General features: G+C 32.4%; 2 protein-coding genes, 11 non-coding genes and 1 pseudogene across 13 annotated transcripts; 5 read left to right on the top strand and 9 right to left on the bottom strand.

Moving 5' to 3' along the window:
* Positions 1–2,765: 2,765 nt before the first annotated feature.
* On the bottom strand, positions 2,766–5,827 carry LOC124912357 (cysteine synthase, chloroplastic/chromoplastic-like). Its single transcript, XM_047453001.1, has 4 exons — positions 5,800–5,827; positions 3,226–3,289; positions 3,094–3,151; positions 2,766–2,972 (listed from the first exon to the last, which is right to left on the bottom strand). The coding sequence occupies exons 1-4, from the start codon at positions 5,825–5,827 to the stop codon at positions 2,766–2,768; spliced, it is 357 nt and encodes a 118-aa protein (XP_047308957.1).
* A 19,571-nt stretch (positions 5,828–25,398) lies between these two features.
* On the bottom strand, positions 25,399–25,596 carry LOC124923131. Its single transcript, XR_007098145.1, has one exon. It is a non-coding gene; the product is annotated as a U2 spliceosomal RNA (small nuclear RNA).
* A 5,489-nt stretch (positions 25,597–31,085) lies between these two features.
* Positions 31,086–31,156, top strand: TRNAG-GCC. Its single transcript has one exon. It is a non-coding gene; the product is annotated as a tRNA-Gly (tRNA).
* Positions 31,157–32,432: 1,276 nt separating this feature from the next.
* Positions 32,433–32,630, bottom strand: LOC124923191. Its single transcript, XR_007098198.1, has one exon. It is a non-coding gene; the product is annotated as a U2 spliceosomal RNA (small nuclear RNA).
* Positions 32,631–41,206: 8,576 nt separating this feature from the next.
* LOC124922913 lies at positions 41,207–41,321 on the bottom strand. The gene has a single exon (XR_007097961.1). It is a non-coding gene; the product is annotated as a U5 spliceosomal RNA (small nuclear RNA).
* A 972-nt stretch (positions 41,322–42,293) lies between these two features.
* On the top strand, positions 42,294–42,396 carry LOC124923004. Its single transcript, XR_007098046.1, has one exon. It is a non-coding gene; the product is annotated as a U6 spliceosomal RNA (small nuclear RNA).
* A 3,455-nt stretch (positions 42,397–45,851) lies between these two features.
* On the bottom strand, positions 45,852–46,049 carry LOC124923084. Its single transcript, XR_007098104.1, has one exon. It is a non-coding gene; the product is annotated as a U2 spliceosomal RNA (small nuclear RNA).
* Positions 46,050–58,306: 12,257 nt separating this feature from the next.
* Positions 58,307–58,377, top strand: TRNAG-GCC. Its single transcript has one exon. It is a non-coding gene; the product is annotated as a tRNA-Gly (tRNA).
* Positions 58,378–59,656: 1,279 nt separating this feature from the next.
* LOC124923154 lies at positions 59,657–59,854 on the bottom strand. The gene has a single exon (XR_007098165.1). It is a non-coding gene; the product is annotated as a U2 spliceosomal RNA (small nuclear RNA).
* Positions 59,855–60,225: 371 nt separating this feature from the next.
* LOC124912266 lies at positions 60,226–60,958 on the bottom strand (annotated as a pseudogene).
* A 3,099-nt stretch (positions 60,959–64,057) lies between these two features.
* Positions 64,058–64,173, top strand: LOC124922888. Its single transcript, XR_007097938.1, has one exon. It is a non-coding gene; the product is annotated as a U5 spliceosomal RNA (small nuclear RNA).
* A 448-nt stretch (positions 64,174–64,621) lies between these two features.
* LOC124922983 lies at positions 64,622–64,724 on the bottom strand. Its single transcript, XR_007098026.1, has one exon. It is a non-coding gene; the product is annotated as a U6 spliceosomal RNA (small nuclear RNA).
* An 843-nt stretch (positions 64,725–65,567) lies between these two features.
* On the top strand, positions 65,568–65,682 carry LOC124922893. Its single transcript, XR_007097943.1, has one exon. It is a non-coding gene; the product is annotated as a U5 spliceosomal RNA (small nuclear RNA).
* A 5,102-nt stretch (positions 65,683–70,784) lies between these two features.
* On the bottom strand, positions 70,785–71,361 carry LOC124912177 (cysteine synthase, chloroplastic/chromoplastic-like; the record flags this gene model as incomplete). The annotated part of the gene is made up of 3 exons (XM_047452777.1): positions 70,785–70,991; positions 71,114–71,171; positions 71,246–71,361. Coding segments are annotated over 3 exons (381 nt in total), but the record flags the coding sequence as incomplete, so codon positions are not given.
* Between the last annotated feature and the right edge of the window lie 728 nt (positions 71,362–72,089).

The raw sequence follows: 72,089 nt of genomic DNA, 5'->3' as shown, positions 1-72,089 counted from the left end.
TATTTTGTAAAATAGTCCATTCATCATTTATAACATTTTGTCATTTTTGTAATTTGAGATGATTATTTTTGTTTTTGGTTGTTTAAAATATATATAATTTCCAAGAATTCCAGATAATTGTTACTTTTTTAATTGGATGCATATAGAAATATTTTAGGTGTATAAGATAATATATGGTTTCTAGTGATATTGGACACAAAATCATCTAACCAAGTAGGAATTTTCCTTTATTCGTTCAAAAATTCAAAATTTCGTGTTTCTGAATGAAGAGTTTGTAATTCATCAAAAATAAGAAAATGAATCAAGAATATTATTTCCATAAAAAATAATGTCTCTTGAGACAATAATAATTTCAGTTGAAGTAACAAAACACTAAAATCCTTTGACTAGAAGAGTAACCAATAAAAATACCTTGATTTTCTCTCTTTACAAATTTAGTTTGATGAGGGATGTTATTCTTAATATAATAAAGGCAACCGGATATTCTAATTTAGAATAGTCAAGATTTTCTTTGTATAATATGTAAAAGGACTATCCCAATTTAAATATGTGAGGAAAGCTTATTAATGATATGAATAACCATTAATATTTAAAAAGACAAAAAAACTTAATAACATTTGTGCTTGGAACATAAAAAGATTTTTCAATTTGAAGAAATTGTTGATGATTACACTAAATTATTCTGTCTTGTTGTGGGGGTGTAAGTGCACTCTCTCATTTGGGCTATTTTACTTTGTTTATCTAATGGTTGATTTGAGTGTTTTTCAAATTTCGACTGACCAATTTGTGCAGATAGTCGTTGTGTCAAACTAAGAGTCTCTTTGATATCATGGAAAACAAAGAAATATAGTACTTGGTGGTCGACGTAACAATAATGACATTTGTCGATATGCCACAACCTGTTTACTAAGATCATCATAGATTATTAATGCATGCACTCTATTATCGCGTAAATATTCCCCATGAAACCCTTAGAATTTGGGGTAAGAAATTGCAAGGGAGTAGTATCCGAAGCCAAATATTGTACCATGACCATGAAAGTTTTAGACTATTTCACGCTGATCTTATTATTATTATATTATTAACGTGTTGTATTTAATAGAATTATATTGGTGTTATTGATAAAACTCATGTACAAGTACACCTTGAGTCACTAAATTGACATAGTCAAACTAATTATCCAACTAAAAATGTCAAAGTTGATGATGAATGATCCATCAGCCCTTGACAATGTTCGAAACAATCCAGTATATAGTTTTTCGCATCCAATAAGGTGTTATTCACTTCATTGTTTCGATTGTGAAATAAAATATGCAATAAAAATTTATGTATTATTTTGTAGGTAAATATTACATGATTGATGTAGGTTATAAAAAAATGACCCGTTACATGGCACCATATCTCCAAATCCTATATCTCTATTTCGAGCATTTGATGTAATCTCAATCATTTTGTAATTTTTTAGGGTGGGATTGTTGATGAGAAGCTGAATGAGGATGATGTGCTGGTGAATGATAATATTGAGGTATGTCTATTTCGAGCATTTGATATATTTTGAGCATTTGGTCTATTTAGAGCATTTGATGTAATCTCAATCATTTTGTATTTTTTTAGGATGGGCTTGTGGAGGAGAAGCTGAATGAGTATGATGTGTTGGTGAATGATAATATTGAGGTATGTCTATTTCGAGCATTTGATGTATTTCGAGCATTTGGTCTATTTCGAGCATTTGATGTAATCTCAATCATTTTGTCTTTTTTTTAGGATGGGCTTGTGAGGAGAAAATGAAAACTACAATGTGGTCAATGAGAAGGATGATGTCTTTGTACATATTTTGGAGAAAAAGGAAGACATGTAGAATGTGCAAAAGGTGGAGGAGGATTTGTTTGTGGAGAAGATTGAGAAGAAAGAAGACAATGTGCAGAATAAGATGGACAAGAAGGAAGACAAGGTGGTGCAAAAGAAGTTAGTGCAAAAGAAGATGGAGGGTTGATGTAATTCGAGCATTTGTTATGTAATACTAAATATTATGGTCTAATTCGAGCATTAGTTATGTAATTCGAGCATTTGTTCTAATTCGAGCATTTGATGTAATTTCGAGCATTTGTTCTGGTCTAATTCGAGCATTTGTTTTAATTCGAGCATTTGTTATGTAATTCAAGCATTTCATGTAATTCGAACATTTGTTATGTAATACTGAATATTATGATGTAATTCGAGCATTTGTTATGTAATACTGAATATTATGATGTAATTCAAGCATTTGTTATGTAATACTGAATATCATGGTCTAGTTCAAGCATTTGTTCTAATTCGAGCATTTTGTTTAGACTTTTGTTAACATAACTCACACATATTACAAAATGCGTGAGTCACTGTTTGTTCAACCTGCTTAAATAAATAACAATGTTTCATACAATACAACATTATCTTGGATGAAGTAAACTTAGAACACTATTCATACAACATTAGTAAACTTAGAACATTATTCATACAACATTATCTTGGTTGAAGTAAACTTAGAACATTTTGTTGAGAATACAATTATTAACATGCTGCTGAGATGATGGATGATGCTAAGATGATTGTTGTTGCTGTTGAGATGATGGTTGATGCTGTTGTTGAGATGATGCTCTTACAGTAAATATTTTCAGTTTCAAAGACAACCTCCCGTTGCTTCGGGAATACGTCAGGATCATCAATTTCTGGAACCACTACACTTTCTTGAGTTGGGTTTGTTAGATTTATAGGTAGTGAATTCTCTACTAAAGATACACACTATAGAGTGCGGTTGTGGACTGAAACTTCTTTGAATCAGTTAGCACAAACTCCGCTCCAAATTCTTTGAGAAGTACCCGTCTCTCCAGACTAATTGAGACAGACATTGTTAGGATGAGCTTATATCCCTTTGAGGAAGCAATAAATGTAAGACCAATGCCTGTGTTTTCACTTGTAGGTTCCACAAAAATGCTCTACAAAGTATCCAAAGAGAAATGTGAAAAATATGACCAGTAGTCATTCAATAAATCTATCTCAGTTTAAGATTTCATTTGCATAAATCCTATACAAAAATGTGTAAGAATCATCTAGTACCTTTCCTGGTTCTATAATCCCCTTTTCCTCTGCATGAGTAATCATATTGTATCCTATCCTGAAAACAGAAGTTTAATCAATGCAACATAATGCTTTAGAACCATAAACACTTCAGAATAAATTGTTTCTCACCTATCCTTGACACTACAACAAGGCTTCATTATCTCAAGCTTCGCAGGTGTATTTGCAACAAATCCTGTTAGATAAATTCAGACCGGTTCAAATAAACCTAACTTAAACAAACTTCCCATGCAGGAACAAGGAACCGGACCGGATGAACAAGAGAACCGACTGAAGAAACCTAACCGGTCAAGCTACCAAACCGATCAAGAGTATTCGGACCGGAATCATCAAACAGCCGATCATCCACAAGACGAATAACCGGAAGAAGTCCGGTTACATCACTACCAAAGACATTCGGCCAAGTCAAAAGACCGACCAGTACAAGAAGACAATTTGGGTATCTGTTGAGAATGATACCAAAGGAACAGACTGAATACTTCCATATCCATGCAAGTCTGAGGAAAGACTGTAGGCTGCAGAAAACAGTACTACCGGATCCTTCTACTTCGGGATAAGCCAGAAAGGAAATCTTCAAAGTACAGACAACTGTCCAAACAGACAGTGCCTACATCAAGTAAAAGACAAACCCGGCAGGCTTGTCCTACACACCGAATGAACAGACCGCCAGGTCTGAGACATAATGCCAGGTCTGAGATTGACCATCAGGTCTGAGGAGACGACCGCAGGTCTGAACTTCTGAAACACTGAATCACTGCACCTCTGATCAGCCAATCAAATTCAAGGCAGTGAAATATGACCGTTGGCATATTTCACCTATAAAAGGAGGCAGTTGCAGAAGAGTAAATGTGGGACAACGAGAGACTTAAGACATTAAGAGACAACTGTGATATTGAGAGCATTTACTACAAGTGATAAAGTGTGCTGTGCTAGAAAGCCTAAGTATTGAAAGTTAAAGTGTATTTTACAATTTCGGTGTAAATTGTAAGTGTGTTATCGAGCAGGAAATAAGTCTCGATCGGCTTGTACTTGTATTCCTTAGTGAATATCCTTCTCGCGGTTTCGAGAGAAAGGGGTGACGTAGGAGTTTTATCTCCGAACATCCATAAAAACTGTTGTGTTATTTACTTTCTGCCGGCTTCATCATATAACCGACTAACTTAACCATACCGCTCCAAACCGACTTTACACTAACCATACCGAATATCCAGATTACCGAAACCGACCCACCATCTCCAAATCTCCATCATCCGAAACCGACCGTGCCTATCACACAAGCGTGCCGCTTCAACCTGAAAGCAAACCTCTTCCGCGCTTGAACCTAGTTCAAGGGTTTGTGACAGGTTGTGTAGTATTGAAACCCCGGTGTTAATCTCTAACCGGATTAACCACCACCCTACGAGTGAGAACCGCTAACCGGTCCAACCCCCGGTCCACCAGCGGCGACCTAGATCCTAACAATTGGTATCAGAGCAGTTAGTTTCAATACTCAAGCAAACATGTATCAGGATAGGCCTCCAATGCTAGAAGGTGATGACTTTGCCAACTGGAAGGCACGCATGCACCTGCACCTAGTCACCTTGGATGATGAAATGGAATCCATTCTAACTGAAGGACCGATATTCATTGATAAAGATAGAAAAGAATGGACGGCTGAAGATAGGAGAAGGAACAATCTGGACAACCATGCAAGAAACCGGATCTCCAACAGCGTAGACAGAAACACATATTGCAAGATCAGAGATTGCAAAACTGCGAAGGAGACATGGAACACGGTCATCCAGATCTTTGAAGGAAATGAAAGAACAAGGGAGAACAAAATAATGATGGCCACACAGAAGTTCGAAAGCATCAAAATGAAACTAGGAGAAACTATGAAGGAATACAGTGACCGGTTCACTGGTGTGTTAGATGAACTAGCAACTCTGGGCAAGAAGTATGAGAACAAAGAGGTAGTTATGAAGGCTTTGAGATCCCTTCCAAGTGCCTGGGATATAAAGACAATGGTAATGAGGGAGTCAAAGAGCCTACGTAAGATGAAACTATACGATGTATTCGAAGATCTCAAGACATATGAGTTCGAAATGAAATCTAGAACCGAAGAGGAAGTCTCGGCCTCAACATCAACCAGAGCACTAATCACATCTACAGAACCGGCTGTACCTACTCTTGTACCTGCACCGGCACCGATACCGGCTCCTGCACCCGTACCTATCAGAACCGCTGAACAGTTTACTGAGGACGCCATGGCTATGCTCGCACAGAAATTTAGGAGGTTCATGAAAAGAAGCCAACCAACGAACAACTACTATGGTGACAAATCCAATATAAGATGCTATAACTGTAACTGTTTGGGACACTTTAAGTGGGAATGCAGGAAACCAAGGAGGGATACCCAGAAACCGGACTATCAAAATGACAGAAACAATTACCAACAAGCCGGTGAAGGAAGTGAGGTACCGAAAGCACTAATAGCCGACGATGGAGGAAGTCTATGGGCTCGCAGTGACAGCGACGATGACCTCATGTGCCTCATGGCCAATGAGGAACAGGTATTTGACTCTCCTTGTGAGGAATTTACTAAAGATGAGTTATACAATGCATTGAATGACATGGTAGAAGAATATAAGAACCTATTGACCATGTTACCTAAGCACCTCAACATCAGAACCGATCCCATAATACCTATTTCAATAGAACCAGAGGTACCCATCATAACCGAACCGGAGGTCATACAATCTGATGATACCCATACCATAGAAACCGAGTTAGATCTTAAGACCGAACAACCTAGTGAACCGACTAGAGAACTGACCGAGGAAGAGAATGCCCGATTTCAATATACGATGGCCGCCTATAAGAGATCTAGCGACATAGTAAAGAATATGAATAAACATTACAGGCATCCTCGTTGTAAGCGTGGCCTTGGATACACAGGGAATAGCTCTAAAGACCGAAAACCCATAGAGAAAGCAAGGCTTACAAAAGGAAACCTTCCTTTTATAAAATTTCTTAAGAGCACCTGGACAGCTGAAGAAGAGGAAACCGCATACTATAGGGAAGAGAAGCTAAAATACGATTATGTTGGCCCAACCGATTCATGGCTTGACCTTGAGAAAAGAAAAGCCGAAATTCTCAGATATAAGAAAAACTTCCCTGAACCGCGTAGGACAAACCATAGATCACCGAACCAAAGACCATCACCATTTAGGACATTTGAAGGAAAACCGAAATACACCAGACCAAGTGTCAAAAGGACAGTTAAAACCCTAGCAAAGAAGACCGTCCAGTTTATCAAAGTTTGGGTACCTAAGGGACTAACCGCATGCGGACCCAAGTAAATGTGGGTACCAAACAGTTGTAAATATGTACATTTTGCAGGATCCAAAGAAACGGCTAGGAAACTCCGAATGGTTCTTGGACAGCGGTTGCTCCAAACACATGACCGGAAATAGCAATTTGCTAACCGACATCAGATCAGTAACCGGTGCTCTAATTACCTTCGGTGACAACTCAAAAGGTAAAACTGTGGGTAAGGGTAAGATTGTCCATGGTAATCTAACTATTGATAATGTACTTTTAGTTGAAAACCTAAGTTTTAACCTACTTAGTATTAGTCAGATGTGTGATGCTGGATACACGGTAGAATTCCTTAAACATGCATGCTTAGTTAAGAATTCTCAAGGCATCGTACTACTAACCGGAAATAGGATAGGTAACATCTATAAGGTAGACTGGAAAACCAGAGTAGAATATCCTATATGCATGATAGCTAAGACTGATCAAACCTGGCTGTGGCATAAGAGACTAAACCATCTAAACATGAAAACCTTAAACTACATTCGCGGTAAAAAGCTAGTTGAAGGTATTCCTGATATAGTATTTAACCAGGATAAGGTCTGTTCAGCATGCCAAATGGGTAAACAAACTAGGTCATCTTTTAAGAGTAAAGGAAATATTCAATCTAGCCGATGCCTAGATCTTCTTCACATGGATTTATTTGGACCGATTCAGGTCATTAGCCTAGGAGGTATGCTCTATACCATGGTAGTTATTGATGATTATTCTAGATATACATGGGTAATATTTCTACCATCTAAACGTGAAACTGTATCAAACCTGATCACACTTCTTAAGCGTTTGCAAAATGAAAAATCAACTCGTATTAATAGCATTCGAAGTGATCGAGGTACCAAATTTACCAATAGTACATTAACTGCATATCTTGATGAATCCGGCATTAGACACGAGTTGTCTAGTGCTAGGACTCCTCAACAAAATGGCCTGGCCGAGAGAAGAAACCGGACTCTCAAGGAAGCCGCACGGTCTATGATAGCCGACTCCGGTATTGCTCAGAAATTCTGGGCTGAGGCTATCAATACTGCATGCCATACACAAAACCGGTCTTTGATAAACAGATTTCACAACAAAACACCATATGAGGTTTATTTTAACAGAGTTCCTAAACTCAAGTACCTCAGGATTTTCGGTTGTAAATGTTATATTCATATAAATGGTAAAACCCAACTCACCGCTTTTGATGCAAAAACCGATACCGGCATCATGTTAGGGTACTCGGCAGTAAGTAAAGCATATAGAGTATATAATAATAGAACTGCAACCATGGAGGAAACAATCCACGTTGTTTTCGATGAATCGGTTGAAAGCAATACTGCTTCATGCTTTGATCTACACAACAGATTGGAAAATAATGATATTCATTCTGATAGTGAAGATGAGGCTCCGGTCTTCAGGCGGTTTGTCCATGACCAAATGGGTAATATTGATACCCAGCCGGATCAAGCTGTTCCACAACAGGAAGCTGACACTTCGGTCCAATCCGAGGGAGTCGGTCGGTCTGACAATCTCGTTCAGCCTACCGACATGTCTAGCCTTGGTCAAGTTACCGGTAATTTGGTAGACATCCCTGAACTGAATCTCAGAAGAAATAGTAAACATCCTCCTGAGCAAATTATAGGTGACCCTTCAGAACCTGTTCGAACTAGGAGTCAACTTCTGGAAGGATATTTTAACTCAGCTTTCATATCCCAGATTGAACCGAAAAGAATAGATGAAGCATTGTCAGATCCGGACTGGATCTTGGGAATGCAAGAAGAGCTAAACCAGTTCGAGAGTAGTAAAGTCTGGTACTTAGTTCCCAGACCGAAAGATCAATCGGTCATAGGAACAAGATGGGTATTCAGAAACAAACTCAATGAGGACGGTTTGGTCACGAGGAACAAAGCAAGATTAGTGGCTCAAGGTTACAAACAGGAAGAAGGCATTGACTTTGAAGAGTCATTTGCTCCTGTAGCCAGGATTGAAGCCATTAGGATTTTTCTTGCATTTGCTGCTTTCAAAAACTTCAAAGTCTTTCAAATGGATGTTAAAAGTGCATTTCTGAACGGTGATCTACGTGAAGAAGTGTACGTTGAACAGCCACCCGGTTTCAAAAATGCTGCATTTCCAAACCATGTATACCGGCTGAACAAAGCTTTATACGGTCTAAAGCAAGCACCTAGAGCCTGGTATGATACGCTAACCGCATTTCTATTAGAACATGATTTCACCATCGGTTCAGTGGATAAGACATTGTTTAAGTTTGAAAAGAAGGAACATATCCTACTTGTTCAAATTTATGTGGATGATATTATTTTCGGTTCCACCGATCCGAAGCTTTGTGACAAGTTCTCAAAAATGATGACTGACAAATTTGAAATGAGTATGATGGGAGAATTAAGTTTCTTCCTAGGTCTTCAGGTTAAACAACTCAAGGAAGGAACATTCATCAGTCAACCTAAATATACCAAGGAGCTGCTAAAGAAATTCGGTATGGACACCTGCTCCTCGGCGGCTACTCCAATGAGCTCATCAGTTAAGTTGGACAGGGATGACGAGGGCCAATCGGTAGACCAGATTGCATACCGGGGCATGATCGGTTCCCTACTGTACCTGACAGCGAGTAGACCGGACATCCTGTTTGCAGTTGGTGTGTGTGGAAGATTTCAAGCAAATCCAAAGCAATCCCACTACACAGCCGCAAAGAGGATACTGAAGTATCTAAAAGGCACACCTGATGTCGGTCTGTGGTACCCAAAGGACTCGTCCTTCAATCTAACAAGTTATTCAGACGCAGATTATGCAGGGTGCAAGATCGATAGGAAAAGCACCAGTGGAACATGTCAGTTCCTAGGTGACCGACTGGTGTCATGGCACAGCAAGAAACAGACATCGGTGGCTACATCAACTGCGGAGGCTGAATACTTGGCGGCCGGAAGTTGCTGTTCTCAACTCCTCTGGATCCAACAGCAGCTGAAGGACTTCGGTATCATAGCCGAAGAGTCCCCGATCTTCTGTGACAACACAAGTGCCATTGCGATCACCTACAACCCGGTTCTCCACTCCAGAACCAAGCACATCGACATAAGGCATCATTTCATCCGAGAGCATGTCACGCTGAAGCATATCCGGCTGGAATACGTATCGACCGATCAACAAGTAGCCGATATCTTCACGAAGCCGCTACAGGAAGCTAAGTTTTCTCAATTCAGGCTTACTCTCGGCTTAACCGATATTAGCCAAATCCTTCCAAAGGATGCTTAAAGGGAAACCGGTTCAGACAGACAAACCGGTAACTCTTCCTAAGCTGTCGAACTTCGAATCTTCCGGGTGTTTGTGGAAGAACCGTCCAGTCTATCAGATAGAGTAAACTGACCGGCTACTTGGTGCATGCACCAAATAACGGTATCGGGATGAACAACTGATACCTGACCGGTTCGGAAGCAGGTTACCCTAGATTATTTGAATCAAACATAAGAGGAATAGTTATCAGGGGTTAAGGATATCTGCTCTGCAACATTACCCTATCAAAGTAACATGGTCGCGCCTGAAAAGACGTGAAGATCTTTTGATATCTTTCACGGTTCAGGCCTATGACCGACACCTAGACTGCAAACTTGCCTATTTCATGCAAAAGCTCTTATCCTGCAGATAATAGACATCATCCCATTTAATGCTTGGACAATAGGATAGTCCCTAATCTAGTATTTAAGTGAAGCAAACGTTCACCACAACACTCACAAGTCACAAGAACATCTTCTCACTAAGGCAATCTAACCATGTCTCAATTCCCAAACATCCTCCAAGTCGATTTTGAATCCTGTTCTGGTACCGAACACTATGAGGTGTATCGGATGATCAAGAAACTGGAAGATACTGGCCTCCAGTATTTTCTGGATGACAAGCAAACTATCTACCCTGAATCCGTCTTGGAATTTTACTATAATGCCAGGGTATTCCGGGGCACACCCCACTTTGATACCCACATCCAATCAAAGGTTGGGGGTATAATCTTCGATTTCACCGAGCAGGACTTCGCTCGGTGCTTCGGTCTACCTAAGCAAGGGATCACAGACCTCAATCCTCCGGCCGATATTAAGGCTGAGGTCTCCCTCTCCCTTGCCCGGTCAGATGAGCCTGTTGATGATCATGGCTCTAAGTCTCTCTTGAGGGCTGAGTATCAGCTCCTCAACGATGTAATAGGAAGGGGCATCTTTGGAAGAGATGTCACCAACACCTATTGCGCGGCAAATTTCAACATGATGGCGGCCATCATCACCAGCACGCCGGTCAACTGGTCCCGGGTGCTATTCGACACTCTCATCTGGATGGTCAACATCCGGTCGGTCGGTCTTATTCCCCAAATAAGCAGCCTTCTGGTGGAACTTGGTGTTCCAACCTGTCCTGGCGAGGGTTTGAACCAGGCCCAGGTACTAACCAGAGAGACGACCGATTCATTCTATGATCGGTTTGAGAGAGAATGGAGGAGGAGGAACTTCAACCTCCCTCAAGAATTCAATCCCCGCGCCCGTTAAGTTACTCCTTCCTGCATCCGGTCGTTTTGCAGCATGTACCGGATGTATTCTTAACCAACTCAAGTTTGATCATATCGGCTTCATCCATGTCTATTTCGGTTTTATTTGTGTTTTTCTTGATTTCATGTTTTCTTCATCGTTCCTGTATGCCATTTTTCGGCATTGTCTCTACTATTTTCGATTTCTATCTAATTAATATCGGTTATGTGTTAAATGCATTTAATGAGATAATCCCAATTAATGAGATAACTCCCAACCACCCGCACATTCAATATCCAACCGAACTGGTTACTTCCCAACTACCATTTACCTAGGGCCTTGCAATTTGCCACTTCCCCATGCGCCTTGAAAAGGTAAAGATTCCTTTCCTTAATAAAACAAAACTGACCATCAATGCTCAGATTTTCCCTCCAAAACCGATCCTATATAAGGAGCCATCCTCTACTCACTTTATCACATCCGAAAGTACAAAAAAAAATCACTTTTCTTCTTCTTGAATCCCGTTTCTCTCTCTCTATACCGAAACCATGCCGAGCAGAACTCTGGGAAACTTTCTATGCATCGATTTCGACTCTTGCACGGACATAAGGGATTGCACTACTAAGCAGAAATTCATGTATGACTCCCTTGCTGAAACCGGTCTTCAACCGTTTCTTGAAGAGGCCGGTCCCATTCTTCTAGATGATGTCAAGGCCTTCTTTCGAAGCGCCTGCATAAGAGGGAAGTACATCGTCTCGACTGTCAGAAACCATACGTTCTGGATCGACGAGGATGAATTTGCCTCACTCTTCGGTCTACCCGCTGAAGGCTTCTCTGACTTTCCGACTACTCAGGACCGTGCGGGATCTGAAACCGCACAATACCTGTCGGCCACCCCCTCTCCGGTGGAACCCTTTGGGCCAAAAACCCAACTTGATAGTCACGGTCAGCTACTGCTGGAAATCGTGACCCGGTCAATTCTGTGTCAATCACCTAATCAACGGTATTCTAGGAATACCTATAACATCATGACCAACATTCTTTGCAAATCGGCCATAAACTGGTCATCGGTCATATGGGAAAACTTAAAGAATATGGTGCTGACCAAGAAAGGTCTCGGGTATGCACCGCATATCAGCAAGCTAATTCTTGGGTACCGACCAGAGTTCGGACCGGGCACACCGGCTTCCTCTTCAAACATCCTCAACAGTGATTCGGCAAGAGAACGACTCTGGAGAATGTCTTTTGAATAGGCTATACTTTACATTGTTTCTGTATGCCTATCTCTGTACCGAATCTTATAATCGGTTTCCGTTCTCTGCTATCTCTTGAATTTTAATATCATTTCCGTTTAAATGACCGTGTCTTCTTAATTCTTTGAAAATTCATCTAAGTAACCGGTTCACATCTTCAAACCGCGTTCTTATCCGGTCTTATAAAATCTGATTAAAACTGTTAACACTCTGATCAATCATTCGGCTTCAAAGAAAAGAATGCGTCATCCATGACATAAGCAAAGGATTTTGGAGGGAAATCTCCTGCCCAAAATTGCTGCCCCCGTGTTTGCTTTACCGCCCATAGTTTGGCACCTCTTCATTTTGGAGGGAAAATTCCCGCCCATTATTGATGGGACGGTTGGGTTTCCAAACCGCATCTATAAAAGGGACCTTCGGTCATTTTATTTCATTCTCACGCGAATCCACTTTCTCTCTCTAAGCTTTCTAACTCTTTTGAAGCGGCTATCTGAAGCGGCTATCTCTCTCACTTTCTCAAACTCTTTAACATGGGTCGTGATTCGGCATTGTTCAAACTCTACTCTCAAGTGGATTTCGAGGAAATCAGGCTGAATGGGACGATCGAGGCGAAATCAGTCATTGACCGGCTGATTAAAACCGGTCTGGGATATTTCCTAGGCGGTCCTCACGTCATTTACAAAGATGCGGTCGAAGAATTCTTCAACACCGCAAATATCGCCTACGACAAGATCACCGCGACTGTATGCGGTTCCCGAATAGAGCTCACAGAAGGATTGGTGGCCGAAAGCCTGCGTCTTCCAACTTCCGGCCAGGATGCAACGGCAGAAATAGACCAGGACACCTTTGAATCGGCTTGCTACATTCTATCGGCATCTAAAGAGCCGGTCAAAACATCCGGGAGCAAGCAAATGCTAAAGCCGGAGTATATCCCGATATGTGACATTTTCACAAGGGCGATCCTAGCAAGGGGAGGAAACCTCAACAATCTCACAAGGGACAAAATCAAGATGCTAATTGGTCTGTTAGAGGGTAAAGAGGTCAACTGGGCAAGATCGGTGTTCAGCAACCTCATGGATATGGTGAAACCGGACTCAACCCGGTCGTGGGGATACGCCGTGCCCCTCGGGAAGATCTTCCTCCACTTGAATCTCAACATTAGTTCCGGCGTTGCAGTAGCAAAACGCTGCCTCATTAGATCAAAGCAATTCCTTAAAAGGAAACAGCCGGCCCCCAGCTCCACAGGTGGCCGAAAGAAGAAAGCCGCAAAGAAAGATGCCCCGGCCAAAGAAAAGACCGGAGGAAAAGGCAAAGAAAAGATAACCTTCGAAGATCCACCACAACAAACAGAAGATGAGGAGTGGGCCTCTGGGGAAACCGACACGGAGAGGACCGATGATAGAACGGTCAATGACGACGATCAATCGGCTCGGAGTCCAAACGATGCCGAACCAAACACCAATCCTGAGACCACCGAGGGTGAAGAAGGGGTTGATATAGAAGCCAATGATAAAGGCTATAACACGGAGAGGGAGGAGGCCGAAGAGGCCGAGGCCGATAGATTAGCCCAGAAAATCTTTCAGGGCATTGACAAGCGAGGTAAAGACGTTGTAGAACTATACTTGGAGTGGCATGAGCACCAGTTCAGTACAACATATAAAGAAATCCTACCGGGCTTCACGCAAAAGGAATGCATCGACAGATTGGAGGAAGTAGAGGACCTGATGTTGCGCCTCACAAAATCCAACACAATTCAAGAGGTACAAAGCCGAACCTGTCTCCTGATACCGAGGATCCAACTTCGGAAACTAAGAAAGCGCATCCGGAAAATTAAGGAAGAGTACATCGAGACGGGATCGGTGGACACCGTAGCTCCGCGGGTGTTAACAAGACTTGCAAAAGGCAAAATGGAAATACTTCAAGAAATCGAGCGGCTGGAAGCGATATGCAACCGAAAGCAAGTACCGGTCTATACTGCTCCGGTAATCGAAAAATTCCCAGATAGCTGTCCAACACCTCCAAGGGAGGTTGAGGTACCGATATTGGAGGTTGAGGTACCGATCTTGGAGGTTGAGGTACCGATCTTGGAAGATGCGGCACAATTAGAACTTCCAAATGAGAATGCTGCACCGATAAATTCCAGTGAGAGAGCCGATCCAGATCCCACCGAGCACTCGCCTCCCCCACAACCGGAAGTCACCGCTTCGGACCCTCCTAAAGAATGGGCTGCTAAAGAATGGGTTGAGGACCGACTTCAAAAGCTTGAAGCATCCATATCGGAGCGGATCGATGACCGCGTACAAGAACACGACGTGTCTAAGCTTCAACCATTCAAGGATAGATGCAACAACATAATTGATTCGGCCCTGAAGTTCACCGACGTGACAAAGCAGCTTCTGGATCAACATCAAGCACGACTCTCAGAACTCGGCGCCGGACTGTGGGAAGAGGCCGGTGAGCGCGAAAAATGTGTTCAGCGAACCGCAACTCTAGAGGATGTGACCTCCGACTTAAAGAAGGATTTAGAACGGGTCGACACGACAATTAACCGGGTCTCAGAACTCGAAAAGACAAACGAGAATCTCGTGGCCGAAGTAAAGGCACTTACCGAACAGATGGCCGAAATTCTAAAGGCTAAGGAGAATGCGGACGCCGCGGCTATAGAGGCTGATGCTCAAGTGGCTAATAGGGTCCAGGATGCGCTGGACGCCGAAGTTAGCAAAGATAAAGAGGCGCCGCGATCGTCTCAACTAACCGAAGCAGAAGTGGAAGCCGCGCGAATTCAAAGAGGAGAGGCCCTGTTCCCAGGGTTTGCTGATAAAGTAGCCGCTCGAACTGCAGAGGATGCTGAACGGTTTGAAAGGGAGGAACGGAGGCTAAAAGCTTTTGCAAAGGAAAACGAGAAGAAGAAGAAGGCGGCCGCCTCCGCTTCAGCACCGAAAAAGAGACAGAGGGAGGCTCCTAAGAAAGTTCAGATAGCCGAGATGTTCAAAGAAATCTCTGAACCGGTCACTACGGGTACTTCGCAGCAAGCCGACCCAGTCGAGGACGAAGTCGAAGAACAGCTGCGGTCCCGGTCTAAAAGGCGACGTTCTTCCGAACAGACCAGGCAACAGCAACCGAAGAAAAAGAAGAGCGCCTATGATTTCACGGACTCTGAATAGGGACTATCCTTCTTTTCTTATTGGCCTTAGTATTTCTATATATTTTGTCTTTTCCGGTCATCTATATATAAATATATAAAGTTATTTTTGAATCCGGCCTTATTTTGCATTTCTACTTAGTTTTGATAATTTTAAATAAAATAATCAAAAAGGGAGAAATTGTTAGATAAAAGATAAAGACTCTTTCAAAACTTTTCTCTCAAAATTTTTCGAAAAATTCTCTAAGTCTCTTTCAAAAAACCGGCCAAACAAAACAACCGGCCCACGGTTGCAAACTTACATGATTTTGATAATTTTAAATAAAATAATCAAAAAGGGAGAAATTGTTAGATAAATTCAGACCGGTTCAAATAAACCTAACTTAAACAAACTTCCCATGCAGGAACAAGGAACCGGACCGGATGAACAAGAGAACCGACTGAAGAAACCTAACCGGTCAAGCTACCAAACCGATCAAGAGTATTCGGACCGGAATCATCAAACAACCGATCATCCACAAGACGAATAACCGGAAGAAGTCCGGTTACATCACTACCAAAGACATTCGGCCAAGTCAAAAGACCGACCAGTACAAGAAGACAATTTGGGTATCTGTTGAGAATGATACCAAAGGAACAGACTGAATACTTCCATATCCATGCAAGCCTGAGGAAAGACTGTAGGCTGCAGAAAACAGTACTACCGGATCCTTCTACTTCGGGATAAGCCAGAAAGGAAATCTTCAAAGTACAGACAACTGTCCAAACAGACAGTGCCTACATCAAGTAAAAGACAAACCCGGCAGGCTTGTCCTACACACCGAATGAACAGACCGCCAGGTCTGAGACATAATGCCAGGTCTGAGATTGACCATCAGGTCTGAGGAGACGACCGCAGGTCTGAACCTCTGAAACACTGAATCACTGCACCTCTGATCAGCCAATCAAATTCAAGGCAGTGAAATATGACCGTTGGCATATTTCACCTATAAAAGGAGGCAGTTGCAGAAGAGTAAAGGTGGGACAACGAGAGACTTAAGACATTAAGAGACAACTGTGATATTGAGAGCATTTACTACAAGTGATAAAGTGTGCTGTGCTAGAAAGCCTAAGTGTTGAAAGTTAAAGTGTATTTTACAATGTCGGTGTAAATTGTAAGTGTGTCATCGAGCAGGAAATAAGTCTCGATCGGCTTGTACTTGTATTCCTTAGTGAATATCCTTCTCGCGGTTTCGAGAGGAAGGGGTGACGTAGGAGTTTTATCTCCGAACATCCATAAAATCTGTTGTGTTATTTACTTTCTGTCGGCTTCATCATATAATCGACTAACTTAACCATACCGCTCCAAACCGACTTTACACTAACCATACCGAATATCCAGATTACCGAAACTGACCCACCATCTCCAAATCTCCATCATCCGAAACCGACCGTGTTTATCACACAAGCGTGCCGCTTCAACCTGAAAGCAAACCTCTTCCGCGCTTGAACCTAGTTCAAGGGTTTGTGACAGGTTGTGTAGTATTGAAACCCCGGTGTTAATCTCTAACCGGATTAACCACCACCCTACGAGTGAGAACCGCTAACCGGTCCAACCCCCGGTCCACCAGCGGCGACCTAGATCCTAACAAATCCTTTTGTAATATTATTTAGAAAAAGCATCGGCGTGTTTCCAATAAGTTGTTGAAGGCATACATAAGATATTCATTTCTCAACAAATTCCTTATCAAACTATGTAGAAAAGTTGTACTAATCTTTCAACTATCTTGATGTGTATCAAACAGAATACATGTTTAATCAACAATCTCCAATCAAATATTCAAAAGCCAAACTAGAAGTATCAAAGTATAATGATATAAAATTTATTAACCTAATCAAATTTATTTTTATAGATCTAGACAATTCAAAATTATTGAGAGATAGAGAAAGGTCACCTCAGTAACATTTTCGGCAATGTTGAGGACTTCAATTTCAGGCTAAGACTGTAACGACACGGCTCTGCAGACCAAAGAATAAGAGATACCTTGATTTCTTCATAGTTTGTGAACTGAATCCCATACGGCAGCGAATCGGAAAACGAGTATTGGTGCAAAGTTTGGAGTTGAGATTGTAGTGAGAGACGAATGGTTTGAGATTACATCAAATGCTCGAAATAGACCATATGCTCAAAATATATCAAATGCTCGAAATTGACATACCTCAATATTATCATTCACCACTCCTCCACAAGCCCATCAATGTCTTTTTCATTTAGCTTCTCCTCCACAAGCCAATCCTAAAAACTACATAAACCCTAAAATCTACATAACCCTAAAAGCTAAGGATTATACATCAATATCCATCAATATAAACGGCAGAATAATGAGAACATTACCGATTAAACTTAAATCCCAAACCCTAAACTCACATGAATATATGATCGAAGAGATGGACGAAGAACGATGATGAGAGTTGATCGATGATGTTTAACGAAGTTGGATGATGATGAGAGTTGTAAATACGAAGATGAAGTTGGAGATTCATAAATGGAAAGTGAGAGAGTCGAGAGTTGAGAAAGGAAAAGTTTTTTTTTAAATGAGGGGACAAATATGGTATATATACGATGAAAAACTCAAAATACCACTCTCTCACTTTCATCTAAATCGAGTCTTTGAACTCACACGATTTAGATAAAGTGAGAGAGTGGTATTTCAAGTCTTTCCATTAACTCGAAATATCACTCTCTCACTCTATTTAAATCGCATGAGTTCAAAAACTTGATTTAGATGAAAGTGAGAGAGTGGTATTTCGAGTAATTGAGCGGTAAAGTGAGCGCTCTAGGGGCAATACAGACATTTCGCAGGGCAAAAAGGTCATTTTAGCAAACTATATCAAGCGGGGTCCTTTTTTGGATTTAGACTCTTTAGTAGGGCCATTTTATCAAATTTCCCAATTTCTAGTACTTATTTGAAACTTTGAAAAGTTAAAAGACATAATTTGATCCTCATCTAAAATGAGATGGTTAATTTTGATAAATGAATTTATAGAGGAGAAATTATCTATAGCGAGTTACATGGTAAAAAGGGTGAGTCTCCTCGTTTCCTCTCCGATCGTCGCTGTTTGTTTTTCTCAATCTTGTTTGAGAATACCTTCCCCGTGGAATTTTCAGTCATCGTCCCCATTTAGGAAGCCGATTTTCCAAAACCCTAATTCCAAATAATTTATATATAAGTGATAAGAATGTTTATTTATATAAATCATTCTTTACCTAACCTCTACATAAAAATTAAAATATTTATTCCAACATGTTATTTATATAAAATAAATAAGAATATATAATCATCATCATTCCACATGATTTCCACAAAAGAAATTAATATTTAATCAAATAAATATTCACCATGTCACACGATTTCAACAAAAGAAATCACAATGTTTCAAGCATCGTAGGCCGAAGTCGCTTGCACGTTCGTTTACGGTTGCACATTTGCATGTGATAATGTTGGCACATATGTCGCATCTTTTCCCAAATTAATTAATATTTTCTCATTAAAAAAAATCAAAGAAAGTATTGTTATTGAAATCAAGAACCAAGTAGACCCTCCTGTATTAATGCGCATAATAATGAGTCTTCTTTTTGTCTCTTCGAATCTAAACTACACTATCCTAGTTAAAATATATATTATTTATTAATGATTAATCCCCAATAATAATCTTACAAGTTAGTACAATTAGGTTGTCCTATTAAACCTAGTAATTGTGATCTCTAGTGTGCATAGGTTATGTTTTCCTTCGTACCAACTTATAGTAGTCCCATGTCTTAAAAAACATTCAAACTAACTTTCCATTCAATAATTTGGTTAGTGGATCCATAATGTTATCTTTGATTTATATAGTCAAATTTGATAACTCAATTAGTAAGTATAATTTAATAACATTATGTCTAAGACATGTATGTCTAGACTTGTCATTGACTCTAAGCTTGTCAAATTTCATATTACTATCATAATAATTAGAAATTTTCTTTTGTACACTTGAGATAATCTTGGACATCTTCTAATAAAACTATAGTCATTCGAACATGCTTACCATTTAAATATTTTTTTTAAAGAAAATATCGTTTACATGGCTAACTAGTAGACAAAATATCTTTGAACTATTATTCTTCGTGTAAACAATTACATATTTTTCATAAAAATATTTTATTTTTCGAAATATGTCAAAAATATAGATTATAACGTTTAATCTATCGATCATAGATAGATTGCACTTTTAAATGTAAAAATATTCACTTGTAGACATAAAGTCTTTCATTTAATAATAACAATACATTATTTGATAACAACATGATATTTCGTGTAGTGCAATTCACATCCTTAGTGTATTTAATTATTTTTATCGTAATTTACAATGATAAAAATATCGTACAAAAGACACGTAATAAATAATTTTCACTATCTTCATGATATATATTTGTCACATTCACTTTTAATCAAAGTATGATCAAATTTTCATATCATTATTATAAAGTTTGTTATAAGTCATACAAATACTTTATAAACTTTCTTTTTCATCTATTTCATAAAATTATTTTGATGACATTGGTTTTTCAAATATTTATGAAAGAAATGTCATTAAAACTATTAGGGTTGCACTAACGTTTTTTTTTCTGAGGTTACAGGTCTTACTATTAATGAAAACAAAAGTGTGATATTTTATGGAGGAGTGAAGGACAAAACAAAGCAGCCATATTTAAAATAATGGGCATTGCGGAATGCAACTTTCCCGTAAGGTACTTGGGGATTCCGTTAACCGCGAAACAGATCAAGATCTCACACTGCAAGTCGCTGATATAAAAGGTAAAAAACATGATATCAGGTTGGGCGATGAAGAAACTTTCTTATGCAAGGAGGATCGAGCTTATCAAAATAGTAGTCATGGGCATAACTGGATATTGGGTATAGCAGATGGTCATTCCGAAGAAGGTAATGAAGGAGCTAGATACTCTAATGAGAAACTTCATCTAGAGCAGTAGCATGAGAGGAGGAAAGAAAATCAAATGGACTGCTCTCTATAAGCCGAAAGAGGAGCATCTTAAAGATGTTTATCTTGAGTAGGGAATGATATAATTGAGTGAATAAATCAAATGTAATAAGTTATTTGTAAAATAAGTTAAACATTTATTGACAAATGTATTTTCATTATATATCTAAAAGAAGAGATAAATATATAACACCTATATATAGAGTAACATTTTTAAACTGAAATTATTTCAATTAAACTGCAATGTATTTTTTTTATGTTTATGACATGGACGAGGAATCCCAGATAAGAAATGTGTTTTGGGCTGATGGAAGATGCATGGCTACTTATGAGTATTTCTCGGATGTCATCACCTCCTATACATCATATTTGACCAACCAACATGATATGCCTTTTACTCCTTTTGTCGGAGTTAATCATCATAAATAATCTATTTTTCTAGGATGTGGCTTACTATCTAGTGGTTGGTTGTTTCTATCTAATGGTTGATTTTTTCTATCTAATGGTCGTCCGTTGTATAATATGACTTTCTATCTAATGGGATGTGTTCTAATTAATATTATATCTTTGTCGAGGTTTTTGGTAAAAAAATATATAGTTTACTGAATTGGTTTGCCGAAGGCAATGACTGCATGATCGTAAATTGATTTTCATTCACTTGTTTTGTCAAGGTGAAACATTGTTTCTACTATGTTTCTCCTTGAGGGGAGATGTAAAATAATTATACAATTTAATAAATTATTAATTAGTTAGATAAAAACTACTAATTAGTTTTAATACATATTAGTTAGTTTTAAAACTCTTATATTAAGGAGATGTAATTGTTTGGATAATAACTTTAATATTAAAATTTCCAATTTACATATTTCACTTAAAGAATTTAACATGGTATTAGAGCTTCAAAGTTAAGAATCTTGGAGAGTTTTTCACTACCTCTATCGATGGTCGTAGCAACCATTGACGGGGGGCTTTATTCTATATTCCATTAGTGTTAGAGAAAAAAGATTTGAGAGTAATTTTGACCAAAAAAATCGTGCTCTCCACTAATGAATGAGATGTTGCGTGTTATTCACTAAACTATCATACGTTATATTTTATAAACCAAATCTAATAATACTTTATATAAACTTTAAATAGTCATCTAATGATAAACAAGGGATTTGAGATGATAGATCAATTCAATTACTAGAAGCAGAACATACCTTTAGCTTCCATTGTTCTTGGGATAAATTTCGGTTGATGGATATTCTAATCTAGCACAACCCTTAACTTCATTTTGGGAGTTTTCACTCTATGAATCATCTATGTCTCTTGAGACCATAATAATAGTTGAAGTATAAAAAACCCTAAAACCCTTTTGACTAAAAACCAATAAAAACACATTTTGTTGATTTATTTTAATATTTAATTTTATGAGATGTGTTATTCTTAATATATTAAAGGAAACCAAATATTTAAAAATTAGAATAATAAAGTTTTTGTTTGTATAATCCGTAAAAAAGACTACCACAATTTAAAGTATGTTAGAGAAGTCTATTAATGAATAAGTAAACATTAATATTGAAAAGGGACAAATATTTAATGGCATTTGTGCTTGGAACATCAAATATCTTGCAATTTTAAAAATGTATTGATTATTACACTCAACCACTCCGTTTTTTTTGGGGGTTGGGGGGGGCTATAAGTGCATGTTAGTATTCTTACTTTTAAATAATAGAAAATATATAAATACGATGTTACAACAAAAATGAACTATCATATCCAAAAAGCGAAATCACTAATTTAGAGGGTTTGATCTAAGGATTGTGTTAAACATGTTTCCCTTTAAAAGTTTCATCGTCTCCCATATGTTTTGGAGCTTATCACATAAGGATGTCTCTAAGGGTACAATAAATCTAGTAGTAATTATTCACTAGAATCACTACGTATCAAACTTAACCAATGTGCATAAATTATCATCAGATTTCAACAGAAAATATCGAGCGAAAATATCGAATAGCACTCACAAAATATTGAGAAGAATTTTGGAATAATAAGATGATAAATTGATGTTGTATTGTACATAAGATGGTGAGGGATAAAATGCCTATTTACATTGTTGAAATAATAAACTGTTAATTTGAATTATCAATTGATTCAACGACTGACATTGATTGTCTCTTCATTTGTCTCAATATATCTTTATAATTATGAATAAATGCTTGCCAAAATTAATTAAGATATTTATTTTACATTACTTACGTTACATGAGGTTTTTCAATTGTTAATAATAATATTAAATTATCAAAACAATTGATAATAATAAACTCATATAAGTTACACTAGAAATTAATAACATATTTTTAATTGGTCATCAAGGTATTTAAATCAATTATTTTAAATTAATTACTTCAAATTAATACATTTGGATCAAATTTCACCATTTAATTCACGTTTGAATTTTAATGTGAAATTGATTTGATTTCATTACCCACATTTTAATTTCCATTCATTAATGGAATTTATAGAATTAATTTAAAAATTACAACAATCCCCCACATTAATGGAAATTGAAAAATTAACCCGGTGAAAGGTTCATTAGTTGAATCCTACATATGATAGGTAGGAGTAACCTTTGAACATTCCCTTATGAAAGTATTTAACTTTATTTGTCAATTAGTAGACTCGATGTCCTTGACCTATTCTTTCATTTGTGTAAACATTACACATTTTCACATAAAATTCTTCCTGATACATGTTAAGCTCTCATGGTTGTGTTTTTTTTTGCCATGGAACACGTGCCTAATTTTGTGAGAGAGTCTAGAATTGAACCGTACAATTCCTTCGAAGCGTCCCCATTTCTCCCTCACATAGGTGATCTCTTTGATCACAAAGAATCATTAAAAGAGAAATGTTTATCCTCGTTAAAATATATATTATTTATTAATGATTAATCCCCAATAATAATCCTACAAGTTAGTACAATTAGGTTGTCCTATTAAACCTAGTAATTGTGATCTCTAGTGTGCATAGGTTATGTTTTCCTTCGTACCAACTTATAGTAGTCTCATCTCTTAAAAAACATTCAAACTAACTTTCCATTCAATAATTTGGTTAGTGGATCCGTAATGTTATCTTTGATTTATATAGTCAAATTTGATAACTCAATTAGTAAGTATAATTTAATAACATTATGTCTAAGACATGTATGTCTAGACTTGTCATTGACTCTAAGCTTGTCAAATTTCATATTACTATCATAATAATTAGAAATTTTCTTTAGTACACTTGAGATAATCTTGGACATCTTCTAATAAAACTATAGTCATTCGAACATGCTTACCATTTAAATATTTTTTTTAAATAAAATATCGTTTACATGGCTAACTAGTAGACAAAATATCTTTGAACTATTATTCTTCGTGTAAACAATTACATATTTTTCATAAAAATATTTTATTTTTCGAAATATGTCAAAAATATAGATTATAACGTTTAATCTATCGATCATAGATAGATTGCACTTTTAAATGTAAAAATATTCACATGTAGACATAAAGTGTTTCATTTAATAATAACAATACATTATTTGATAACAACATGATATTTCGTGTAGTGCAATTCACATCCTTAGTGTATTTAATTATTTTTATCGTAATTTACAATGATAAAAATATCGTACAAAAGACACGTAATAAATAATTTTCACTATCTTCATGATATATATTTGTCACATTCACTTTTAATCAAAGTATGATCAAATTTTCATATCATTATTATAAAGTTTGTTATAAGTCATACAAATACTTTATAAACTTTCTTTTTCATCTATTTCATAAAATTATTTTGATGACATTGGTTTTTCAAATATTTATGAAAGAAATGTCATTAAAACTATTAGGGTTGCCCTAACGTTTTTTTTCTGAGGTTACAGGTCTTACTATTAATGAAAACAAAAGTGTGATATTTTATGGAGGAGTGAAGGACAAAACAAAGCAGGACATATTTAAAATCATGGGCATTGCGGAATGCAACTTTCCCGTAATGTACTTGGGGATTCCGTTAACCGCGAAACAGATCAAGATCTCACACTGCAAGTCGCTGATATAAAAGGTAAAAAACATGATATCAGGTTGGGCGACGAAGAAACTTTCTTATGCAAAGAAGATCGAGCTTATCAAAATAGTAGTCATGGGCATAATTGGATATTGGGCATAGCAGATGGGTCATTCCGAATAAGGTAATGAAGGAGCTAGACACTCTAATGAAAAACTTCATCTAGAACAGGAGCAGGAGAGGAGGAAAGAAAATCAAATGGACTGCTCTCTATAAGCCGAAAGAGGAGCATCTTAAAGATGTTTATCTTGAGTAGGGAATGATAGAATTGAGTGAATAAATCAAATGTAATAAGTTATTTGTAAAATAAGTTAAACATTTATTGACAAATGTATTTTCATTATATATCTAAAAGAAGAGATAAATATATAACACCTATATATAGAGTAACATTTTTGTCTATCATTCATGTAATTAGATTTCATCATCTCTATAGAAAACCCCAAGTCATTCTATGCTAGCTGCGACACAAAATATGTCAGTGTTTTTATGTGGCATTTCATCTATAGGTAACCTTAAGAATCGACGATATTTCCATTGGAGAGAGCGGTTGAGCTCTTTTGGTAGGGGATTTCCAAGAACGGGCTGTACTGGGATCATGTTGGGGGTTACTAGAAAGGAAGTTTGAAACAACGGATTGTTTTTGAAATATGAGAATGTGAAAAGTGATATGAAAGTTTGGGCGAAGAGCGATTGGCTGAGTTCATGGGGTTCCCTTTCTCTTTAATTAGTCTTCGAGAATACAACCAATATTTTAATTCATTGGTTTATTGTATTGTCCATAAGTTATTTATAGAATAATTCTTCATTATTCAGTTGTTAGGTTAGATGTACAGTAAGTAACACTAGACAAATAAAGCAATAATACTAAATAGTATACATGTCCTAAACAGGATATCAAAATTTGGACTACACATTGGTGGGATGCGCCAGGCCCAAGCAGAAGTGCAACGCTTAGGCGACGCTTGAACAGCCCCAATAGCAAGCTACTGTAATGGGCCACTCCCCCTACAAAAATTAATTTAATATCGTGTGAGCCGATGGCCCACGTATCAGATATTAAACTGATAAGAACAGATACTACACTTGATCTTAGCCAAAAGGCCGAGAAAGGTATGCTTTTTAACTTAGCTGACAATTATGTTTATAACAACTTTCTCTCCTTGTTCTTTGTTTTTGTACCGATGTGGGACTTCTTAACATTCTTTCACCTTTATGTGGAACAAGATAATTAATTATTAACCTCTTTTGTCATAAAATAAATTAATGTGAATTATAAAACTAATAATTTTTTTATAAAACTAATAATTTTTAACCAATATTCAAATATTTTTTCAAGTATCTTATATAAGAGTTATAATTAATATGATTAAATTGAGTTATACAAAGACCTTGCTTGTCTAGGATATGATTAAATTAAGTTATACAATCTATATTTGTAAACACAACTATAATCTTATCAAATCAACTTTTTGGAATATTAATATTTTTTCTTTAATTTAGCATCTATTCTAATATAAGTACAATGAAAAATAAGTTTCACTCTAATTCAAATATTAATTAAGAGTCTTATATAAGATACCAAAAAAATTGAATTAAATTATAACTAATAATACTTTACATGAAAATGATTGACATCACTAACTTTATATTGTATGTATTTCTTAATAGAACTAGATGTGTATAATTAAATAAGTTTTCTTTTAGCAATATAGGAAAAATTCAAAATACAATGAATCTAATAAGTAAAATCATACATACTAAAGAGTGTATACTAGAACTCAAGCTTTAAAAAAAATATATGTACTTCTGCTAATATAATGTTGTTCCCCTTTATAACAACATTACATGTTTAAATTTTAAAAGCTGAAATCTGGCGACCCATATAACCAACCATTAAAGCATATGATAACGACACATTTAACAAACTCTTAGGACGTAAGCCTCTAATAATAGTAATCATTATTTAATATTTATTATATAACAGAATAATTCATATGACCAGAGTTTTGCATAATAAACATTTTGAAGTTTACAAAACTACTAGAGGTGGAGATGGTCACTTTAGATCTAAAACTACTTTAAGGTATGTTTCAATTGGACTACAAAGGCTACTAAAACTATTGTTAATTTGTAGTAAAGTTAAAATGACATGTTTTATAGATTACTTATTATAAATTATATTTAATATAAAGATTTTTTTAATAGTAATGCCTATTGGGGAAAAAAATATGAAGCTACATTTTCACATCTCTGTTTTTACCATCGCAAGCTCCCTTCCTTTAACCTTGAAAAATATAGAAACATAGAAATGTATGTCGAAATCTAATCATTTGTTCTTCATAGACTTTAAGACATAGACATTTGATTTAAAAATTTATGAAAACGTTTTGAAAATGTTTATGTAAGCTTTTAGGTTTATTAGACTTGAAAAATGCATGTCATGTTATCAACGCTTCATTGTCATATTCTCAACGAAGCGCTGTAATGTCATGTTTTAAACTGAAATTATATCAATTAAACTGCAATGTATTTTTTTTATGTTTATGATATGGACGAGGAATCCCAGATAAGGAATGTGTTTTGGACTGATGGAAGATGCATGACTACTTATGAGTATTTCTCGGATGTCATCACCTCTTACACATCAGATTTGACCAACCAGCATGATATGCCTTTTACTCCTTTTGTCGGGGTTAATCATCATAAATAATCTATTTTTCTAGGATGCGGCTTACTATCTAGTGAGGGTTCAGAGTCATTTATTAGTTAGTTGGTTGGTTTTTCTATCTAATGGTTGGTTGTTTCTATCTAATGATTGGTTTTTTCTATCTAATAGTCGTCCGTTGTATAATATGACTTTCTATCTAATGGGATGTGTTCTAATTAATATTATATCTTTGTCGGGGTTTTTGGTAAAAAAAATATATAGTTTACTGAATTTGTTTGCTGAAGGCAATGACCGCATGATCGTAACTTTATTTTCATCCACTTGTTTTGTCAAGGTGAAACATTGTTTCTACTATGTTTCTCCTTGAGGGGAGATGTAAAATAATTATACAATTTAATAAATTATTAATTAGTTAGATAAAAACTACTAATTAGTTTTAATACATATTAGTTAGTTTTAAAACTCTTATATTAAGGAGATGTAATTGTTTGGATAATAACTTTAATATTACAATTTCCAGTTTACATATTTCACTTAAAGAATTAAACATGGTATTAGAGCTTCAAAGTTAAGAATCTTGGAGAGTTTTTCACTACCTCTATCGATGGTCGTAGAAAATATTGACGAAGGGCTTTATTCTATATTCTATTATTGTTAGAGAAAAAAGATTTGAGAGTAATTTTGACAAAAAAATCGTTCTCTCTACTAATGAATGAGATGTTGCGTGCTATTCACTAAACTATCATAGTATATATTTTATAAACCAAATCTAATAATACTTTATATAAACTTTAAATAGTCATCTAATGATAAACAAGGGATTTGAGATGATAGATCAATTCAATTACTAGAAGCGGAACATACCTTTAGCTTCCATTGTTCTTGGGATAAATTTGGGTTGATGGATATTATAATCTAGCACAACCCTTAACTTCATTTTGGGAGTTTTCACTCTATGAATCCTCTATGTCTCTTGAGACCATAATAATAGTTGAAGTATAAAAAACCCTAAAACCCTTTTGACTAAAAACCAATAAAAACACATTTTGTTGATTTATTTTAATATTTAATTTTATGAGATGTGTTATTCTTAATATATTAAAGGAAACCAAATATTTTAAAATTAGAATAATAAAGTTTTTGTTTGTATAATCCGTAAAAAAGACTACCACAATTTAAAGGATGTGAGAGAAGTCTATTAATGAATAAGTAAACATTAATATTGAAAAGGGACAAATATTTAATGGCATTTGTGCTTGGAACATCAAATATCTTGCAATTTTAAAAATGTATTGATTATTACATTCAACCACTCCGTTTTTTGTTCAGGGGGCTATAAGTGCATGTTAGTATTCTTACTTTTAAATAACAGAAAATATGTAAATACGATGTTACAACAAAAATGAACTATCATATCCAAAAAGCGAAATCACTAATTTAGAGGGTTTTATCTAAGGAATGTGTTAAACATGTTTCCCTTAAAAAGTTTCATCGTCTCCCATATTTGTTGGAGCTTATCACATATGGATGTCTCTCAGGGTACAATAAATCTAGTAGTAATTATTCACTAGAATCACTGCGTATCAAACTTAACCAATGTGCATAAATTATCACCAGATTTCAATAGAAAATATCGAATAGCACTCACAAAATATTGAGAAGAATTTTAGAATAATAAGATGATAAATTGATGTTGTAGTGTACATAAGATGGTGAGGGATAGAATGCCTATTTATATTGTTGAAATAATAAACTGTTAACTAGAATTATCAATTGATTCAACGACTGACATTGATTGTCTCTTCATTTGTCTCAATATATCTTTATAATTATGAATAAATGCTTGCCAAAATTAATTAAGATATTTATTATACATTACTCACGTTACATGAGGTTTTTCAATTGTTAATAATAATATTAAACTATCAAAATAATTGATAATAATAAACTCATATAAGTTACATTAGAAATAAATAACATTTTTGTAATTGATTATCAGGTATTTAAATCAATTATTTTAAATTAATTACTTCAAATTATACATTTGGATCAAATTTCACCATTTAATTCACGTTTGAATTTTAATGTGAAATTGCTTTGATTTTATTACCCACATTTTAATTTCCATTCATTAATGGAATTTATAGAATTAATTTAAAAATTACAACAATCCCCCCACATTAATGGAAATTGAAATATTAACCCGGTGAAAGGTTCATTAGTTGAATCCTACATATGATAGGTAGGGGTAACCTTTGAACATTCACTTATGAAAGTATTTAACTTTATTTGTCAATTAGTAGACTCGATGTCCTTGACCTATTCTTCCATTTTTGTAAACATTACACACTTTCACATAAAATTCTTCCTGATACATGTTAAGCTCTTATGGTTGTGTTTTTTGTCCATGAAACACGTGCCTAGTTTTGTGAGAGAGTCTAGAATTGAAACGTACAATTCCTTCGAAGCGTCCCCATTTCTTCCTCACATAGGTGATCTTTTTGATCACAAAGAATCATCTAAAGAGAAATGTTTATCCTCGTTCAAATATATATTATTTATTAATGATTAATCCCAATAATAATCTTACAAGTTAGTACAATTAGGTTGTCCTATTAAACCTAGTAATTGTGATCTCTAGTGTGCATAGGTTATTTTTTCCTTCGTACCAACTTATAGTAGTCCCATCTCTTAAAAAACATTCAAACTAACTTTCCATTCAATAATTTGGTTAGTGGATCCACAATGTTATCTTTGATTTATATAGTCAAACTTGATAACTCAATTAGAGAGTATAGTCTAATAACATTATGTCTAAGACATGTATGTCTAGACTTGTCATTGACTCTAAGCTTGTCAAATTTCATATTACTATCATAATAATTAGAAATTTTCTTTAGTACACTTGAGGTAATCTTGTACATCTTCTAATAAAACTATAGTCATTCGAACATGCTTACCATTTAAATATATTTTTTAAAGAAAATATCGTTTACTTGGCCAACACAAAATGTCTTTGAACTATTATTCTTCGTGTAAACAATTACATATTTTTCATAAAAATATTTTATTTTTCGAAATATGTCAAAAATATAGATTATAACGTTTAATCTATCGATCATAGATAGATTGCACTTTTAAATGTAAAAATATTCACTAGTAGACATAAAGTCTTTCATTTAATAATAACAATACATTATTTGATAACAACATGATATTTCATGTAGTGCAATTCACATCCTTAGTGTATTTAATTATTTTTATCGTAATTACAATGATAAAAATATCGTACAAAAGACACGTAATAAATAATTTTCATTATCTTCATGATATATATATATATATATATATATATTTGTATATATATATTTGTCCCATTCACTTTTAATCAAAGTGTGATCAAATTTTCATATCATTATTATAAAGTTTGTTATAAGTCATACAAATACTTTATAAACTTTCTTTTTCATCTATTTCATAAATTTATAAATTTATTTTGACGACATTGGTTTTTCAAATATTTATGAAAGTAATGTCAAAGAAATGACACGTTTTTTATTTCAAAATCTTGAAATTTGAAATATCAATTTGAGAATCAACTCATAAAATATAAACAAGATGCTTTCTTGTTAAAATATCAATTGTTTTTGAAATATGAGAATGTGAAAAGTGATATGAAAGTTTGGGCGATGAGATTGGCTGAGTTCATGGGGTTCCCTTTTTCTCTTTAATTAGTCTTCGAGAATTTGAGTAATTTGGAGGTTCATAAAAATGGAGAGTTTAGTCTTCTCTCGAGGAGGACGGTGAAAATGAAATACAACCAATATTTTAGGAAATAAGAAGTGGATGATGATTGAAAGACGAGGGAGAAAATTGATTGGATTAGTAAATAGAAACTTAAAGAATATTAATAAATATATTGCTCTTCACAACAAGCACCAGTGGTCTAGTGGTAGAATAGTACCCTGCCACGGTACAGACCCGGGTTCAATTCCCGGCTGGTGCATTTATATATATTGGTGACAATGATGAAATTGCCTTCTTCTGGCTTACTAGGGTCTGCCATACACCATCTTCTTAAGATGATAAAATGGGCTTTCAGAGTTCTTCCCATATCTTTTATTTTTTAAACTTGAAAAATGTAAAAATAAGCCAAATAATTGTCTCTAATTTACATTAATTAATCCATCCACACATGACAGACAGTTTGGTTTATGTTTTAAGATGATGAAGATACAACGGTAGCATTTGCAATACATACCAGATTAAGCCATTGGGTTCTGCTTCATGTTTTGACATATTATTCAAATTAAGATCAGGTGTAGTTTGCATATATAGAAGCCAAGGGACATTTCCCAACCTGTTCCTACATAAGAATTAAGCCCAAGTATATATGTTGGATACAAATATAAACTATATGAAAAGACTTACCTTTACCAATTCATTCCAAAAATATGTTCAGCTAAGTTTGCTAACTAACTCAAAGAGGAGACCAGTCTCTTCTGATTACTCAATTAATTCCATCCTTTCATTTTCACTAAAGATAACCGTGGTGCATCCAAATTCCAATAAGTTGTACTGTTATTTCCTTCTTGTTTCTATTGGCTTACTAGGGTCTTCCATACATCATCTATATAAGATGTTAAATGAGGCTAATGAGTTTTCCATTTTTTGTGTTAAATTGTGATATACTTTCCTAGGACCACCATCTCCTTATGTTATAAGTTGTATTGTTATTTCCTTCTTCTTTCTTTCTTTTTTCCATTGGCTTACCAGGGTCTGCCATACATCATCTATATAAGATGATAAATGAGGGTTTCCATTTTTTGTGTTAAAAAAACATAGTTTCCTAGGACCACCCTCTCCTTGTGTTATAATTTGTGTTGTTATTGCCTTTTGGTTATATTTTATTTTTTTACCTATATATACTTCTTTTATCCAATTTCAAATAATCAACATAACTCAATATCTAATAATCTTCTAAACATTTGAAATTGAAAATATATAAAATAAACTTGATAAGAAGACCGTAGTAACTAGAAATCACAAATGTATGTCTCCACTTACATTTATCCATAATACATTCACACATTACAGTTTGGTTTAAGTAGAAAGTTGTGTTTTAATTCATTGGTTTATTGTCCATAAGTTATTTATAGAATAATTCTTCATTATTCAGTTGTTAGGTTAGATGTACAGTAACACTAGACAAATAAAGCAATAATACTAAATAAATAGTATACATGTCCTAAACAGGATATCAAAATTTGGACTACACATTGGTGGGATGCGCCAGGCTCAAGCAGAAGTGCAACGCTTAGGCGACGCTTGAACAGCCCCAATAGCAAGCTACTGTAATGGGCCACTCCCCTAAAAAAAATTAATTTAATATCGTGTGAGCCGATGGCCCACGTATCAGATATTAAACTGATAAGAACAGATACTACACTTGATCTTAGCCAAAAGGCCGAGAAAGGTATGATTATTTCAGACCTGGACTATCCATTTTATATTAGTTTCATATTCTTTCCCAAGTTTGAAGTTCCAATGTGGGACGTATTTATACAATCTTATGTGAGCATCTGGAAACAAGGCAAAATAAAATGCAACAGAATCCGCTTGCTTGCTTATTTATGCTTTTATAATTTGGATAATAAAATAAAATGCTTTTATCATGATCTTATTTTATCTATTGCATTTATTAATTTCAAAACTTCTCAAATAATTCAAATATCCTAAAAAAACAATATTAACCAAACTAGATAATGATCACATAACTCTAATTTAAACTACACTCAAATAAAGAAAATGAAAATTATAAAATACAAATAAATAAAAGGGGACAAAACATTCAAGTGTAGGTTTGAGGATGTGCCAAAAAAATAAGCTTTAACAACTTCACACAATCCGACCGCCCTATCCTTGAAATCTTTTGTTTCTTTGAGTTAGGGTTAGGACCCAAGATAATGAAAAGAAGATCTTGAAGATTGAGAGTAAAAAAATCACCACTCTTTCATTAGAAAACTTCCCATTTATAAATGGGATAAAGTTACAATAGCCCTTGAACTTTTATTAATACATAAAAAACACATCAAACTTTCTAAGCACTTATTTTATAATTCTTACATCCCCTCCTCAAGATGAATGTCTCTAAGATTCATCTTGTCTCTAAGAGTATAAAATGCTGTACAATCCAATGGCTTTGTAAAAATATCAGCTTGCTGAATTTTTGTAGAGACATATTTTGGTATGATAAAACCTTGATTGAAATTATCTCGAACAAGGTGGCAGTCGATGTCTAGGTGCTTTGTCCTTTCGTGAAAGACGGGGTTCTCCGTGATATGGATAGCAGCTTGATTATCGCACTTTAAAGTAATAGGCAATTTGACATCAATATGTAGATCTTTGAGTAAATAGCTGATCCACTTTAGTTCACAAACTGTTGTCGCCATACTGCGATATTCAGCTTCCGCTGAAGAACGAGATACCGTCGTTTGCTTCTTCGTTTTCCATGATACAAGTGCATCTCCAATTTTGACACAATAACCAGTTACTGATCTGCGTGTATCTGTACAGGTTGCCCAATCTGCGTCTGAAAAACTCTCAAGCAATAAATTAGATTTACAAGGATAAAATAACCCCAAAGAAGTTGTGCCTTTCAGATATCTAACGATCTGTAAAGCTGCTTCCCAATGATCATTTAGGGGGTTATGCATAAACTGACTTAATTGTTGTACACTAAAGCTAATATCAGGTCGAGAAAAATTCAAATATAATAATCTGCCTATTAACCTTCTGAATTTTTCAGGATCTGTAAAAGCAGGGCTATTGGAATTATTTAGCTTTGTTCCTTTAGTCATAGGAACTTGAGCTGGTTTACAGCCGGATAAACCTGTGTCATTTAAAATATCTAACACATATTTTCGTTGATTCATATATATGCCTTCACAGTTTCGATACACTTCTAATCCTAGAAAGTATCTAGCTTTTCCTAAATCTTTGATGGAAAAACAATTATGTAAATAATCCTTAATGGATTTAATCATATCCATATCATTACCACTTATTAGTATGTCGTCCACATACACTAATAAAGCAGTAAAAGAATCATCTTTTTTTAAAATAAAAAGGCAATTGTCATTTACAGATTGCAAAAAACCAAATTCAACCATTTTTTTTGAAAATTCTTTGTTCCACTGCCGAGAAGATTGTTTTAAACCATACAATGTTTTATTTAAACGACATACCTTGTTATCAGCTTTTTCATTATACCCCTCAGGTACTTTCATATAAACATCTTCCTCCAATTCACCATGAAGGAAGGCATTGTTTATATCAACCTGCTCTAAAAACCAATTATTAGCAGCAGTCAATGCAATTAAAACTCTTACCGTTACAGTTTTAGCGACCGGCGAGAAACTGTCGTGGAAGTCGATACCATCTTTTTGATTGTACCCTTTAGCTACCAGTCTCGCCTTATACTTTGCTATTGAACCGTTTGGGTTAAGTTTGGTCTTGTAGATCCACCTGCAACCGATTGGTTTCTTCCCATTTGGGAGTGCAACTAAATCCCAAGTATTATTAGTTTTAAGAGCTGTTAACTCTTCATTCATAGCCTTCTTCCAGTGTTCAATCTGTGAGGCTTCAAAAAAACTTTTTGGTTCTTTAATTGTAGAGATGTTCCCCAAAAATTCTAAGTGTTTAACATCTCTACATTTTGTAACATAAGGAAAAGTGTTGGGCGTATAAGAGTTTTTATTTTTTAAAATAGTGCTTGTGTTGACAATGTAATTGTCATGCCAAGCAGGTGTCTTTCTTTCCCTTACACTTTTTCTTTGTCCTGTTTCTGGAACATTTTGATGTTGAGTTTCTGAAAAATCTGGCTGTGATGAAAAATTTTGTTCAACATTTTGATTTAACTGATCATCAGAAGTATTAGTATCATTTATGTCAAAAGAAGATGAATCATCATCAGAATCTGAAAATAAGTAATCTGTATCTACAGAAATATTTTGTTTGTTTATTTGGTCATGCTCCTTTTGATATGGAAACTTATTTTCATAAAAAATTAGATCTCTAGAGACAAAAATGGTTTCATTTAAAATGTCAAATACTCTAAAACCTTTTTGTCCTATAGAGTATCCAATAAAAATGCATTTTTTACCTCGAGGTTCGAATTTTGTTTTATGAGGTGCATTGTTTTTGGCATAACATAAACATCCAAAAACTTTAAGATTATCCAAATCAGGTTTTGTTTTATACAATTTGTAAAATGGACTATCCCAGTTTAAAACTTTTGAAGGAGTTCTATTTATAACATGAGTTGCCATAAGAATTGAAAATGACCAAAAAGTTAAAGGAATTTTTGATTGATTCATTAAAGATCGTGCCACTTGAAGTAAATGTTGATGTTTGCGTTCTACTACTCCATTTTGTTGTGGGGTGTAGGAACAAGATTTTTGATGAAGAATACCATTTTGTTTAAAAAAGTTTTGCAATTCATGATTTAAAAATTCACTACCATTATCAGACCTGATAATTTTGATTGAAGTTTCAAATTGTGTCTTAATCATAGCATGAAAATTAATTAAAACATGTTTTGCTGTATCTTTAGTTTTGATCATATAAGTCCATGTAAATCTACTAAAATCGTCGACTATTGTAAGCATATATGAGCAATCAATAAGAGATATTTCTTTGTAAGGACCCCAAATATCTATGTGTATCATTTCAAAACATTTAGCAGTTTTAGAAATGCTAGAATTAAAAGGTAATCTTTTCATCTTTGAAATTGGACAAATATCACAATGAAATGTATCATCTTTATTCAAATCAAATGCATGTTGTAATACTGTTTCAGAAGGATGCCCTAATCTTCTATGTAACAACATGTAATCAGTACATGAATTAAAAGTCATATTCACTGAATCTGTATCAAGTAAGTATAGGTTTTGACTAAAATCTCCTTTCCCTATGATAGAGTTGTCCCTAGCATCCTGCAATAAACAACCCGAAGAAGAGAATTGACAACTAACTTTGTTTCTTTTTGCAAGTTTAGACACTGAAATTAGATTATATGTAAAGTCTTTAATGAGCATTACATCATACAATTTTAATTTTTCAGAAAGCCTAACATTTCCCATTAGCTTAACATGTTTAACTGTGCCATCGGGTAAAAACAAAGGTATGTTGTCAATTTTCTTAATTTCAGTCATAATATTTGGGTTTGAACAAATATGACAGCTAGCACCACTATCTAATATCCATAAAGGTTTATTCTTATAACTACTATGCACATTAAAACTACATGCATTAGTAATGTTATCTGAAAAGTGATACATACCTTCATAATATTTCTCTTTGCCCTTTCCTTCTTTGAGTAATCCTTTCATTACTTCTTTGACAACAGCTGCAATTTCTGAGCTATTGAACTTTTTGGAGGAGGATGAATCTTCTGATTGTTCTTCAAAGTAGGCAAATGGTGTGTTTGCAGCATTCACAGTATTGGTTGAGGTATTAGAATTTTTCACTTTTAGATCACGGTTACCTTTCCACCATTCAGGATAACCTATGATTTTAAAGCAACCCTCTTGTACATGACCTTCTGTTCTGCAATGTTTGCAATATAAAGAAGAACCTCCTTTTGGAGCTTTGTATGTCTTGTTATTACCTCCTCTACTTCTTGTGTTTCTTGCTACATTTTCCCATTTCTGCTGTTCAGAGTTATCTTTCATTGTCATAGCAAAATTTTCACTATGATCATTGATCAAAGATTGGACTTCTCTCTGTCTTTCTATACTCTGCAGCATCGCATATGCCCTATTTATGCTAGGTTTAGGATCCATTAGCAATATCTGTTGTCTAGCATTATCGTAATACTCATTTAATCCCATTAAAAACTGAGTAAGTTTATTGGCAGTATCAAGTTGAATTACTAATTTGGTCATTCTACAACAGCAATTTGTTCTTGGATCACAGTCACAAGAAGGCAATGGTTCTAGTACTAACAACTCATCCCATAACTTTTTCAGTTTAGAAAAATATTTTTCAAGACTAAGTGTACCTTGTCTGAGGTTGCTTATAGCCCTTTGAATCTGAAATGATTGTGGTCCATTGCTCTCTTGGTATCTTTCTTTGATGTCTATCCATAGATCTTTTGCTGTTGTGGTTGAAGAGTAATTTGCCTTGATTTCGTCTGATATTGTATTTAAAATCCAAGATCTTACCAAGCAGTCCATCTTTCTCCATCTATCAAAATCTTCAGCATCTTTTGGAACAACCAGTGTACCATCAATAAATCCTAGTTTTGATTTTGCTTCAAGAGCTAACCTAATACCGCTGCTCCATCCAATGTAATTTGTACCATTGAATATTGTGGTACAGATTATAGCCCCTGTGCTGTCCGAGTTCCGAATCGTCAATGGATCATTATCATATCGCTTCTTTCCAGCCATTTGATCGGTTAGCGAATAATCAGTCGACGATGAAGAACTATCGTTAGCCGTTTCTTCTATATCTCCAGTTTGTGAATAATCGGTTGACGACGAAGAACTATTGTTGAACGCTTCTTCTTTATCTTCAACTTCTTGATCTTCAAGGTTTTCCTACTCTGATACCATGAAATCTTTTGTTTCTTTGAGTTAGGGTTAGGACCCAAGATAATGAAAAGAAGATCTTGAAGATTGAGAGTAAAAAAATCACCACTCTTTCATTAGAAAACTTCCCATTTATAAATGGGATAAAGTTACAATAGCCCTTGAACTTTTATTAATACATGAAAAACACATCAAACTTTCTAAGCACTTATTTTATAATTCTTACAATCCTTCCCAAGCTCGATATCATCTTCGCTGATCTTCACGCACTATTTGGTGTTGTACTTGCTCGTGATCATACAAACACTCCCTGTGTAACCGTGTGGCTCAAACTTCACCTCGTAAATGATGGGGACTCGAGCTTGTCCATAAGGTATCCCCTTCAATTAAAGTGTATTTGCACATGAGTTTTTCCTTGTCCAATGCATCTATCCTATATTTTCACATATTTAATTGGTCTGTCTGTAAAAATTATATCAATTAATAAGAAAAATGATTTTGGTTATCTTCTTATAATCATTGGTTGGTAATTAACTTTCACTTGTATCTGCTTGATGCTTCCGACTTCACCATCTCCTTCAAGGAATTCGATGCTCTTTATGGAGGCTAGGCTTGGGACTGAGGTTGTGAGAGTCAAGGATCAAGGCCTTGAATAATCTCTCTGGTGTAACTTGAGTCTTGAATGCCTGGTTGATCTTCACAACACCAATTTTTTTCTTTTTCAAATGAGTGATCAGCTGATGAAGAAGAAAATGGGAAAAGATTGATTTGTTATTGGTAGATTAAAGTAAAAGATTGGAATATAAATCAAAGTGGAATACTTGACTTAAGCTAATGGAAGATGGGGAGATGACCTATGAGCTAACTCCACTAATCCGGAGACCATAGTCATTAGTTATTACTACAAAAACCGTGTTCGTGACCCTGTAGAACTATGTTAGTTCCCTACATTAAAAAATAAAATTCATAGTTTAATAAATTAATAAAAAAAGACAAATATATTTTAAGTAATTTATCTTAATTAACTAGTGTAACTTTTTGTTAACATTGTTTATTATAGCCTTTCTTTTAATATAAAATCATATTAGTACTGCAATGTTCTACCCACTTAAGTGCTTATTTACTTATTTGGGTTGATGTGTAAACTAAATATTAATAACACATTTATTTAACTTTGTTTTCTGTGAATTTTTTATTTTTATTTGAGGTGGTTAACATAACTCTACCGTCATTAAGTATAATGTTATTGTGCTAACAGAATAGCATTAGATAATGTAGGCAATAAAGAAAGACAAAGATTTTAACGTGGTTCACAAAGATAAAATTTGGCTACGTCCAACAGATAGAGATAATATTATTGAGAAGATGGTTATAAAGATAATGATATTTTGACAGATTAGGGTTATGACACGAGTTTATATAACATTCAGTTTTCCCTAAACCCTAATATTAATGGGATGTTTCTAATTAATATTATATCTTTGTCTGGGTTTTTGGTAAATAAAAATATATAGTTTACTAAATTGGCTGTCTGAAGACAATGACTGCATGATCGTAACTTGATTTTCATCCACTTGTTTTGTCAAGGTGAAACATTGTTTCTACTATGTTTCTCCTTGAGGGGAGATGTAAAATAATTATACAATTTAATAAATTATTAATTAGTTAGATAAAAACTACTAATTAGTTTTAATACATATTAGTTAGTTTAAAACTAATTAGTTAGTTTTAAAACTCTTATATCAAGGAGATGTAATTGTTAGGATAATAACTTCAATAATACAATTTCCAGTTTACATATTTCACTTAAGAAATTTAACATGGTCTTAGAGCTTCAAAGTTAAGAATCTTGGAGAGTTTTTCACTGTCTCTGTCGATGGTCGTAGCAACCATTGACGGAGGGCTTTATTCTATATTCTACTATTGTTACAGAAAGAATATTTGAGTAATTCTGACGAAAAAATCGTGCTCTCCACTAATGCATGGGATGTTGCGTGCTCTCCACTAATTCATCATATGTAATATTTTATAAACCAAATCTAATAATACTTTATATAAATTTTATATAGCCGTTATATGTTAAACAAGGGATTTGAGATGATAAATCAATTCAATTACTAGAAACAGAATATATATATTTAGCTTACATTATTCATCATTGTTCCTGGGATGAATTTCGGTTGATGGATCTTCCAATCTAGCACAACCCTTAATTTCACTTTGGGATTTCTCACTCTATTAATCCTCTATGTCCATGGGGAGACAAGAAAGATGTCCTACTCCTACCTACTAAATGTTGTAACCCTACTAATATCAATCGACATGTATTAAGTCCAATGGGCTTGATCTAGTGTAGCACTATGTAGATTGTGGACCATAACTATCTTTATTAGATTTCGGTTTTTATAAATCAATCCCTCATAGATATTTAAATAACCATTTTTTTTGTCTCTACAAATTTATTCCATAACCTACGTACCCCATAAACCTCCTTAATACCATATTTGATCACTTTAGTTTAGGTTTATTACATAATAGCCCAACACTATAAATATTGCACTAAATGCCCAATAATTATTGAATTAATTATAAAATAATCCAACAATCTCCCACTGTGCCGAATATGCAAATCCACAATAGTGTAATCTTATTGCTAGCTTGAATGATTATTATAAACTTTAGGGTATCCCTTACAATCTGGTCCATTAACTATATTAATAAAGGATCATAGCGACTTTCGTTAGCATCATCGTAACTAAACCTTCCATGGTCACATTACCAACATAGCTAAATGGCATAGATAAATTATGGATGCATATCATGAAAATACATGAATTAGATCACCAAATGTCTATTTTCAACTCGTCCTCTTTAAGAGATTAAAAAACTTTTAAATTTAATTGAGATAATAAAATGAATACATTGAAAATTACGATAAAAATGATTAAATACTAAGGATGTGAATTGCACTACACAAAATATAATGTTGTTATCAAATAATATATTGATATTATTAAATGAAATACTTTACGTCTACAAGAGAATATTTTACACTTGAAAGTGCAATCTACGTTTTTAAATCTTCAAAGAAAGTTTTGATCGATAGATTAAACTTTATCATCTATATTTTGACATATGTCGAAAAATAAAACATTTCTATGAAAAATATGTAATTGTTTACACGAACAAAAAGACATTTTATTCGCTCCTCTAACTAAACCTCTAACTAAATGATTTTTGAAGAGAATTAACTATGATGTAAAAAATTAATCTGCGCAGTTCTCTAAACGAATATAATTTTGAAGGATTACAATTCAAAGGGAATATGCCAAACAAAGAGTGAAATACTTTTATTTATTAAAAAAAAAATTAAGTATAATTCAAATAATACATTAATAAAAAAAATATGAATTAAAATTTCATAGATAAGACAAATTCAAAGTTTAAACTCAATTGTAGGGTGGCTCCGTTTAGAGGACCCAACAAAAATAGGCGTATGCCACGTATTGCAAAGAACACACGGTATTCTTTAGTAAAAGGCGGAAGAATAGTTCGCTTTGTGTTCAATGCTTGGCTTCATAGTTTCTTGTAATCACCAACTCCCCACTTATAATAATATCGGATCCTTATTTTCACTTCATCTAACAATGTGGGACAACACACTTTTTTTTTTGTTATTATTGAGCCTTATGGTTTTTCTTCTTCTTCTATTTAAAGGATAGGATCATTTAATAATATTTTTAAGAACTTGATACTTTTGTTATGTATATTATTTTATCAAACTTATACATATCAATGTTAATAACAAACTATTACAATTAATTATTAGTTTAGCTCCAATAAAAAGAATTTTATTTTAAATATTTGATTTTCACTAAATTCGTTTTAATTTGGATTGAAGTTATTACTACGAGGGTAGTTATAACTCGTACTTTCAAACAAGGTATATGACTCGTATTTGATATTTAATAAACGTATGTTATATTCATTATGACGAATGTTACTTATAATTAATAGAGGCATCGACACCTTCAAGGGCGGGTCTATGTACAACTCGGGTAACTCAAAACAGTTTGCATGCGAATGGAAATAACGACGTAGAGAAATACCGTCGCTATTGAGTTCGTCGGTCGATGAAGAGACCTAGTGACCGTAAGCTACGTATGTTTTGTTTATTTACTTCATATTATTATCATTCTAGCTATTATTATCATTCTAGCCGGGTACGTTTTACAGAAATAACATAGCCCGACTATATTTTAAATTCTAGCTCCGCCCTTGAACACCTTATCAACATGACATAAGGGGTAGCTCCCCATTCTTTTTCTCTCATAAAATCAATATTCCCTCAAAAGAAAACCCCATAAATCGAGGGCATTCTTTCAAGGAACCTCATTCTTTATATAGAAACATGCGTTCATCGAAAAATGCTCTAGTAGTCTTTCACAAGAAATAGCAGATGTGCATTCATTTTCTAAAATTTATCCCACATCGATCCTCTAACTCAAGAATGAAGTATTTTTAATAAGGAGAGCGGGAAAAGCTTATGTCCCTTTGGGGACATCCGATAAAATTGGAACGATATAGAGAAGATTAGCATGGCCCCTGCGCAAGGATGACACGCACAAATCGAGAAATGGTCCAAATTTTTTTTACCTTTTTTCTGTCTTATGCCTACGTTGGCGACTGGATACTAACCCTATCTATCATTTCCCCGTTACTTCGCCTCTTCTAAAACCATGCATCAATGCTAAACATATTTTCTTTTATCAATACCTATCAATAATTTATTGTCACAAATTTCCTCATACATTCTTAGTCCCTTTAACAATTATCATTAACATCAAATAATGTAGTTTATTCCAGATTAAGAAAAAAAATTGCCATACATAATTTGTGATATTCTTTGCCCTAACTCAAAGCACAACCCTCACTAAAGTCAAGGCCATCATTTTCCTTATTTCCTTCTATCTTAATTCCCTTCAAATCTTTCTTTATAACAGGAAATACTTTTTATAGACAATAAAATATCATGCCAAATGAAACCAGATCTCATTTGTTATTATTTTGTAAAATAGTCCATTCATCATTTATAACATTTTGTCATTTTTGTAATTTGAGATGATTATTTATTTATTTATTGGTTGTTTAAAATATATATAATTTCCAAGAATTCCAGATAATTGTTACTTTTTTAATTGGATGCATATAGAAATATTTGAGGTGCATAAGATAATATATGGTTTCTAGTGATATTGGACACAAAATCATCTAACCAAGTAGGAATTTTCCTTTATTCATTCAAAAATTCAAAATTTCGTGTTTCTGAATGAAGAGTTTGTAATTCATAAAAAATAATAAAATGAATCAAGAATATTATTTCCATAAAAAATAATGTCTCTTGAGACAATAATAATTTCAGTTGAAGTAAAAAAACCCTAAAACCCTTTGACTAGAAGAGTAACCAATAAAAATACCTTGATTTTCTCTCTTTACAAATTTAGTTTGATGAGGGATGTTATTCTTCTTAATATAATAAAGGCAACCGGATATTCTAATTTAGAATAGTCAAGATTTTGTTTGTATAATATGTAAAAGGACTATCCCAATTTAAATATGTGAGGAAAGCTTATTAATGAGATGAATAACCATTAATATTTAAAAAGCCAAAAAAACATAATAACATTTTTGCTTGGAACATAAAAAGATTTTTCAATTTGAAGAAATTGTTGACGATTACACTAAATTATCCTGTCTTGTTGTGGGGTGTAAGTGCACTCTCTCATTTGGGCTATTTTACTTTGTTTATCTAATGGTTGATTTGAGTGTTTTTCAAATTTGGACTGGCCAATTTGTGCAGATAGTCGTTGTGTCAAACTAAGAGTCTCTTTGATATCCTGGAAAACAAAGAAATATAGTACTTGGTGGTCGACGTAACAATAATGACATTTGTCGATATGCCACAACCTGTTTACTAAGATCATCGTAGATTATTAATGCATGCACTCTATTATCGCGTAAATATTCCCCATGGAACCCCCAGAATTTGGGGTAAGAAATTGCAAGGGAGTAGTATCCGAAGCCGAATATTGTACCATGACCATGAAAGTTTTAGACTATTTCACGCTGATCTTATTATTATTATATTATTAACGTCTTGTATTTAATAGAATTGTATTGGTGTTATCGATGACACTCATGCACAAGTACACCCTAAGGTAACTGAGTCACTAAATTGACATAGTCAAACTAATTATACAACTAAAAATGTCAAAGTTGATGATGAATGATCAGCCCTTGACAATGTTCGAAACAATCCAGTATATAGTTTTTCGCATCCAATAAGGTGTTATTCACTTCATTGTTTCGATTGTGAAATAAAATATGCAATAAAACTCATGTATTGTTTTGTAGGTAAATATTACATGATTGATGTAGGGTATAAAAAAATGACTCGTTACCTGGCACCATATCTCCAAATCCCATATCACCCGCATCAGTTTTTATCACAGCAATATCATAACGCAAGAGAGGCATTCAACAAACATCATTTGTCCATCAAATTTTTGATTGAGATGGCACTTAAATTTAGAAAAATAAATGAAATATAATATTTTATTCGGGTTTTCAATTGAAAAGCAAGTGAATGATTTTAATGCACTGGCAGGATTGCATAATTTTATCTTGAGAAATATGATAAAAAAAATCCCATTAATTTTTAAGGAAATGAAAAAGGAATTTGGCCTAGTATCGAAGATTACATAAATATTGAGGAGGATGAAAGATATATTGAACCCAATACGATGAATATTTTTGAGATAAAATTGCTACGCAAATTTATTGTTGTATTAATTGAACTTAACTTTTCGTAACCTTTTGCATAATACTGTTCTCATACAATAACAACAAAACTAAATAAAATAAATAAATAAATAGCGTGCTCATAATTTTATTTAAAAAATGATGTATAAATAAAAACAAAAATAATAGGATTTTAAATAAAAATTTGTATATAACTCAAAAAATAATAAATTTTAATAAATAAAAATTAAGTGTTTCTATTATTTAAAATGCTGTCTCTAATTGTTTGATTTTTTAATTTATTTAGTAAATACAAATTTACTAAATATTTATTCAGTAAATACAAATTTACTAAATAAAGCATAATAAATAAATAAATAAAAGTACTAATAAAATTAATTATAATTTGTTTTCTTAAACTAACCAGTATAGTAATATAGAAAACAACCCAAAAGAAACCTAATAAAAATAAATGAAAATAACAAATTTATGTTTTATAAATAAACAAATTTATATAGTGGTCTAACATTATAGGACCAAATTAAGTAACAAGAAAAAGAGTATAAGATAATTCAAAATTGGTTCATGTACATTAAAAGTTTTTTTTTATGTAAACAAAATCTAAGAAGAGAATGTTAAATGTATAATTTAAATATATTGCTCTTCACAACAAGCACCACCACCAGTGGTTGGATAGTACCCGGTTTCAATTCCCAGCTGGTATAAATGTGGAAAAATTATGATGAAATTGACTTCTACTGGATTACTTGGGTCTGCCATACATCATCTATACAAGATGATAGTTGAAGCTACTGAGTTCTTCCATTGTTTTTTTTTTTTTTTGTTAAAAAAACATACTTTCATAGGGTCTTCCATACATCATCTATAGAAATGAGGCTATTAAGTTTTCCATTTTTTGTGTTAAAAAAACATAGTTTCCTTGGACCACCCTCTCCTTATGTTATAATTTGTGTTGTTATTGCCTTCTGGCTATATTTTATTTATTTTTATCTATATATATTTCTTTTATCCAATTTCAAATAATCAACATAACTCAATATCTAATAATCTTCTAAACATTTGAACTTGAAAATATATTAAATAAACTTGATAAGAAGACCATAGTAAATAGAAATCACAAATATTTGTCTCCACTTACATCTATCCATACACATTACAGTTTGGTCTAAGTAAGGAAGTGCGTTTGAATTCATTGTTTTGTTGTCCATAAATTATTTATAGAATAACCCTTCATTATTCAGTTGTTAGTCTAGATGTAGATATCAAAATTTGGACTACACATTGGTGGGATGCGCCAGGCCCAAGCAGAAGTGCAACGCTTAGGCGACGCTTGAACAGCCCCAGTAGCAAGCTACTGTAATGGGCCACTCCCCCTTAAAAAATTAATTTAATATCATGTGAGCCGATGGCCCACATATCAGATATTAAACTGATAAGAACAGATACTACACTTGATCTTAGCCAAAAGGCCGAGAAAGGTATGCTTATTAACCTAGCTGACAATTATTTTTATAACAGCTTTCTCTCCTTGTTCTTTGGTTTTGTACCGATGTGGGACTTCTTAACATTCTTTCACCTTTATGTGGAACAAGATAACTAATTATTAACCTCTTTTGTCATAAAATAAATTAATGTGAATTATAAAACTAATAATTTTTTATAAAACTAATAATTTTTAACCAATATTCAAATATTTTTTCAAGTATCTTATATAAGAGTTATAATTAATATGATTAAATTGAGTTATACAAAGACCTTGCTTGTCTAGGATATGATTAAATTAAGTTATACAATCTATATTTGTAAACACAACTATAATCTTATCAAATCAACTTTTGGAATATTAATATTTTTTCTTTAATTTAGCATCTATTCTAATATAAGTACAATGAAAAATAAGTTTCACTCTAATTCAAATATTAATTAAGAGTCTTATATAAGATACCAAAAAAATTGAATTAAATTATAACTAATAATACTTTACATGAAAATGATTGACATCACTAACTTTATATTGTATGTATTTCTTAATAAAACTAGATGTGTATAATTAAATAAGTTTTCTTTTAGCAATATAGGAAACATTCAAAATACAATGAATCTAATAAGTAAAATCATACATACTAAAGAGTGCATACTAGAACTCAAGCTTTAAAAAAAATATATGTACTTCTGCTAATATAATGTTGTTCCCCTTTATAACAACATTACATGTTTAAATTTTAAAAGCTGAAATCTGGCGACCCATATAACCAACCATTAAAGCATATGATAACGACACATTTAACAAACTCTTAGGACGTAAGCCTCTAATAATAGTAATCATTATTTAATATTTATTATATAACAGAATAATTCATATGACCGGAGTTTTGCATAATAAACATTTTGAAGTTTACAAAACTACTAGAGGTGGAGATGGTCACTTTAGATCTAAAACTACTTTATAAGGCATGTTTCAAAGGCTACTAAAACTATTGTTAATTTGTAGTAAAGTTAAAATGACATGTTTTATAGATTACTTATTATAAATTATATTTAATATAAAGATTTTTTTAATAGTAATGCCTATTGGGGAAAAAAATATGAGGCTACATTTTCACATCTCTGTTTTTACCATCGCAAGCTCCCTTCCTTTAACCTTGAAAAATATAGATACATAGAAATGTATGTCGAAATCTAGTCATTTGTTCTTCATAGACTTTAAGAAACATAGACATTTGATTTAAAAAATTCTGAAAACGTTTTAAAAATGTTTACGTGAGCTTTTAGGTTTATTAGACTTGAAAAATGCATGTCATGTTATCAACGCTTCATTGTCATATTCTCAACGAAGCGCTGTAATGTCATGTTTTAAACTGAAATTATTTCAATTAAACTGCAATGTATTTTTTTTATGTTTATGATATGGACGAGGAATCCCAGATAAGGAATGTGTTTTGGGCTGATGGAAGATGCATGACTACTTATGAGTATTTCTCGGATGTCATCACCTCTTACACATCATATTTGACCAACCAACATGATATGCCTTTTACTCCTTTTGTCGGGGTTAATCATCATAAATAATCTATTTTTCTAGGATGTGGCTTACTATCTAGTGAGGGTTCAGAGTCATTTATTAGTTAGTTGGTTGGTTTTTCTATCTAATGGTTGGTTGTTTCTATCTGTTAGTGTTCTTGTCTTGAAAAATAACAGAAATATATATATAAATGATGTTATAAACAAATTAAATAAATACAATATTACAAAGAACGAAATCACCAAATAAAATGTTGATTCGAGGCATGTGTTAGACACATTTCCCTTAAAACAGTTCTATCGTCTCCCGTTTGTGCTGGAGCTTATCGTAGATGGCTGTCTCCCAGGGTACAACGAATCTAGTAGTGATTCAGCACCAGAATCACTACACAACGAACTTGACCAACGTACCTGAACTATCACCGGGATCAAAGCAGAATTGTGTGAAGCCACAATTAAAATGATCAATGGAAGGTTTTTTTCTGAAAAACTAAGAAGTAGCTAGCTTCTTGTGATGTTGAAAATAAAACCAATTAAAATTCATTTAGGGTGATTGAAAAATATAAACTATGTAATTCCGTAATTGTTATATCTCTCCTTAACAACGTATTATCAATTGAGATATATAAAGATAAATTAGCCAATCAACATAATGACTAATTTTTTTAACGTAGGAATAAAATCAATTAATGCAATCAATTGCATTCTCATCAATTGCATGTGGAAGGTTTCAAACGTATGCATTTATCATTGCATTTGATTGAAAATTTCTCATTTGCACATTGATATTAATACCCATTTAACTGACTCATTCAATTAATATTTAATCCAAATATATTATTTATTTTTATGCAATAAAATGCATTATGCAAATAAATTAAACCCCACTTGGATTAATGGGAAAATGCTACATTTTGCTATTTTACCAATGTGGACAAATCCACTAACTCGATTTTATTCTTGGGACTCACCCATTCTCAGAATTGTTTTTGAATTCTCATTTCCATTCATATAATGGAAATAATCTACATAGTCTAAATTCCAACAATCCCCCACATGAATGGAAATTGAAAGATTAACCCGGTGAAGGTTCAACAGTTGAATTCTACATAGGATAGGTAGGTGTAACCCTTTGAACCTTCCCTTGTGAAAGCATATAACTTTACTAGCTGATTAGTAGACTCGATGTCCTTGAACTATTCTGCATTTTGTGTAAACGATTACACATTTTCACATAGAATTCTCCCTGATACATGTCAAGCTCTCATGGTTGTGTCCATTTTGGCCATGGAACACGCGCCTGGTTCTGTGAGAGGGTCTAGAATTGAGCCGTGCAATTCCTTCGAAGCGGCCCCACTTCTCCCTCACATAGGTGATCTCTTTGCTCACAAAGAATCATTAAAAGCGATAAGCTTATCCTCGTCAAAATATATATTGTTTTATTATAGGATTAATCCTCAACAATAACTTTCCAAGTTAGTACAATTAGGTTGTCCCATTGAACCTAGTTCTTGGGATCTCCAGTCTGCATAGGTTGGGTTTTCCTTCATACCAACTTATAATAGGCTAATGTCTCAAAAGACTTCAAACTATCTCTCTATTCAATAATTTGATTAGTGGATCCACAATGTTATCTTTGACTTACATAGTCAAATTTGATAACTCTATTAGAGACTATAGTCTAATGACATTATGTCTAAGACGTGTATGTCTAGACTTGTCACTGACTCTAAGCTTGTCCAATTTCTAATTACTATCACAATAATTAGAAATTTATGTTGGTACATTCTTAGTTAACCTTGGAACATCTTCTAATAAGAAGCATATCATTCGTACATGCTTATCATTTAATTTTTTTTTTATGAAAATATTGTTTACTTGGCTAACTAGTAGACAAAATGTCTTTGAACTATTTTGCCTTCGTGTAAACGATTATATATTTTACATAAAAATATTTTATTTTTCGACATAAGTCAAAAATATAGATTATAACGTTTAATCTATCCATCATAAGATTCTTAGAAGATTTCCATACGTAGATTGCACTTCTAAGTGTAAACATATTCACTTTAAGACGTAAAGTCTTTCATTTAATAATATCAATATATCATTTGATAACAACATGATATTTCGTTTAGTGCAATTCATATCCTTTATGGATTTAATCATTTTTATCGTAATTTTCAACGATAGAAATATCGTACAAAAGACACGTAATGAAATAATTTTCATTGTCTTCATGATATATATAATTGTCACATCCACTTTTTAATAAAAGTATGGTCAAATTTTCATATCATTATTATAATATTTGTTATAAGTCATATCAAGACTTTATAAATTTTCTTTTTCATTTATTTCATAAAATCCTTTTGAAGACATTGGTTCTTCAAAGTTTTATGAAAATAATGTCAAAATATGACACGTCTCTTGATTTCAAAATCCTCAAATCTAAAATATCGATTTGAACACCAACTCAACAAATATAAACAAGGTATTTTCTTGTTATTTTATTTCTTTTTATAAAGTTGCGCAACTTTATCTTTTATAGAGAACATATTTCTCTAACAACAAATAATTTTTATATTTATTATAATATACACAATTATTTTTGTGTTATAATCAATAAAAAATATTTGCCCCCACATTCGTGTTGGTATCCTTTTTAAATCACACACATTTGTATGATTTAAATCAATGATTTTCTAATCAAGAAATTGTCACATAGTTCTTTTACAAATTTCTTTTGTTATACTCATCATACAATGAATAAGATAACTATATCATAAATATTTAATTGAATAAAATATAATTTCTATACAAGAGATTAGAATGTTTATTCATATATAAATCATTCTTCACATAATCTCTACATAAGAAATTAAAAATATTTAATCAATTAAAATATTTATTTCAACACTTAATTTCTGTAAAAGAAATTAGAATATTTAATCAAATAAATATTCACCATATCACATGATTTCTACCAAAGAAATCATAATGTTTCAAGCATCTTTGACCGAAGTCGCTTAAACATTTATTTCCGGTTGCACGTTTGCATCCCGTAATATCGGCACATTTGCCACATTATTTCTCAAATGAAACACAAATTTTCTTGCAGTTATTAGATTTCAAAAACATCAAAATAAACAAGTCTTTATGATGAAATTGAACCATGTATATCAAATATATAATCGAATAACATAATCAAATAATATGTCATATATATATTATAATTACTTCATATATCTTTAAACAAATATCTTTCTAAAATACATTAATTGACAATTTATCTTTAATCAAATATAAATAACTAATTGTTATAAATAATTATTCATGTCATCAATTCGTCCGTTTCTTAATTAATTATATGACTTTAACTTTTCATAAAAGTTTTTGCATACAAAAGACAAATAGTTTTATGAAAAAAAAAAATTAGAATTTTATATTAAAACAAAATGCATTTATAATTGATCGTTATTCATATATGTATACTAATGGCTATATAAACATATTACGAATGAACACGAATCATCATATTATTAACTAATATGCATGATATATATACAAATAATCATTTAACAACGTAATCAAATAAAATATTATTATAAATATATTTTATATCTTAATTAAAACACTTACATTGCCATATTCTGAACAATAATCGACGTGAAACGACTATGCATGCTCAGAAATAACTTTGGGTAAATTGTTCTCACCGAGGCAATTTTTGCAAAGACAATTTCGACTAACATAGTCGTGTCTTTTTAAATGCATGATTATAATAAGTTCTAACACAAATAACTTATTTAATCTCAAGAAATTTAAATGCCTCAAAATATTAATAACAACATCATTTTGGCAAATTAAATTTCTATAATTTCTACACAAGAAATTAGAATGGCTCCAGCACTTAAGGAATCGTTAAGTGTGTCAATTCACATTTAATAATTTATATAGAAGAAGTTAAAATGATTTCAACATCCATGATTAAAATCATATATCAGATATCATTCATCTCACAATTTTTTTTTACCCAAGAAATTGCAGTGATTTCAACATCAATGACTAGAGTCAATTTAGCAAGTCTGATTTTTACTAAGAAAAATCATTGACTATCCTTCATCTCATATTATTTCTACACAAGAAATTAGAATGATTTCAATATAGTTTCAACATCAATGACTAAAGTCATTTTAACTAGTCTGATTTCTACCAAGAAATCATTGACTTATCCATTCATATAATAATTTCTATACAAGAAATTCGAATGATTCCACCATAAATGACTAGTGTCATTTTTTAACACATTCATCTAATAATTTCTATAGAAGAAATTTGAATGGTTTCGTCATAAATGACTAGTGTCATTTTTTAACACATCAGATTTCTACGAAAGAAACCATAAGTGACTAGATTTCTACGAAAGAAATCATTGGCTAAAAGAGATTCGAACTAGGGACCTTTCACCTCCTTGCGCGTCTAAACTTCAAACCAATGCGCCAATGCGACCTTTCACCTCCTTGCGCGTCTGAACTTCAAACCACTGCGCCAATGCGCCATTTCATTATTGTACCGCTTTTATGACCTTTTGTCTTCTTTCTAGAGACAACTTATACTTCATATTTGACTAGACTCTGTCAACAAATGAATATATGCACATTTAAAACGATAATTTATTACCATAATAAAATGTAATATATAAAACAATGTATAAATAAAGATATCATCTCTCTTTGTTTATTAAATCTTCATACCATATTCTTATTAATTATATTGCTTAATTAAAAAGAAGGTATATATTATAATTAATTATTTTAAAACTGAAACCATATGTTTCAATTATAATTAATTTTAACACCATAAATTTTATAAAAATTGAAAGCTAACATATTAGTTACTTTCTTATTTTTATTCATTATTATTAATAACTTTAATAACCAAACAAATCTTCAAAATAAAACTAGAACAAATTAAATTAATTATGTTCTAATTTATTTTATATATAATATTTATATAATGAATATACATATTAAAGTTCTTTAAGAAAAAATTTTATATCAAAATATATTAGCTTATAAAATTAAGTTTTAACAACATAAGAACATATGTGCTAATAATCAACATATTTATATATAATAAAGACTTATCTTTATTTGTTGTTTTTTTTTCTTAAGATGAATCATTTCCATTTTTCCGAAATGAGCATTATCTCTTTCGCAACACCACGACTCGTATTTCTGAAACATCAAAGACAAAAAAAATATTCGATGGCGCAAGCTATTAAATAGCTTAGCACAAAAGAACTGTTTTAAGATTGTTAGTGTTCTTGTCTTAAAAAATAACAGAAATATATATATAAATGATGTTATAAACAAATTAAATAAATACAATATTACAAAGAACGAAATCACCAAATAAAATGTTGATTCGAGGCATGTGTTAGACACATTTCCCTTAAAACAGTTCTATCGTCTCCCGTTTGTGCTGGAGCTTATCGTAGATGGCTGTCTCCCAGGGTACAACGAATCTAGTAGTGATTCAGCACCAGAATCACTACACAACGAACTTGACCAACGTACCTGAACTATCACCGGGATCAAAGCAGAATTGTGTGAAGCCACAATTAAAATGATCAATGGAAGGTTTTTTTCTGAAAAACTAAGAAGTAGCTAGCTTCTTGTGATGTTGAAAATAAAACCAATTAAAATTCATTTAGGGTGATTGAAAAATATAAACTATGTAATTCCGTAATTGTTATATCTCTCCTTAACAACGTATTATCAATTGAGATATATAAAGATAAATTAGCCAATCAACATAATGACTAATTTTTTTAACGTAGGAATAAAATCAATTAATGCAATCAATTGCATTCTCATCAATTGCATGTGGAAGGTTTCAAACGTATGCATTTATCATTGCATTTGATTGAAAATTTCTCATTTGCACATTGATATTAATACCCATTTAACTGACTCATTCAATTAATATTTAATCCAAATATATTATTTATTTTTATGCAATAAAATGCATTATGCAAATAAATTAAACCCCACTTGGATTAATGGGAAAATGCTACATTTTGCTATTTTACCAATGTGGACAAATCCACTAACTCGATTTTATTCTTGGGACTCACCCATTCTCAGAATTGTTTTTGAATTCTCATTTCCATTCATATAATGGAAATAATCTACATAGTCTAAATTCCAACACTATCTAATGGTCGTCTGTTGTATAATATGACTTTCTATCTAATGGGATGTGTTCTAATTAATATTATATCTTTGTCGGGGTTTTTGGTAAAAAAAAATATAGTTTACTGAATTGGTTTGCTGAAGGCAATGACCGCATGATCGTAACTTTATTTTCATCCACTTGTTTTGTCAAGGTGAAACATTGTTTCTACTATGTTTCTCCTTGAGGGGAGATGTAAAATAATTATACAATTTAATAAATTATTAATTAGTTAGATAAAAACTACTAATTAGTTTTAATACATATTAGTTAGTTTTAAAACTCTTATATTAAGGAGATGTAATTGTTTGGATAATAACTTTAATATTACAATTTCCAGTTTACATATTTCACTTAAAGAATTTAACATGGTATTAGAGCTTCAAAGTTAAGAATCTTGGAGAGTTTTTCACTACCTCTGTTGATGATGATAGCAAACATTGACGGAGGCTTTATTCTATATTCTATTATTGTTAGAGAAAAAAGATTTGAGAGTAATTTTGACAAAAAAATCGTGCTCTCTACTAATGAATGAGATGTTGCGTGCTATTCACTAAACTATCATAGTTTATATTTTATAAACCAAATCTAATAATACTTTATATAAACTTTAAATAGTCATCTAATGATAAACAAGGGATTTGAGATGATAGATCAATTCAATTACTAGAAGCGGAACATACCTTTAGCTTCCATTGTTCTTGGGATAAATTTGGGTTGATGGATATTATAATCTAGCACAACCCTTTACTTCATTTTGGGAGTTTTCACTCTATGAATCCTCTATGTCTCTTGAGACCATAATAATAGTTGAAGTATAAAAAACCCTAAAACCCTTTTGACTAAAAACCAATAAAAACACATTTTGTTGATTTATTTTAATATTTAATTTTATGAGATGTGTTATTCTTAATATATTAAAGGAAACCAAATATTTTAAAATTAGAATAATAAAGTTTTTGTTTGTATAATCCGTAAAAAAGACTACCACAATTTAAAGGATGTGAGAGAAGTCTATTAATGAATAAGTAAAATTAATATTGAAAAGGGACAAATATTTAATGGCATTTGTGCTTGGAACATGAAATATCTAGCAATTTTAAAAATGTATTGATTATTACACTCAACCACTATTTATATTGTTGAAATAATAAACTGTTAACTAGAATTTTCAATTGATTCAACGACTGACATTGATTGTTTCTTCATTTGTCTCAATATATCTTTATAATTATGAATAAATGTTTGCCAAAATTAATTAAGATATCTATTTTACATTACTCACGTTACATGAGGTTTTTCAATTGTTAATAATAATATTAAATTATCAAAACAATTGATAATAATAAACTCATATAAGTTACACTAGAAATTAATAACATTTTTTTAATTGGTCATCAAGGTATTTAAATCAGTTATTTTAAATTAATTACTTCAAATTATACATTTGGATCAAATTTCACCATTTAATTCACGTTTAAATTTTAATGTGAAATTGATTTGATTTTATTACCCACATTTTAATTTCCATTCATTAATGGAATTTATAGAATTAATTTAAAAATTACAACCCCCGCATTAATTGAAATTGAAATATTAACCCGGTGAAAAGTTCATTAGTTGAATCCTACATATGATAGGTAGGGGTAACCTTTGAACATTCCCTTATGAAAGTATTTAACTTTATTTGTCAATCAGTAGACTCGATGTCCTTGACCTATTCTTCCATTTGTGTAAACATTACACACTTTCACATAAAATTCTTCCTGATACATGTTAAGCTCTCATGGTTGTGTTTTTTGTCCATGGAACACGTGCCTAGTTTTGTGAGAGAGTCTAGAATTGAAACGTACAATTCCTTCGAAGCGTCCCCATTTCTTCCTCACATAGGTGATCTTTTTTATCACAAAGAATCATTAAAAGAGAAATGTTTATCCTCGTTCAAATATATATTATTTATTAATGATTAATCCCAATAATAATCTTACAAGTTAGTACAATTAGGTTGTCCTATTAAACCTAGTAATTGTGAACTCTAGTGTGCATAGGTTATGTTTTCCTTCGTACCAACTTATAGTAGTCCCATCTCTTAAAAAACATTCAAACTAACTTTCCATTCAATAATTTGGTTAGTGGATCCACAATGTTATCTTTGATTTATATAGTCAAACTTGATAACTCAATTAGAGAGTATAGTCTAATAACATTATGTCTAAGACATGTATGTCTAGACTTTTCATTGACTCTAAGCTTGTCAAATTTCATATTACTATCATAATAATTAGAATTTTTCATTAGTACACTTGAGGTAATCTTGTACATCTTCTAATAAAACTATAGTCATTCGAACATGCTTACCATTTAAATATATTTTTTAAAGAAAATATCGTTTACTTGGCCAACTAGTAGACAAAACGTCTTTGAACTATTATTCTTCGTGTAAACAATTACATATTTTTCATAAAAATATTTTATTTTTCGAAATATGTCAAAAATATAGATTATAACGTTTAATCTATCGATCATAGATAGATTGCACTTTTAAATGTAAAAATATTCACTTGTAGACATAAAGTCTTTCATTTAATAATAACAATACATTATTTGATAACAACAAGATATTTCGTGTAGTGCAATTCACATCCTTAGTGTGTTTAATTATTTTTATCGTAATTTACAATGATAAAAATATCGTACAAAAGACACGTAATAAATAATTTTCATTATCTTCATGATATATATATTTGTCACATTCACTTTTAATCAAAATATGATCAAATTTTCATATCATTATTATAAAGTTTGTTATAAGTAATACAAATACTTTATAAACTTTCTTTTTCATCTATTTCATAAAATTATTTTGATGACATTGGTTTTTCAAATATTTATGAAAGTAATGTCAAAGAAATGACACGTTTTTTATTTCAAAATCTTGAAATTTGAAATATTAATTTGAGCATCAACTCTTAAAATATAAACAAAATGCTTTCTTGTTATTTTTTTTTTTTTTGTAAAGTTGCGCAACTTTGTCATTTGTAGAGAACATATTTCTCTAACAATATATTATTATTTTTTAATGCATCATAATATGCACAATAATTTTTGTATTTTATTAATAAAAAAATATTTGCCCCACATTGGTGTTGGTATCTTTTTAAATCACACACATATGTATGAAATAAATTAATGATTTTCTAATCACACAATTCTTTAACAAATTTCCTTTTGTTATACTTATTATTGTGAATATTGAAATAAATAAATCATTCATAAATAATTTATATATAAGTGATAAGAACATTTATTTATATAAATCATTCTTTACCTAACCTCTACATAAAAAATTAAAATATTTATTCCAACATGTTCTTTATATAAAAGAAATTAGAATATATAATCAAATAAATATTCATCATCATGCCACATGATTTTTCTACAAAAGAAATTAATATTTAATCAAATAAATATTCATCATGTCACACGATTTCTACAAAAGAAATCACAATGTGGCTTGCACATTCGTTTGCAACGGTTGCACATTTGCATGTGATAATGTTGGCACATATGTCGCATCTTTTCTCAAATTAATTAATATTTTTCTCTTTAAAACAAATCAAAGAAGGTATTGTTATTGAAATCAAGAACCAAGTAGGCCCTCCTCTATTAATGCGCATAATAATGAGTCTTCTTTTTGTCTCTTCAAATCTAAACTAACTATGCTACCTTCAACTTTCAGCTTTAGTATTTCTAAAACTGGACCTTTTGTTTTGGAGATCTTAAAGATGTTTATCTTGAGTAGGGAATGATAGAATTGAGTGAATAAATCAAATGTAATAAGTTATTTGTAAAATAAGTTAAACATTTATTGAGACAAATGTATTTTCATTATATATCTAAAAGAGATAAATATATAACACCTATATATAGAGTAACATTTTTGTCTATCATTCATTCATGTAATTAGATTTCATCATCTCTATAGAAAACCCCAAGTCATTCTATGCTAGCTGTGACACAAAATATGTCAGTGTTTTTATGTGGCATTTCATATATAGGTAACCTTAAGAATCGACGATATTTCCATTGGAGAGAGCGGTTGAGCTCTTTTGGTAGGGGATTTCCAAGAACGGGCTGTACTGGGATCATGTTGGGGGTTACTAAAAAGCAAGTTTGGAACAACCGGATAGAGTATTGTTTTTGAAATATGAGAATGTGAAAAGTGATATGAAAGTTTGGGCGAAGAGGGATTGGCTGAGTTCATGGGGTTCCCTTTCTCTTTAATTAGTCTTGGAGAATTTGAGGACTAATTAAATGGAGAGTTTAGTCTTCTCTCGAGGAGGACGGTGAAAATGAAATACAACCAATATTTTAGGAAATAAGAAGTGGATGATGATTGAAAGACGAGGGAGAAAATTGATCGGATTAGTAAATAGAAACTTAAAGAATATTAATAAATATATTGCTCTTCAGAACAAGCACCAGTGGTCTAGTGGTAGAATAGTACCCTGCCACGGTACAGACCCGGGTTCAATTCCCGGCTGGTGCATTTATATATATGGGTGACAATGATGAAATTGCCTTCTTCTGGCTTACTAGGGTCTGCCATACACCATCTTCTTAAGATGATAAAATGGGCTTTCAGAGTTCTTCCCATATCTTTTATTTTTTAAACTTGAAAAATGTAAAAATAAGCCAAATAATTGTCTCTAATTTACATTAATTAATCCATCCACACATGACAGACAGTTTGGTTTATGTTTTAAGATGATGAAGATACAACGGTAGCATTTGCAATACATACCAGATTAAGCCATTAGGTTCTGCTTCATGTTTTGACATATTATTCAAATTAAGATCAGGTGTAGTTTGCATATATAGAAGCCAAGGGACATTTCCCAACCTGTTCCTACATAAGAATTAAGCCCAAGTATATATGTTGGATACAAATATAAACTATATGAAAAGACTTACCTTTACCAATTCATTCCAAAAATATGTTCAGCTAAGTTTGCTAACTAACTCAAAGAGGAGACCAGTCTCTTCTGATTACTCAATTAATTCCATCCTTTCATTTTCACTAAAGATAACCGTGGTGCATCCAAATTCCAATAAGTTGTACTGTTATTTTCTTCTTGTTTCTATTGGCTTACTAGGGTCTTCCATACATCATCTATATAAGATGTTAAATGAGGCTAATGAGTTTTCCATTTTTTGTGTTAAATTGTGATATACTTTCCTAGGACCACCATCTCCTTATGTTATAAGTTGTATTGTTATTGCCTTCTTCTTTCTTTCTTTTTTCCATTGGCTTACCAGGGTCTGCCATACATCATCTATATAAGATGATAAATGAGGGTTTCCATTTTTTGTGTTAAAATAACATAGTTTCCTAGGACCACCCTCTCCTTGTGTTATAATTTGTGTTGTTATTGCCTTTTGGTTATATTTATTTTTTTACCTATATATACTTCTTTTATCCAATTTCAAATAATCAACATAACTCAATATCTAATAATCTTCTAAATATTTGAAATTGAAAATATATAAAATAAACTTGATAAGAAGACCGTAGTAACTAGAAATCACAAATGTATGTCTCCACTTACATTTATCCGTAATACATTCACACATTACAGTTTGGTTTAAGTAGAAAGTTGTGTTTTAATTCATTGGTTTATTGTCCATAAGTTATTTATAGAATAATTCTTCATTATTCAGTTGTTAGGTTAGATGTACAGTAAGTAACACTAGACAAATAAAGCAATAATACTAAATAAATAGTATACATGTCCTAAACAGGATATCAAAATTTGGACTACACATTGGTGGGATGCGCCAGGCCCGAGCAGAAGTGCAACGCTTAGGCGACGCTTGAACAGCCCCAATAGCAAGCTACTGTAATGGGCCACTCCCCCTAAAAAAATTAATTTAATATCGTGTGAGCCGATGGCCCACGTATCAGATATTAAACTGATAAGAACAGATACTACACTTGATCTTAGCCAAAAGGCCGAGAAAGGTATGATTATTTCAGACCTGGACTATCCATTTTATACTAGTTTCATATTCTTTCCCAAGTTTGAAGTTCCAATGTGGGACGTATTTATACAATCTTATGTGAGCATGTGGAAACAAGGCAAAATAAAATGCAACAGAATCTGCTTGCTTGCTTATTTATGCTTTTATAATTTGGATAATAAAATAAAATGCTTTTATCATGATCTTATTTTATCTATTGCATTTATTAATTTCAAAACTTCTCAAATAATTCAAATATCCTAAAAAAACAATATTAACCAAACTAGATAATGATCACATAACTCTAATTTAAACTACACTCAAATAAAGAAAATGAAAATTATAAAATACAAATAAATAAAAGGGGACAAAACATTCAAGTGTAGGTTTGAGGATGTGCCAAAAAAATAAGCTTTAACGACTTCACACAATCCGACCGCCCTATCCTTCCCAAGCTCGATATCATCTTCGCTGATCTTCACGCACTATTTGGTGTTGTACTTGCTCGTGATCATACAAACACTCCCTGTGTAACCGTGTGGCTCAAACTTCACCTCGTAAATGATGGGGACTCGAGCTTGTCCATAAGGTATCCCCTTCAATTAAAGTGTATTTGCACATGAGTTTTTCCTTGTCCAATGCATCTATCCTATATTTTCACATATTTAATTGGTCTGTCTGTAAAAATTATATCAATTAATAAGAAAAATGATTTTGGTTATCTTCTTATAATCATTGATTGGTAATTAACTTTCACTTGTATCTGCTTGATGCTTCCGACTTCACCATCCCCTTCAAGGAATTCGATGCTCTTTATGGAGGCTAGGCTTGGGACTGAGGTTGTGAGAGTCAAGGATCAAGGCCTTGAATAATCTCTCTGGTGTAACTTGAGTCTTGAATTCCTGGTTGATCTTCACAACACCAATTTTTTTCTTTATCAAATGAGTGATCAGCTGATGAAGAAGAAAATGGGAAAAGATTGATTTGTTATTGGTAGATTAAAGTAAAGAGATTGGAATATAAATCAAAGTGGAATACTTGACTTAAGCTAATGGAAGATGGGGAGATGACCTATGAGCTAACTCCACTAATCCGGAGACCATAGTCATTAGTTATTACTACAAAAACCGTGTTCGTGACCCTGTAGAACTATGTTAGTTCCCTACATTATAAAATAAAAATCATGCTCTCTACTAATGAATGAGATGTTGCGTGCTATTCACTAAACTATCATAGTTTATATTTTATAAACCAAATAATACTTTATATAAATTTTAAATAGCCGTTAAATGTTAAACAAGGGATTTGAGATGATAAATCAATTCAATTACTAGAAACGGAATATATATATTTAGCTTACATTATTCTTAATTGTTCCTGGGATGAATTTCGGTTGATGGATCTTCCAATCTAGCACAACCCTTAATTTCACTTTGGGATTTCTCACTCTATTAATCCTCTATGTCGATGGGGAGACAAGAAAGATGTCCTACTCCTACCTACTAAATGTTGTAACCCTACTAATATCAATCGACATGTATTAAGTCCAATGGGCTTGATCTAGTGTAGCACTATGTAGATTGTGGACCATAACTATATTTATTAGATTTCGGTTTTTATAAATCAGTCCCTCATAGATATTTAAATAACCATTTTTTTTGTCTCTACAAATTTATTCCATAACCTACGTACCCCATAAACCTCCTTAATACCATATTTGATCACTTTAGTTTAGGTTTATTACATAATAGCCCAACACTATAAATATTGCACTAAATGCCCAATAATTATTGAATTAATTATAAAATAATCCAACAATCTCCCAATGGGCCGAATATGCAAATCCAAAAATAGTGTAATCTTATTGCTAGCTTGAATGATTATTATAAACTTTAGGGTATCCCTTACAATCTGGTCCATTAACTATATTAATAAAGGATCATAGCGACTTTAGTTAGCATCATCGTAACTAAACCTTCCATGGTCACATTACCAACATAGCTAAATGGCATAGATAAATTATGGATGCATATCATGAAAATACATGAATTAGATCACCAAATGTCTATTTTCAACTCGTCCTCTTTAAGAGATTAAAAACCTTTTAAATTTAATTGAGATAATAAAATGAATACATTGAAAATTACAATAAAAATGATTAAATACTAAGGATGTGAATTGCACTACACAAAATATAATGTTGTTATCAAATAATATATTGATATTATTAAATGAAATACTTTACGTCTACAAGAGAATATTTTACACTTGAAAGTGCAATCTACGTTTTTAAATCTTCAAAGAAAGTTTTGATCGATAGATTAAACTTTATCATCTATATTTTGACATATGTCGAAAAATAAAACATTTCTATGAAAAATATGTAATTGTTTACACGAACAAAAAGACATTTTATTCGCTCCTCTAACTAAATGATTTTTGAAGAGAATTAACTATGATGTAAAAAATTAATCTGCGCAGTTCTCTAAACGAATATAATTTTGAAGGATTACAATTCAAAGGGAATATGCCAAACAAAGAGTGAAATACTTTTATTTATTAAAAAAAATTAAGTATAATTCAAATAATACATTAATAAAAAAAATATGAATTAAAATTTCATAGATAAGACAAATTCAAAGTTTAAACTCAATTGTAGGGTGGCTCCGTTTAGAGGACCCAAAAAAAATAGGCGTATGCCACGTATTGCAAAGAACACACGGTATTCTTTAGTTAATTTTAAAACTCTTATATATATCAAGGAAATGTAATTGTTTGGATAATAACTTCAATAATACAATTTCCAGTTTACATATTTCACTTAAAAAATTTAACATGGTGTTAGAGCTTCAAAGCTTAGAATCTTGGAGAGTTTTTCACTGTCTCTGTCGATGGTCGTAGCAACCATTGACCGAGGGCTTTATTCTATATTCTACTATTGTTACAGAAAGAATATTTGAGTAATTCTGACGAAAAAATCGTGCTCTCCACTAATGCATGGGATGTTGCGTGCTCTCCACTAATTCATCATATTTAATATTTTATAAACCAAATCTAATAATACTTTATATAAATTTTAAATAGCCATTAAATGTTAAACAAAGGATTTGAGATGATAAATCAATTCAATTACTAGAAACGGAATATATATATTTAGCTTACATTATTCTTAATTGTTCCTAGGATGAATTTCGGTTGATAGATCTTCCAATCTAGCATAACCCTTAATTTCACTTTGGGATTTCTCACTCTATTAATCCTCTATGTCGATGGGGAGACAAGAAAGATGTCCTACTCCTACCTACTAAATGTTGTAACCCTACTAATATCAATCGACATGTATTAAGTCCAATGGGCTTGATCTAGTGTAGCACTATATAGATTGTGGACCATAACTATATTTATTAGATTTCGGTTTTTATAAATCAGTCCCTCATAGATATTTAAATAACCATTTTTTTGTCTCTAATAATTTATTCCATAACCTACGTGCCCCATAAACCTCCTTAATACCATATTTGATCACTTTAGTTTAATTACATAATTGCCCAACACTATAAATATTGCACTAAATGCCCAATAATTATTGAATTAATTATAAAATAATCCAACAATCTTCCACTGGGCCGAATATGCAAATCCACAATAGTGTAATCTTATTGCTAGCTTGAATGATTATTATAAACTTTAGGGTATTTCTCCCCCGTCGTTATTGTCATTCGAATGCAAACAATTTCGAGTTACCCGGGCTGTACATAGACCCGCCCTTGAAGGTTTCGATGCCTCTATTAATATAAGTAACATTCGTCATAATGACTATAACGTAGGCTTATTAAATATCAAATAAGAGTCATATATCTTGTTTGAAAGTACGAGTTATAACCACCCTCATAATAATAACTTCAATCCAAATTAAAGCGTTTTTAGTTAAAATCAAATATTTAAAATAAAACTTTTTTTATTAGAGTTAAAATCATTGTAATAGTTTGTTATTAACATTTATATATATAAGTTTCATAAAATAATATACTTAAAAGTATCAAATTCTTGAAAATATTATTGAATTATTCTATTCTTTAAATAAAAGAAGAAAAAACAATTAGGCACAACAATGACAAAAAAGTGTGTTGTCCCACATTGTTAGATGAAGTGAAAATAGGGATCCGATATTATTATAAGAGTGGAGTTGGTGATTACAAGAAATTACGAAGCCAAGCACCGAACACAAAGCGAACTATTCTTTCGCCTTTTACTAAAGAATACCGTGTGTTCTTTGCAATACGTGGCATACGCCTATTTTTGTTGGGTCTTCTAATCGGAGGCACCGTACAATTGAGTTTAAACTTTGAACTTTTCTTATCTACGAAAATTTAATTCATATTATTTATTAATCTATTATTTGAATTGTACTTTACAAAAATTTGTAATAAATAAAAATATTTCACTCCTTATTTCGCATACTCTCCCTTTGAATTGTAATCCTTAAAAACTATTTTCGTTTAGATGCGCAGATTAATTTTTTACTATCTTCTCTTCCTCCCGCTCTCGGGAAGACTCAATCATTTAGTTAGAGAGGAAATCAAAAAGGGACGAAGGCCCTACAAACTAGAAGCCACAACATGTATTTTATTTTTTCCATCTTAATAACTAGTTAGTTTGATAAAAAAAATCAACAAATGTCATTGTGTGCAAACTGCTAAAGTACACAACAAAAACCTACATAATTTTCCCTCTAGTCGCCGGCGTACGAAAAGAAAGAAAAAAGGGTACAAAAAAATTTGGACCATTTCTCGATTTGTGCGTGTCATCCTTGCGCAGGGGCCATGCTAATCTTCTCTGTATCGTTCCAATTTTATCGGATGTCCCCGAAGGGACATAAGTTTCTCTCACTCTCCTTCTTAAAAATACTTCATTCTTGAGTTAGGGGATCGATGTGGGATCAAATTTAGAAAATGAATGGACTGCTGCTATTTTTGTGATCGACTTTTAGAGTGCTTTTCAAGAAACGCATGTTTCTATATAGAGAATGAGGATCCTCGATTTATAGTGTTTTTTTTTGAGGAAATATTGATTTTATGAGAGAAAAAGAATGGGGAGCTACCCCTTATGTAATATTGATAAGGTGTCCAAAGGCGGAGCTAGGATTTAAAATCTAGTCGGACTAAGTTTATCCATAAAACCTACTCGGCCAGAATGATAAGGCACCGACTGTCGAACTCAATAACGAATGTATTTCTCCCCGTCGTTATTGTCATTCGCATGCAAACTATTTCGAGTTACCCGGGCTGTACATAGACCCGCCCTTGAAGGTGTCGATGCCTCTATTAATATAAGTAACATTCGTCATAATGACTATAACGTAAGCTTATTAAATATCAAATAAGAGTCATATATCTTGTTTGAAAGTACGAGTTATAACCACCCTCATAATAATAACTTCAATCCAAATTAAAGCGTTTTTAGTTAAAATCAAATATTTAAAATAAAACTTTTTTTATTGGAGTTAAAATCATTATAATAGTTTGTTATTAACATTTATATATATAAGTTTCATAAAATAATATACTTAAAAGTATCAAATTCTTTAAATAAAAGAAAAAAAAAATAATTAGGCACAATAATGACAAAAAAGTGTGTTGTCCCACATTGTTATATGAAGTGAAAATAGGGATCCTATATTATTATAAGAGGGGAGTTGGTGATTAGAGAAAATTACGAAGCCAAGCATCGAACACAAAACGAACTATTCTTTCGCCTTTTACTAAAGAATACTGTGTGTTCTTTGCAATACGTGGCATACGCCTATTTTTATTGGGTTCTCTAATCGGAGGCACTGTACAATTGAGTTTAAACTTTGAATTTTTCTTATCTACGAAAATTTAATTCATATTATTTATTAATCTATTATTTGAATTATACTTTACAAAAATTTGTAATAAATAAAAATATTTCACTCTTTATTTCGCATACTCTCCCTTTGAAAATTATTTTCATTTAGATGCGCAGATTAATTTTTTACATCGTAATTAATTCTCTTCAAAAACAAATTCTTACATCCTAATTGTTCTATGCATGACAAGGCCCTACAAACTAGAAGCCACAACATTTATTTTATTTTCCCATCTTAATAACTAGTTAGTTTGAGAAAAAAATATAAATATAGTTTCAGTTTTATAATAATTAATTATAAATATATTCATTCTTAAATTAATTAAACGTTAATAATTAATAAGAATGTAATATATAATTGATAACTAAGGAGAGATAATATGTTGTATAGATATATATAGATTGTCTTATATATAACCTTTTGATTATAATGTTAAATTATCATTTTTAAATGTATACATATTTATTTGTTGCCAGAGTTGAGTCATAAAAGAATAATAAGTTATTCTCATGAAAACAAAAGGTTGTAACGGTAGTAGAAATACTAAAGCTGAATGTTGAAGCATTTTTCGAGTTTTTCTCTCAACATTTTCCGTTGAAAGCCGGTGATAGTTCATTTACATTGCTCAAGTTTGATAATAAGTTATAATGGTATCTAGTAGTGATTCCAGTATAGAATCACTACTAGATTTGTTGTATTATAGTAGACATCCATCTATAATGAGTTCTAGCACAAACGGTAGACCATTAAACTGTTTTAAGGGAAATGTGTCTAACAAATGCCTCGGATCAATCCATCTAAATTGGTTATTTCATTTTCTGTATATGATAGTTCATTTTTTTATTGTAACATTATATTTATATATTCTCTTTTATTTAAAGATAAGAATACAAACAATCTTAAAAGAGTTTCAATGTGCTAAGCTATATTGTAGCTTGCGCTGTTGAAAAAATTTGTGTTTATTTTTTAGAAATATGAGTTGTGATATTACAAAGGAGATGATGAATGTTGCCTCAAGGATGAAGCCTATTCAAAATCGTTTGTGATTCGAAGATAATTTGTGGCGATTAATAAAGTTAATTAATGGTCTTATCTAAAATTAATTATACATGAAAAATATAGTTTTAGTTTTAAAATAATTAATTATCAATATATACATTCTTAAATTAATTAAACGTTAATAAATAATAAAAATGTGATATATAATTATTTGTTGACAGAGTTGAGTCATAAAATAATAATAAGTTATTCTCATAAATACAAAAGATTATAATGGTAGTAGAAATACTCAAGCTTAAAGTTGAAGGGTTGTAGTTTGGATTTGAAAAGACACAAAGAAGACTCGTTATTATGCGCATTATTAGAGGAGGGCTTACTTGGTTCTTGATTTCAATAATAATACCTTCTTTAATTTATAAATTTTTAAATTTTTTTTTTTTAAAAGGAAAAATTTTAATTTGAAAAACGATGCGACATATGTGCCAACATTATCAGATATAAATGTGCAACCGTAAATGCTTGTGTAAGGGTTATTGTGAATATTTATTTGACTAAATATTAATTTCTTTTGAAGAAATCATGTGATAGGATGATGAATAGTTATTTGATTATATATTTTAATTTTTTTTATATAAATAACATGTTGGAATATATATTTTAATTTCATATGTAGAGCTTATGTAAAGAATGATTTATACAAATAAACATTCTTATCTCTTATATAGAAATTATGATTGAATGATTTATTCATTTAAATAATCACTAGTTATCTTATATATTGAATAATAAGTATAATAAAAGAAAATTTGTTAAAGAGAAGGGGAGAAACGAATTTTTCCACTTATTCGTTAAGCAATGGAATGAATATTTTTATTAAACTGTATAATTATTTTTACTTCTCCCCTTAAAATAAAACGTATCAGAAATAAAGTTTCACCTTGACAAAATATGTTGATGAAACATCAAACTACGATCATGATCATGCATCCATTGTCTTTAGTAATCCCAATTCCAGAAACATCATTTTTTTTTACCAAAAACCTGACAAAGATATCATATTAATTAGAAACACCACATAAGATAGATAGTCTTATTATACAACCGATTACCATTAGATAGAAAGACTAACCATGAGATAAAAATAACCGACCATTAGATTGAAAGACCAACCAACCATCCATGAGATATAAACAACCAACCATCAGATAGAAAGTCCAACCAACCACTAATTACCACCAGCGCCACCATGGCCTCTGAATTTGAATTAACTCTTTATTACCGAAATTTAACCATTTGATCTAATTTGAATTGTTTGGTAATCATATTTGGATGGATATTTTTCAATACAAAGTGAGTTATGGTATCCAATTTATCTAAATTTAGAAAGAAGAAATAAACATAGGTCAACTAATCTATGATGAAGCAATAGGTGGAAATACAATTAGAATAGTGTTATTATTTTTGTTATCCCTAATTTCTAGGGAAATTTGATGAGATGACCCTAAATGGCGTAAATTCAAAAAAGGACCCCGCTGGATATAGTTTACAAAAAGGGCTTTTTTGTCCTGCAATATGTCTGTATTGCCCTCGCACGCCCACTTTACCGCTCAATTACTCGAAATACCACTCTCACTTTCATCTAAATCGAGTCTTTGAACTCACTCGATTTAGATAAAGTGAGAGTGTGGTATTTCGAGTTAATGGAAAGACTCGAAATACCACTCTCTCACTTTATCTAAATCGCGTGAGTTCAAAGACTCGATTTAGATGAAAGTGAGAGAGTGATATTTTGAATTTTTATCGTATATATACCATATTTATCCCCTCATTTAAAAAAAACTTTTCATTTCCCGACTCTCGACTCTCTCACTTTCTATTCACGAATCTCCAACTTCATCTTTGTATTTACAACTCTCATCATCATCCAACTTTGTCCCAACTTCGTTCCAACTTCATTCAACATTATCGATCAACTCTCATCATCGTTCGTTGTCCGTCTCTTCAATTATATATTCAGGTGGGTTTAGGGTTTGGGGTTTAAATTTAATCTGTAATGTTCTCATTATTCTGCCGTTTATATTGATGAATATTGATGTATAATCCTTGGCTTTTAGGGTTATGTAGCTTTTAGGATGGGTTTGTGGAGGAGAAGTTGAATGAAAAAAACATTGATGGCCTTGTGGAGGAGAAGCTGAATGAGGATGATGTGCTGGTGAATGATAATATTGAGGTATGTCAATTTCGAGCATTTGATATATTTCGAGCATTTGGTCTATTTCGAGCATTTGATGTAATCTCAATCATTTTGTCTTTTTTTAGGATGGGCTTGTTGAGGAGAAGCTAAATGAGGATGATGTGTTGGTGAATGATAATATTGAGGTATGTCTATTTTGAGCATTTGATATATTTCGAGCATTTGGTCTATTTTGAGCATTTAATGTAATCTCAATCATTTTGTATTTTTTTTAGGATGGGCTTGTGGAGGAGAAACTGAATGAGGATGATGTGCTGGTGAATGATAATATTGAGGTATGCCCATTTTGAGCATTTGATGTATTTCGAGCATTTGGTCTATTTCGAGCATTTGATGTAATCTCAATCATTTTGTATTTTTTTTAAGATGGGCTTGTAGAGGAGAAAATGAATGAGGATGATGTGCTGGTGAATGATAATATTGAGGTATGTCAATTTCGAGCATTTGATGTATTTCGAGCATTTGATGTAATCTCAATCATTTTGTAATTTTTTAGGGTGGGATTGTTGAGGAGAAGTTGAATGAGGATGATGTGCTAGTGAATGATAATATTGAGGTATGTCTATTTCGAGCATTTGATATATTTCAAGCATTTGGTCTATTTAGAGCATTTGATGTAATCTCAATCATTTTGTATTTTTTTTTAGGATGGACTTGTGGAGGAGAAGCTGAATGAGGATGATGTGTTGGTGAATGATAATATTGAGGTATGTCTATTTCAATAATTTGATGTACTTCGAGCATTTGGTCTATTTTGAGCATTTGATGTAATCTCAATCATTTTGTCTTTTTTTAGGATGGGCTTGTGAGGAGAAGAAGAATGAAAAAGACAATGTGGTCAATGAGAATGATGATGTCTTTGTACATATTTTGGAGAAAAAGGAAGACATGTAGAATGTGCAAAAGGTGGAGGAGGATTTGTTTGTGGAGAAGATTGAGAAGAAGGAAGACAATGTCCAGAATAAGGTGGATGATGATGTGTTTGTAGACAAGAAGGAAGACAAGGTGGTATAGAATAAGAACCTGGTGCAGAAGAAGTTGGTGCAAAAGAAGATGGAGGATTGATGTAATTCAAGCATTTGTTATTTAATACTAAATATTATGGTCTAATTCGAGCATTAGTTATGTAGTTCGAGCATTTGTTCTAATTCGAGCATTTGTTATGGTCTAATTCAAGCATTTGTTTTAATTCAAGCATTTGTTCTAATTCTAGCATTTCATGTAATTCGAACATTTGTTATGTAATACTGAATATTATGATGTAATTCGAGCATTTGTTATGTAATACTGAATATTATGATGTAATTCGAGAATTTGTTAGGTAATACTTGTTCTAATTCGAGCATTTTGTTTAGACTTTTGTTAACATAACTCACGCATATTACAAAATGCGTGAGTCACTGTTTGTTCAACCTACTTAAATAAATAACAATGTTTCATACAATACAACATTATCTTGGATGAAGTAAACTTAGAACATTATTCATACAACATTAGTAAACTTAGAACATTATCCATACAACATTATCTTGGTTGAAGTAAACTTAGAACATTTTGTTGAAAATAGAATTATTCAAAATACTGCTGAGATAATGGTTGTTGCTGTTGAGATGATGGTTGATGTTGTTGTTGAGTTGATGCTCTTACAGTAAACATGGTTCATCTTCAATGTCATTTTCAGTTTCAAAGACAACCTCCCGCTGCTTCGGGAATACGTCAGGATCATTAATTTCTGGAACCACTACACTTTCTTGAGTTGGGTTTGTTAGATTTATAGATAGTGAATTCTCTACTAAAGATACACACAATAGAGTGCGGTTGTGGACTGAAACTTCTTTGAATCAGTTAGCACAAGCTCCGCTCCAAATGCTTTGAGAATTACCCGTCTCTCCAAACTAATTGAGACAGACATTGTTAGGATGAGCTTATATCCCTTTGAGGCAGCGATAAATGTAAGACCAATGCCCGTGTTTTCACTTGTAGGTTCCATAAAAATGCTCTACAAAGTATCCAAAGAGAAAGGTGAAAAATATGACCAGCAATCATTCAATAAATCTATCATCAGTTTAAGATTTCATTTGCATAAATCCTATACAAAAATGTGTAAGAATCATCTAGTACTTTTCCTGGTGCTATAATCCCCTTCTCCTCTGCATTAGTAATCATATTGTATCCTATCCTGAAAACAGAAGTTTAATCAATGCAACATAATGCTTTAGAACCATAAACACTTCAGAATAAATTGTTTCTCACCTATCCTTGACACTACAACAATGCTCCATTATCTCAAGCTTCGCAGGTATATTTGCAACAAATCCTTTTGTAATATTATTTAGAAAAAGCATTGGCATGTTTCCAATAAGTTGTTGAAGGCATACATAAGATATTTATTTCTCAACAAATTCCATATCAAACTATGTAGAAAAGTTGAACTAATCTTTCAACTATCTTGCAGTGCACAAAACAGAATACATGTTTAATCAACAATCTCCAATCAAATAATCAAAATCCAAACCAGAAGTATCAAAGTATAATGATATAAAATTTATTAACCTAATCAAATTCATTTTTATAGATCTAGACAATTTGAAATTATTGAGAGACAGAGAAAGGTCACCTCAGTAATATTTTTGGCAATGTTGAGGACTTCAGTTTCAGGCTAAGACTGTAACGACACGGCTCTGCAGACTAGAGAAGAAGAGATTGACCTTGATTTTTTCACAATTTGTGAACTGAATCCAACACGGCAGCAAATCGGAAAACGGGTATTGGCGCAAAGTTTGGAGTTGAGATTGTAGTAAGAGACGAACGGTTTGAGATTACATCAAATGCTCGAAATAGACCATATGCTCGAAATATATCAAATAATCAAAATTGACATACTTCAATATTATCATTCACCACTCCTCCACAAGCCCATCAATATCTTTTTCATTTAGCTTCACCCCCACAAGCTAATCCTAAAAGCTACATAAACCTTAAAAGCTACATAAACCTTAAAAGCTACATAACCCTAAAATCTAAGGATTCTACATCAATATCCATCAATATAAACGGCAGAATAATGAGAACATTACAGATTAAACTTAAATCCTAA

This window comes from Impatiens glandulifera, chromosome 1 (assembly GCF_907164915.1).
Source record: "Impatiens glandulifera chromosome 1, dImpGla2.1, whole genome shotgun sequence".
Taxonomy (NCBI): domain Eukaryota; kingdom Viridiplantae; phylum Streptophyta; class Magnoliopsida; order Ericales; family Balsaminaceae; genus Impatiens; species Impatiens glandulifera.
Note: the sequence above shows the minus strand (reverse complement) of the source record. Positions and strands in the feature narration are given on the sequence as shown.

Excerpts from the sequence above, each read along its gene's own strand:
- LOC124912357 (XM_047453001.1), bottom strand. The coding sequence starts at position 5,827 with ATGGGTACCTCTGGTTCTATTGAAATAG. Across the intron at positions 3,290-5,799 it reads CTCTGGTTCTATTGAAATAG|GATTTGTTGCAAATACACCT; the intron begins GTATTATGGGAT and ends TTTATCTAACAG. Across the intron at positions 2,973-3,093 it reads GGATTATAGAACCAGGAAAG|AGCATTTTTGTGGAACCTAC; the intron begins GTACTAGATGAT and ends GATACTTTGTAG.